This window comes from Scyliorhinus torazame, chromosome 17 (genome assembly GCF_047496885.1).
Source record: "Scyliorhinus torazame isolate Kashiwa2021f chromosome 17, sScyTor2.1, whole genome shotgun sequence".
Lineage (NCBI taxonomy): Eukaryota > Metazoa > Chordata > Chondrichthyes > Carcharhiniformes > Scyliorhinidae > Scyliorhinus > Scyliorhinus torazame.
In genome coordinates, this window is record NC_092723.1 from 58,395,477 (window position 1) to 58,456,424 (window position 60,948).

General features: G+C 45.6%; 2 protein-coding genes across 18 annotated transcripts in view; one reads left to right on the forward strand and one right to left on the reverse strand.

The window, feature by feature from the left end:
- fance (FA complementation group E) overlaps positions 1–6,605 on the forward strand; it is a 39,455-nt gene extending 32,850 nt beyond the window's left edge. For 6 of the 7 annotated variants that reach the window (XM_072480473.1, XM_072480472.1, XM_072480471.1 and 3 more), the window contains 3 exons: positions 540–606; positions 1,747–1,872; positions 6,300–6,605. In XM_072480473.1, coding sequence (XP_072336574.1) covers positions 540–606; positions 1,747–1,872; positions 6,300–6,404 — 298 coding nt within the window. In that variant the 3' untranslated portion in view covers positions 6,405–6,605. Of the gene's footprint in view, positions 1–539; positions 607–1,746; positions 1,873–6,299 lie in introns of those variants that run through there. The other variant, XR_011935765.1, reaches the window with a different exon arrangement.
- A 20,445-nt stretch (positions 6,606–27,050) lies between these two features.
- mkrn4 (makorin, ring finger protein, 4) lies at positions 27,051–58,813 on the reverse strand. 11 transcript variants are annotated; one of them, XM_072480479.1, is made up of 8 exons: positions 58,710–58,813; positions 55,981–56,109; positions 51,441–51,833; positions 47,645–47,760; positions 46,719–46,906; positions 37,803–37,910; positions 34,095–34,224; positions 27,051–27,919 (listed from the first exon to the last, which is right to left on the reverse strand). In XM_072480479.1, the coding sequence occupies exons 2-8, from the start codon at positions 56,009–56,011 to the stop codon at positions 27,734–27,736; spliced, it is 1,152 nt and encodes a 383-aa protein (XP_072336580.1). In that variant the 5' UTR covers positions 56,012–56,109; positions 58,710–58,813; the 3' UTR covers positions 27,051–27,733. The 11 variants fall into 11 exon arrangements, with proteins under 11 accessions (XP_072336580.1, XP_072336575.1, XP_072336584.1 ...); XM_072480474.1 differs by having other exon boundaries at positions 51,441–51,859; XM_072480483.1 differs by having other exon boundaries at positions 58,714–58,733.
- Between the last annotated feature and the right edge of the window lie 2,135 nt (positions 58,814–60,948).

The window sequence follows — 60,948 nt, forward strand, 5'->3', positions numbered from 1 at the left end:
TGGGACCCTGGCGCTGTGAAGCCACAGTGCTATCCACTTGTGCTACCGTGCTGCCCGACTATCTTTCTAACAATCTCCCATTATCTCTTCTTTTATACTGCCTGTTGAGCTGTGTAACTACAATTAGGGGGTCTGTGCACCACTCCCACAAGTGACTTATTGCCTTTATCGTTTTTCATTTCAATCAAAACCACTTCTACATCCTGCTTTCCTGACCTCAGGTCTTCTCCCTCTACTGTGCTAATTAATTCCATCTTTTCCTAACTTCCTGATCTTCCTAAATGTCATTTATCCATCAATATTCAGGTCCCAGTCTCTGTCATCCTGTAGCCATGGCTATCAAATTGTACTTAACAGATTCATTTGTTTTGAAGTCACTACATGTATATTTACATAGGTAGAAAAATGTAGTCTGCAACATTCTACTGAGGGCTCAAATAGGGGAGAATTGAAAAGATTGAATGATGAGGATGAAATCCATTGGGATTTTTTTCAAAGTCTGTTGGCTCTTCCTGCTAATTATTGTGATATACTTACAGACACATCTTGTCCATCACGTGGAGTGAAGAAATACTTTCGGTGGCCTATACACTGCTTGAGAGAAAGGTGAGTTAACAATAACTGCGAGTTGGAGATACCACACTCTAATTTAGTTGAGCAAACATTTCTAACCAAAAAATAATCTGGTGACCTGAAATAACTGTCTAGTACATGTCAACAGATAAAATACTAGCCATAATATTTGATTTGCATCAGATGTTAATTGTATATTAATTGACTGTTTAATTGTATTCAGATGGGATTTATTCATGATGCTACACATAGTTTGTAAATAAAAGCCAACACGTGTGTATAGACTAAGCTCCACTTGTACCCTTCACGGTTTGGTTATCTGAATAGAACATTAAATTCCTAACTAGCTCAGTACTGTTCTTGGTCAGGGTAATGGGAAGCTGCTGATACAGTGGAACTGTGCCTCAGCAAGACATGACTGGGGCAGGAAATTGCTACCAAGTGTAAAATTACTTCCCGGTCATTTCAGAATAACCAAACACTATGAGAATTGTCAGTTTTGCTTGACAATACTGACTGGAACTGATACTGTGTATATACCATCTTAGTGAAAGGAGTTGCTTTTTCCCTTGGCTGGATAATTTATAAGGATAGGTGAAACATTCAGAATTACTATCATGTAAATATGCGGTCCTTTTTGTGTTGCATGTATACTTATAATATTGCTCTCCTTGTCAACTGCAAGATTACCTCCCAAGTCCTGCCAACATCTTGGTTCCATGCTCGGAGATCCTCGCCATTGATAATAGGCAACATTAACTTTGAATGTTACCTTTATAGTCGAGAAGTGGAAAGACAGTCTGGTGGTCAAATACTTTTCAAGACAAGGAAACAGCAATCTCAATAGGAATTTGTGATTATTCACGGTGTGGATTTAACATCCAATATTGGATGTTCTGAAAATGGCTCACCACTAACAGAAATGTAGTTTATGAAACCCCTTATATTTTCGCGAGAGCATTCCAAGTTGCTTTATAAAGAAGAGGTTGCTTATTTTTTTGTATTGGAGCCACTGTTGTGTAACAAATGCAGCAACCAACAGTTGCAAAATCTCCAAGTACAGCAGATGAATAAATGACCAGATAATTTGTTTTCACGGTGTTGGGTGAAGGAGCAATATCAGCCGGAATTTGTTTGTGATTTGAACAATTATCATTCTATTTTTCTTAATAGGTAGAGGTAACATCTGAAATATTTGAGCAATTTATTCAAAAGCTGAGCCAGCACGCGGAAGATTTCAGCAAATCTGTGAAATATGCCAAAGTGGTCTTGGCTGTACTTACAAAGTACCAGATCTATGTGAGTATTACAGCTGAGCTTTGAGGAAAAACTCTGGTTACAGTTTTATTTTTCGAGAGAGTTGTGGGGACTTGTTGAGGTGGGGGAACGCAACAGTCCGCCACTCTCTACTCAACCCTCTTTCCCCTCAAAGCCTTCCTGCCGGGAGTGAAGCAGGAGATGGCAACAATATGTCCATCCATCTAGACGTGGACGTGATGGAATAAACTTTAAGAAATGGAAATGTGCTTCCAACATGTATTGTTCACACTGTAGCAATGCAGGAGACAGGGCTGCCTATTCATTACCAGCTGAGATGGGCAGCACAGGCCCCATTCAAAACTGAAATGTTTTTAAATATGGTGATTGATTGCATCAGCCTTTCTGCCGTTTACTGCTTAGTTTTGGGAATATACAACGGCAACACTTAGACCCCTGGATAAGGTAACTGATAACCAGTACCAGAAAATCAGCTGGGGTGGAGATGCATCTTTGTGACAAACCTGCCACTCTGGACATGTGCCCCAATTCTGCAGCATCGACAAATTCAGGTCCTGCGTTTAATGTGCTGTATTAATTTAGTACTACAGTCCAATGATCGTATTGTGGGATGAAACATTAACATTGTAGTCACAGGAATTAAAGTACTCAAGATGAGATAATTGTGGAGCCTAAGTGCTTAAGCAATTCTTGCTGCCGTATAAATATTTTCCTTTTTTTAAAAAAAAAATGCTCCTGGAATGCACCTTCTTTGTGTCAAATTCTAGACCTGACCAAACCTATCCTGCCTGCAGTCATCCGAAAACTGCAGGAACAGGACAACCATTTCAGCAACCCAAACACACAGGGCACTTCAATTCAGATTCTAGGATTGTTGCACATGGTGATTTAAATTTAAATAAACTTTTCAGAAAACTTCATCAGTTTTTCATGTAGACTTCACACTGACCAAATATCAGGTGAGTAAGCAGAGCTAATTCTGCCCAAGTTAAACAAAGCATTTAGAACTGGCAACTTTTCAAACAATGTGAATACAAATGGTTGACTAATTATTATGTCTGGCTAATGTATAATATGTTATAAACGATGACCTTTTAAATGGTGGGGACTGTTTCCAAGCAGATACTAAAGAGGCTGGTCTGCTGAGCGATTAAGAAACACAAATGACACAGGTATAACATTAAGAAAATAAGTCAAATTGGCAAATGTTGTCTGGAAGGTGAGCTTGTAGAATGCTTTGACAACAATTTCCCAGAACAATGCCTGATGGAACCAACCAGGAAAAAAGCTGTTTTAGATCTAGTATTGTATAATGTATATTATACAATCTAGTATTGTATAATACAAACCCCATTGCATTATGGGGTTAATTATTATCTCATGGCAAAAAGATACTCTGGGAAAAGTGATCATACAATTGAATTTCATATTAAGTTTGAGAGCAACGCACATTGGTCAAACAAGAAATTTCAACTTGAGCAAAGCCAATGGATACAAAAGGAGAGCTGGCTACTGTTGATTGGGTAAATCAGCAAAAAGGTATGATGCCAAATAAACATTTAAAGAAATGATTCCAAACATTCTACACCAATAAAAATCACAGCAAAGGAGATACGTCTGTGACTTACTGGAGAAGTTAAGGTTGGTATTAGATTAAAAGAAGAGGTTTATAATGTGCAGAATAATAGTCGACCAGATGATTGAGAGAGTTTTAGAAACCAGCAGAGGGCAACCAAAAGGTTCTAAAAAGGGGGAGAACAAATGGCTGTAAAGTAGTCAAAGACATAAAAACAGATAAAAAGCTTTTATGAGTATATAAGAAAGGAGAGTAGCTAAAGTATAGAGTAGTCTATAGAGGCCGAAGCATAATAAATCACAGGGCATGGAACAAATATTTTGTTTGTCTTCACAGTAGAAGACACAAATTATATAGCTGAAATAGAGGGCAACCAAATTACTTACTAATTACTTTAATTTCCTCATCCTTACATCAGTAGAGAACAAGTGTTAGAGAAACTTAAGGGACTCAAAGCTGACAAACCCTCTGGAGCTGGTGGCCAACATACTAAGCTTCTAAATGAAGTGGGTGCAGAGATAGCGGATGATTTTCCAAGATGGCAGATTCTAAAACAGTCCCAGCGGAATGGTAGTTAGCAAACACCGCTATTCAGGAAAGGAGGGAGCAATAGGACAGTTAGCCTGACATCTGTCACCAGGAAAACTCTGGAATCAAGGAAGTCTCAACAGCGCACTCGAGACATTCATAGTGGCCTAGTTATTCCGCTCACGCAATGCCTGGGGCATTGCCGCTGCCTGCGCAATTCTTACCAACCTATCACCACTGCTCATTTCTTCCAGGATCTCCCCATCCCAACTAAAACAATCTAGCATGCAGCATCTCCTGGATAAGTCCAGCAAGTGTAATACAGCCAGGGGAAGGAGAGGGCAACGGCCACTTCTTATGGCATTGGCTGCCCTATTCAATTATATTTTTAACGGTCAAAGTTTTTTCAATGAACAAATGTGCATGAATGCATGAGTTAGTGAAAGGATGGATGACTGGATAGGTGGGTGAGTGAGGTAGTCGAGTCAGGTCAGGGTGTGCGGGGTGTTTGGGTCAGGAGATTGTAAAGTTGGGGTGGGGGGGCAGTGCAGCCAGGTTAGGAATGATTGGTCGGGTCGGGGGTTGGATGTGGAGTTAGCCCATTGGAAGTTCAAACATCCGGGCAGTTCCCACGTATGTCCATGTGTCAGGGCTTCTTTCTGCAGTGTCCTGGTGCACGTCTCCCGATGTCTGTCCCATCCCCAGTGTTCTCTAATCAGGAAAACTTGATCCATAATGAAGACACAGAGTCTGTGTGCTTTTATGAAAGGGTAATCTTGTTTGATAAATCTATTAAGTATTTTTCAGGATGTAACTAGTAGGGTGGAATCAGTTCATTTTGCTAGAGCGTGGTGCTTAACGCCATTACTGGCATGGGTTCAGTCCCCCGGAACCGGCTGAGGTAGTTCTTGGCTCTTCCTCTTCTACATGCCCTATTGTCATATTATGGCACAGAGATGTGTGGAGAGCCATGATTAGCAACCCTCAAAACAACAAGGACACTTCATGAAGAGGGAAAAGTAGTTGAGTAGATAAATGAGAGCTAGTAACTGATATAGTATACTTCAATTTCCAAAAACCGTTCAATAAGGTGCCATGCGCAAGGGCTGAGATTAAATGAAAATGAAATGAAAATCGCTTATTGTCACAAGTAGGCTTCAAATGAAGTTACTGTGAAAAGCCCCTAGTCGCCACATTCCGGCGCCTGTTCGGGGGAGGCTGTTACGGGATGAGAAGAGACTTCTTCACTCAGGGGATTGTGACTCTTTAGTGGTAGAAACAGAAAATGCTGGAAAAACTCAACAGTTCTGGCAGCAGCTGTGTAGAGAGAAACGGAGTTCACATTTCGGGTCTCCATGACTTCTTCAGAGCTTGAAGTGTTTACCCTGTTTCTTTCTCCACAGATGCTGCTAGGCCTGCTGAGTTCATCCAACATTTTCTTATTTTTATTTCAGATTTTCAGCATCTGCAGTATTTTAGTTTCATTTTAGTCTGCATCTTTAGAATTACTTACCCCATAGGATTGTGGATGCTCCATTACTGAGTAGATTTACGCCTGAATTAGATTTTTGGTTTCTCAGGGCAGATAGGGAGGGCGTGGAGCGGGAGCTGGAAGCCATGATTGGATTGTAAGGTGGAGCATGCACAGGGGTGGTTGGCCTACTCCTGACTATTGCAAGTTGAAGAGGAAACATACTTCAGTGTTGATCTCACACTTTCAGCAGTTCTGGCCCGTGTTGTTTTTCTGTGAAGAATTTGGCTGATATTGGGCTCAATTTGGCTGACAGAATTGCTACAGGACATATTAGAATGTGGCTCATTACTCATTATTGTCCAGTGACCCCAGTTATAAGCACCCTTCTTAGTCATTACCGCCAACATTTGCATTCCCTTTGTCCTTTAGTCCACAACATCTTTGTCAATCTCCACCTGTTGCTGACCCTCTACCCAGCCTCCCCCCCCCCCCCCCCCCCCCCCCCCCTCGCTCTGCGCGTCCCCCTCCCCACAACAGTAAAAATCTCATCTTATTTCCAATTCTCTTCAGCTTGGACAGTCATCCAAATTGAAACATTACCTCTGTTCTCTCTCTCCACGGATGCTGTCAGACCTGCTGAGATTGTCCAGCATTTTCTGTTTTTGTTTCAGATTCCAGCATCCGCAGTAATTCGCTTTTATTTCATTACAGAAAATGTACCTATCGGTGAGGACAGGCTGAGAAGGCCTCCGGCCCTATCATTATCAAGGCCGAACCATCACACTTTCTCTTCTTTTCTAAAGCTAAGTGGAAACTAATTGAAGAAATGATTCAGAAACATTGATTTATTTTTGTTGTTGCATTTTCTAGATAACAGATGCGCACAAGAACATACTGTCCTGTGCCTTAGCATTACACAAGACATTTCTGAAGAAGTCAATGCAGGCGGCACTAAAGCACATCGTTACTACGTGAAGTGTCTTGAGGAAACAAATGTGAGACACAGAGAGGAGTTGTGACTATATTTATTATTCATCCAGTTTGATTGGCGCTTCTTCAGCTCCACAGCAAGAATTGAAATGGGTGAAAACTATCAGGCTAAAGGCGGCTATAAAGTTGAGGACTATGACACTATAACACTGCTTATGTATATAAAAATATACAGTATAATAAATTGTTGTGGATGTCACTTGACTACTCCATATCTCTGTAGTTGCACCTGTTCACCAATTGATGGTGCTGCAGATTCCTTTATTTTTTATTTTCCACAATTTCATTAAATACACAACAGATAACCAACAATAACAAATACAGTATCAATTCCCCAACTAGCATCCCCATCAACATACAAACCCAAAACACCCAACATTCCAAATACAACAAAACAAAAAGATCAAAGAGAATTCACGGTCGTCCCATAAACAATGTGCTCAACCAACCCCCCCAGTAGCCCCCCTTGATGTTCAATGGCATCCAATTCTTGAAAGTGCATGATAAACAATGCCCATGAATAGTAGAATCCCTCCCCTCAGCTTAAACTTCACCACCTCGAGCGTCAAAAATTCCAGCAGGTCCCCCTGCCAAGCCAAGGCACAAGGTGGAGGAGCTGACCTCTACCCCAGCAGGACCCAAAGGCTAAAACATCTGCCCCCGCACCTGCCTGCAGTCAGACACCCTGAAAATGGCTTCTAGGGGCCCTGGCTCCAAACTCACATGTACCACCCCCGAGATGACCGTACAAATCTCTTTCCAATACCCTCCAGCTTCGGGCTGGACCAAAACATGTGGACATGGTTTGCGGGGCTGCTCCCACAACGTTCACACACATCCTCCACCCCCATCACAGGGTCAGCACATCCTCGTGAGGTGCGCCCTATACACGACCTTCAGCCGTATCAGTCCCAACATCGGAATAATCACACTAGACCGTCCTCCAAAACCGCCCCCAGCTCTTCCTCCCACTTGGCTTTAATCTCCAAGGATACCTTATCCTCCCCCAAAAACCTCCCATAGATCGCCGACACCACCCCCTTCTCCTTTCCCCCTGCCATCAATACCTCTTGTGCTGCAGATTCCTACGTCAATAAATTGAGCTGAAGTAGTTTTCTGACATTGGCCAGGAAATGTTCATTCCAATGTTAGTTTATATGGTCAATGAGTAGTTTTGAGACGTCCGGTGGCAGCCATGGAGTAGGAGGTCACACATTTGGTAGCTCCCGCTCGTGCCCAAACTTTTGGACCTTTTCTCCTGTTTTTTTTTGAATTTTACTGGATACAAAATCCCCCACCAGTGTATGGAGCATTGGACTGGAAGTGGCCGTGTAAGGAGACAGTCAAGAAAGGAAGATGCGTGCAGAGCCGGCAGCACAGGAAAACATGGCGGAGGTGTAGGATCCTGGAGTGGTGGCACAGTGGTCGACGGGTACAGCTGGTGAAGTTCTTTGAGAAGAGCTTCACCATGCTAAAGAAAGACACACTGGATCCGATTAAGGCATCAATTGATCGGGTGGAACGGTCTAGAAACCCACGGACAGGAGCTTCAGAAGGTGGAGGAAAAGCTGTCCGTGCAAGAGGACCATTTAACCGCTTTGGAGGCCGAGGTGGGGCTGATGGAGGCCCACCAGAAAAGGTTGCAAGAGAAGTTGGAGAACAGGTCCAGGAGACAACCTGAGGATCGTCGGCCTCCCTGAGGGCAGTGAGGGTTCGGTTGCGAGGACATACGTGGCAAGTACCACCAGTTGATGGGAGATGGGGCGTTTACGTGACCCTTGGAAGTGGACAGCGCGCATACAGCTCTTACAAGGAAGCCGCGAGCAAATGATCCGCCGAGGGCGACGGTGGTGCGAATGCACCGGTTCCTGGACAAGGAACAGATTTTGCAGTGGGCCAAGCAAGTACGGAGCTGCGAGTGGGAGAACTGAGTTGCGCATCTACCAGGACCTGGGCATGGAACTGGCCAAAAGACGAGCCGGATTTAATAGGGCAAAATCGGCCCTCTTCAAGAAGGAACGTACAACAACGTTCGGGATGTTGTATCCAGCGCATCTTTGGGTCATGTTTGAGGGCCAGGAAATTTATTTTGAATCACGGGACAAAGTTATGAACTTTATCAAGGACAAAAGGCTAGCAGGGGAATAAGGTCACTGAACCTTGGGGGAGGGCATTGCGGTGGCGATTTGGTCAAAATCACTTCTGTGTTTTGAAAATGCAGTGCTCTCTGTAACAAGGGGTTATTGTTGTTTTGTGTTCCTTTTTTCCTTTGGTTGCCTTTGCCCCTTTCTTTACTCTTTGGTTTTAACTGTGATAAGATGGATTTGTTTTTAAAATTTAGAGTACCCAATTAATTTTTTCCAATCAAGGGGCAATTTAGTGTGGCCAATCCACCTAGCCTGCACATCTTTGGGTTATGGGGGCGAAACCCACGCAAATACGGGGCAAATGTGCAAACTCCACACCGACAGTGACCCAGAGCTGGGATCGCGCCTGGGACCTCGGTGCCGTTGTTGCCTGTTTTTGATCCCAACAGCGTCGCTAATACTGTTGCTAATATTACTGTTGGTGAACCACAAGCCATCCCTTATATCGATCAAATGACCACACAACCAGTTAGTCAGTTCAATAGGTGGTTTATTTACATACACAAGAGTTACCTCGAAATGCAAACACAATGTACGAGTTAAACTACACCTAGCAGCTACAATATATTTAACTTCAGGGCGACCGGCACTGTGCAAATGGATAAGGCCTTTATCTGGATTTCACTTGGCTGGTTCAAAGAAAGTGGCTCTGTCTCTGCTGGGCTCATCCGTCAGGTAGCGATCGTTGGTCTTGAACTTGGCTGGCTGTCCCTGCTGCAATTGGGTTGGCACAGGCCGGATCCAAAAGAGACAGAACTCATGGCTGTGTCCTCTTTTATCCCTCTGGGATTTCGCGCTCTTTGGGGTGGTCCTTAACCTTGGACCCAATAGTTCGACGGGGGTCGGAGAATCCCGCCCAGGATGTCTGGTGCCATGGGCGGGAGCTACCAGGCTAGCTAGCTCACCGAAGCAGTGAGGAGCGAGCAGATGATAAGTTTTATAGGGGGGTTTGGGGGGGGGAGCTGTTCTGCGGACAGGGGAGGAAGTGTTGCTAGGGGACAAAGGGGAGGTCGAGGACAGCGGATGCCCAAGGGCGGGCCAGAGGAGGTGAGGGATGCAGGTTGACGGCTGGCCGAAGAAGGGTGATGGCTAATCAGCAGGGGCGGGGGGTAGTGTCAGTGCTAAATGGGCCGGTTAAGAGGGCTCCCATGTTCGTGCATCTGAGGGGATTGAAGGCAGACGTGGCAATGTTACAAGAGACACCTGAAGGTTATAGACCAGACTAGATTGAGGAAGGGGTGGGTGGGCCAGTTATTTCATTCAGGGCTGCACTGTAAGACCAGGGGGGGGTCACGATCCTGATTAACAAACGGATGGCATTTGAGGCAGGGGAATCGTGTTGACGTGGGGTCAGGTACATTATGGCGAGTGGGAAGCTTGAGGGGGTGCAGGTGGTACTTGCGAATGTATGCACCAAACTGGGATGATGTGGAATTTATGAGGCAAGTGTTAGGTAAGATCCCGGACCTAGTCACATAATCTGATCGTGGGGGGAGATTTCAATACAGTCATTGATCCAAAATTGGACGGGTCAAAATCTAGGACTGGGAGGGTATCAGCCGTAGCGAAGGAATTAGTGGTTTATGAGCTGGGGGGAGTAGACCCATGGAGGTTTGCACGGCCAAGGGCGAAGACGTTTTCTTTTTTCTCCCATGTCCACAAGGTATACTCTCGCATCGACATTTTTGTTCTGAGTAGGGCTCTAATACTGGGGGTGGTGGATACTGAGTGTTCGGCCATTGCGGTGTCAGATCATGCCCCACGTTGGGTGGATCTACGGGCTAGTATGGAGAGAGGGCAGCGCCTGTTATGGAGGTTGAATGTGGGACTATTAGCAGATGCGGGGGTGTGTGGGCAGGTGAGCAAGTCCATCCAGAATTATTTGGAAATAAATGATACGGGGGAAGTCTCAGCAGCAACGGTGTGGGAAGCTCTGAAGGACGTGGTTAGAGGGGGAGTTAATTTCGATACGGGCCCATAGGAAAAAGGTGGAACGAGCAGAGAGGGATAGGTTGGTTGGGGAGATATTCCAGGTGGATAGGAGATATTCGGAAGCCCCAGACGCAGGGCTACTGAAGGAGTGGCGGAGGTTGCAGATGGAGTTTGGGCTGTTATCTACAGGGAAGGCGTTGGAACAACTGAGGAAGGCAAGGGGAGCGGTGTACGAGTATGGGGAAAAGGCCAGTAGAATGCTAGCACACCAACTGAGGAAAAGGGAGGTGGCCAGGGAGAGTAAAGAACAGAGGTGGGAATGCGGTCCAGGACCCAGTGGGGGTGAGGTGTTTGAGGACCTTTTTTTTTTATAGCAAGTTATGAGTCGGAACCCCTGGCTGGGGTGGAGAGAATGAGGCAGTTCTTGGGTCAGCTGAGGTTCCAGAGGGTGGAGGAAGAAATAGGTGGAAGGGCTGGGAGCCCCAATTCAAATTGAGGAAATAATGAGAGGGGCTGGAGGTCATACAGTCGTAAAGGCCTCGGGGCCGGACGGCTACCCGGTGGAATTTTGCAAGAGGTTCTCGGAGATATTGGACCCACTGCTGGTGAGCACATTTAATGAGGCAAGGGAGAGGGGAGTCCTTCCCCCAACAATGTCGCAGGCCTCGATCTCATTGGTTCTGAAGTGGGAGAAGGACCCTGAGCAATGCGGGCCATACAGGCCAATCTCCCTATTGAATCTGGACATCAAAACGGCTGGCTAGGATATTGCCCACAAGGATAGAGGACTGTGTCCCAGGGGTGATAAGGGAAGCCCAGATCGGTGGCAAAATTCTCCCGAAACGGCGCGATGTCCGCCGACTGGCGCCCAAAACGGCGCCAATCAGACGGGCATCGCGCCGCCCCAAAGGTACGGAATGCTCCGCATCTTTGGGGGCCGAGCCCCAACATTGAGGTGCTAGGCCGACGCCGGAGGAATTTCCGCCCCGCCAGCTGGCGGAAACGGCCTTTGATGCCCCGCCAGCTGGCGTGGAAATTACATCTCCGGGCGGCGCATGCGTGGGAGCGTCAGTGGCCGCTGACAGTTTCCCACGCATGCGCAGTGGAGGGAGTCTCTTCCGCCTCCGCCATGGTGGAGACCGTGGCGGAGGCGGAAGGGAAAGAGTGCCCCCAACGGCACAGGCCCGCCCGCGGATCGGTGGGCCCCGATCGCGGGCCAGGCCACCGTGGGGGCACCCCCCGGGGCCAGATTGCCCCGCGCCCCCCCCCCCAGGTACCCGGAGCCCGCCCACGCCGCCTTGTCCCGCCGGTAAGGTAGGTGATTTAATTTACGCCGGCGGGACAGGCAATTTATCGGCGGGACTTCGGCCCATCCGGGCCGGAGAATCGAGCGGGGGGGGCCGCCAACCGGCGCGATTCCCGCCCCCGCCGAATATCCGGTGCCGGAGACTTCGGCAACCGGCGGGGGCGGGATTCACGCCAGCCCCCGGCAATTCTCCGACCCGGCGGGGGGTCGGAGAATGTTGCCCCGGGTTTGTAAACGGCAGGCAACTCACGGCCAATGTTAGAAGGTTCTTAAACGTTATCATGATGCCCTCAGAGGTGGGGGGAGATGGAGGTGGTGGTTGCAATGGATGGGGAGAAGGCCTTTGATCGGGGGAGTGGAATTATTTGTGGGAGGTGTTAGGAAAGTTTGGGTTTGGTGAGGGCTTCATTGATTGGGTGTGGCTGTATCAGACACCAGCAGCAAGTATGCGTAACAGCTGTATCAGGCACCAGTAGCAAGTGTGTGTACGAATAGGCTGATGTCAGGATATTTTAAACTCCACCAGGGACAAGGCAAGAATGTCCCCTCTCCCCGCTGTTGTTTGCTCTGGTCACAGAGCCATTGGCTATGGCGTTAAGAGCTTCCAGGAACTGGAAAGGGCTGGTTCGGGGGTGACCTGCTCCTGTACATTTCGGATCGGTTAGAGGGGATGGGGAGATTATGCGGACCTTAGGGGAATTTGGCAGGTTTTCGGGGTATAAATTGAATATGGGGAAAAGTGAGATGTTCGCGATCCAGGCGAGGGGGCAGGAGAGGAGACTAGGAGAGCTGCCGTTTAAAATGGTAGGAAGGAGCTATCGCTATCTGGGAATCCAGGTGGCACGGGAATGGAGACACTGCACAAGTTAAACTTGTCCCAGCTGGTAGAACAAATGGAGGACTTTAGGAGATGGGATATGCTCCCGCTGTCACTGGCAGGGAGGGTATAGACCGTGAAAATGACGGTCCTCCCCAGATTTCTGTTTGTCTTTCAGTGTCTCCCCATCTTTATCCCGAGAACCTTTGAGAAAGTGTTGCGGGTTGCCACTGCCAAACTTTTATAACTACTACTGGGCGGCTAATATACACTAGTTTGGGGGGCACTAATAACAGCACCTCTTGCCATTCTCACCGGCCTGGTACTCCACAAGCACAGTGGTAGTGGCGGCTCTGAGAGTCTGCGGTCAGTGGAGGAAATATAGGGAGAGCGGAGGGAGCATCGGTCTGGGCCCCGATGTACAACAACCATCGGTTTGTGCCGGGTAGACTGGACGATGGGTTTCGGAGATGGCAGAGAGTAGTAATTGAGAGAATGGGAGATTATTTATAGACGGGAGCTTCCCTAGCTTGAAGGATTTGGAGGAGAAATTTGAACTGCCAGCAGGGAATGGGTTTAGATATCTGCAGGTAAGGGATTTTCTGAGAAGGCAGGTTCCGACCTTCCCGCTCCGGTCACTCCAGGCTATACAGGACAGGGTAGTTTCCAGAACATGGGTGGGAGAGGAGAAGGTATCCGATATCTACAAAAAAACTTATGGAGTCGGAGGAAACCTAAAGGGCAAGTGGGAAGATGAGCTTGGGGGGGGGGGGGGGGGGGGAAGAGATAGAGGCGGCTCTGTGGGCAGATGCCTTAAGTAGGGTTAACACATCCTCATGTGCCAGGCTTAGCCTGAGGTAGTCCACCAGGCACACATGGTGGTGTCCCGGATGAGCAAGTTCTTTGGGGTAGAGGACAGGTGTGCAGGAGGTACCAGCAAGTCATGTCCATATGTTTTTGGCACGCCCAAAGCTTAGAGGGTTTTGCTAAGGCTATGTGCACGGTACTCAAAACACCGGCGGTGCGACTTCCGGGTGCGGCGATGACCAGCTGAGTCGCACGTTTCGGCACCTCCCGTTGGAACGGACTTTTGGGCTCTTATTAGGAGCCCCAACGGCAATTTTTGACGGCTAAAACCATTGTGCGGTGAAATAGAAGGGAATCCCCCCGGATATATATGGGGAAAGAAGAGAGTCGTGGCTGGATTGCAGACGATCCTCAGGAGCAGCGGCAAGGAAGGGAAGCACGAAGCAAGATGGCGGCGGAAGGAGGCCGTTCGGTGTGGGGCCCGGAACAGCAAGAGTTCCTGCGGCGCTGTGTGGAGGAGCTGAAGAAGGAGATGTTGGCCCCGATGCTACAGGCGATTGAAGGGCTAAAGGAGGCACAGAAGACCCAGGAGTTGGAGCTTCGTGATGTGAAGGCAAAGGTTGCTGAGAATGAAGATGAAATACAGGGCCTGGTCGTGAAGACAGAGACGCACGAGGCACAGCACAAAAGGTGTGTAGAGAGGCTGCAAGCCCTGGAGAATAACTCGAGGAGGAAGAACTTAAGAGTTTTGGGTCTTCCCGAAGGTGCAGAGGGGGCGGACGTCGGGGCATATGTGAGCACATTGCTTCACTCGTTAATGGGACCGGAGGCCCCAACGGGCCCCTTGGAAGTGGAGGGAGCATATCGAGTCCTTGCGCGAAGACCAAAGGCAGGAGAAATACCTCCAGCCATAGTGGTGAGGTTTCACCGCTATAAGGACAGGGAGATGGTCCTGAGATGGGCGAAAAAGACACGGAGCTGCAGGTGGGAGAATGCGGTGATCCGCGTGTACCAGGATTGGAGTGCGGAGGTGGCGAGAAGGAGGGTGAGTTTCAATCGGGCCAAGCGAGCGAGACTGTGGGTTACACACCAAGGGAAACATCACTACTTCGAGACGGCAGAAGAGGCGTGGACATTAATTGTAGAGGAGAAGTTGGACTAGACTGGAGAGAGAAAGAGTTTCTGTAATAAAGTAGTGGGGGGATTGTATGGGACGGGGAAGGGGGAAGGGGGGGGGGAAATTTTCTCTATTCCCCTCGGGGGGGGGGGGGTATGGTGAACTGTGGGCGCCGGTGGGGAAGGAGAGGGGGAAGGAGAGAGGGGAGCTGCGCCATTAGGGGCGGGGCCGAGTGGGGAAACGCGGGCTTTGTTCTCACGCTATGGTAATTGCGGCGGGAAAGGGAGCGCAGGAAGGAGGGGGCCTTACACAATGGGGGGCCAAGGATAAACGGGGGAAGCCGAGGTCAGCCAGAGTTTGCTGACTTCTGGGAGTAACATGGGGGGAGCAATTACGCTAGAAAGGGATCTAGCGGAGGGGGGGGGGGGTTAACTGGATTGCTGCTGCTAAGGGAAAGGGGGGAGCTGTTATGGGGCGGGGGTGGTCGGGATGGGAGGACACCGTTGGGGGGACAAACCGGGTGAGGAGCTGGTCTAAAAAAGGGGATGGCTAGTCGACATGGGGGGGGGGGGGGGGGGGAAAAGAGCCCCCCGACCCGGTTGATCACATGGAATGTGAGAGTGCTGAATGGGCCGATTAAGAGGGCAAGGGTACTCGCGCACCTAAAGAAATTAAGGGCAGATGCTACAGGAGACACATCTGAAACTGGCGGATCAGGTCAGACTACGTAAAGGATGGGTGGGACAGGTATTTCATTCGGGCTTGGATGCGAAAAATAGAGGGGTGGCTATATTAGTGGGGAAACGGGTAGTGTTTGAGGCAAGGACCATAGTAGCGGACAGTGGGGGTAGATACGTGCTGGTGAGTGGCAGATTGCAATGGGAAGCGGTGGTTCTGGTGAACGTATATGCCCCGAACTGGGACGGTGCAAACTTCATGAAGCGTATGCTGGGGCGTATCCCGGACCTGGAGGCGGGAAAGTTGGTAATGGGGGGAGATTTCAACACGGTGCAGGATCCAGGGCTGGACCGGTCCAGGTCTAGGACAGGGAGGAGGCCGGCAGCGGCCAAGGTGCTTAAGGACTTCATGGAGCAGATGGGAGGAGTAGACCCCTGGAGATTCACTAGGCCCAGGAGTAGGGAGTTTTCCTTCTTCTCCCATGTCCACAAGGTGTATTCTCGGATAGACTTCTTTGTCCTGGGAAGGCCACTGATCCCGAAGGTGACAGGGACGGAGTATTCGGCCATAGTCATCTCGGACCATGCCCCACATTGGGTAGATCTGGTAGTAGGAGAGGAAAAGGAACGGCACCCACTCTGGATATTAGATATGGGACTGTTGGCGGATGAGGGTGTGTGTGTAAGGGTGAGGGGATGTATCGAAAGGTACCTGGAGATTAACGATGATGGAGAGGATCAGGTGGGAGTGGTCTGGGAGGCACTGAAGGCGGTGATCAGAGGGGAACTGATTTCCATAAAGGCCCATAAGGGGAAACGAGAGTAAAGAGAGGGAGCGATTGTTGAGAGAAATTTTGAGGGTGGATAGGCAATATGCAGAGGCTCCGGATGAGGGACTGTACAGGGAAAGACGTAGGTTGCATACGGAATTTGACTTGCTGACCACGGGCAGGGCAGAGGCACAATGGAGGAAGGCACAGGGAGTACAGTATGAGTACGGAGAGAAGGCGAGCCGGTTACTGGCCCAACAATTGAGGAAGAGAGGGGCGGCGAGGGAGATAGGTGGGGTGAGGGATGAGGAGGGTGAGATGGAACGGGGAGCAGAGAGGATGAACGGGGTGTTTAAGGCATTTTATGAGAGGTTGTATAAAGCTCAACCCCCGGAAGGGAAGGAGGGAATGATGCACTTCCTGGATCAGCTGGAATTCCCGAAGGTGGAGGAGCAGGAGAGGACAGGATTGGGAGCACAGATTGAGGTGGAGGAGGTGGTAAAAGGGATTGGGAGCATGCAGGCAGGGAAGGCCCCGGGACCAGATGGGTTCCCAGTGGAATTTTATAGGAAATACATGGACCTACTAGCCCCGCTTCTGACGAGAACCTTTAACGAGGCCAGGGAAGGGGGGACGTTGCCCCCGACGATGTCGGAGGCGATGATATCGTTGCTCCTGAAGTGGGACAAAGACCCGCTGCAGTGCGGGTCTTACAGGCCTATCTCCCTTCTGAATGTAGATGCCAAGCTCTTGGCCAAGGTGATGGCGACGAGGATCGAGGATTATGTTCCAGGGGTGGTTCACGAGGATCAAACTGGGTTTGTTAAGGGGAGACAGTTGAATACTAATATACGGAGGCTGCTAGGTGTGATGATGATGTCCCCGCCGGAGGGAGAGGCGGAGATAGTGGTGGCGATGGATGCTGAGAAAGCATTTGATAGAGTGGAGTGGGATTACCTGTGGGAAGTGTTGAGGAGATTTGGATTTGGAGAGGGGTTTATTGGGTGGGTTCAGCTTTTATATAGGATCCCGGCGGCAAGTGTGATCACAAACAGGCAGAGATCTGACTACTTCCGTCTATAATCGAGGGACAAGACAGGGGTGTCCCCTGTCCCCGATACTGTTTGCGTTGGCAATTGAGCCACTGGCCATAGCGCTGAGGGGCTCTAGGAAGTGGAGGGGAGTACTTAGGGGAGGAGAAGAGCACCGGGTGTCATTATACGCGGATGATTTGTTGTTGTATGTCGCGGACCCAGTGGAGGGGATGCCCGAGATAATGCAGACACTCAGGGAGTTTGGGGAATTTTCGGGATATAAACTGAATATGGGGAAGAGTGAGCTGTTTGTGATGCACCCTGGGGAACAGAGCAGGGGAATAGATGATTTGCCGCTGAGGAGAGTAACAAGGGATTTTCGGTACCTAGGGATCCAGATAGCCAGGAACTGGGGAACCTTGCATAAGCTTAATTTAGGAAGATTGGTGGAGCAGATGGAAGAGGATTTTAGGAGATGGGACATGGTGCCCCTGTCACTGGCGGGCAGGGTGCAGGCGGTCAAAATGGTGGTCCTTCCTCAATTTCTTTTTGTGTTCCAGTGCCTCCCTGTGATGATTACCAAGGCTTTTTTCAAAAAAGTGGATAAGAGCGTTATGAGCTTTGTGTGGGCTGGGAAGACCCCAAGAGTGAAGAGGGGGTTTCTGCAGCGTAGCAGGGATAGGGAGGGACTGGCACTGCCGAGCTTAAGTGACTATTATTGGGCAGCCTATATATCAATGGTATGCAAGTGGATGGGGGAAGGGGAGGGAGCGGCGTGGAAAAGACTAGAGATAGCGTCCTGTAGGGGAACCTGCCTGCAAGCATTAGTGACGGCGCCTTTACCGTTCTCCCCGAAAAGTACACCACAAGTCCAGTGGTGGTGGCAACACTAAAAATTGGGGGCAGTGGAGACGACATAAGGGAGTGACGGGTGCCTCAGTGTGGTCCCCGATAAGGAACAACCATAGGTTTGTCCCGGGAAGGATAGATGGGGGATTTAAATCTTGGCAGCGAGCAGGAATTACGAAATTGAAGGACTTGTTCTTAGATGGGACGTTCGCGAGTCTGGGAGCACTGACAGAAAAATATGGGTTGCCACCTGGGAATGCATTTCGCTATATGCAAGTGAGGGCATTTGTGAGGCAACAGGTGAGGGAATTTCCGCAGCTCCCGGCGCAAGAGATTCAGGACAGAGTGATTTTGGGGGCATGGGTGGGTGATGGTAGGGTGTCAGATATATATAGGGGTATGAGAGATGAGGGGGAGACGATGGTAGAGGAGCTGAAGGGAAAATGGGAGGAGGAGCTGGGGGAAGAGATTGAGGAGGGGCTGTGGGCAGATGCCCTAAGTAGGGTAAACTCTTCCTCCTCGTGTGCCAGGCTCAGCCTGATACAATTCAAGGTTCTACACAGGGCGCATATGACGGGAGCAAGGCTGAGTAGATTTTTTGGAGTGGATAGGTGCGGGAGATGCGCGGGAAGCCCAGTGAACCACACCCACATGTTTTGGTCATGTCCGGTATTGCATGGGTTCTGGGTGGGTGTGGCAAAAGTGATTTCAAAGGTGGTGGGGGTCCGGGTCGAACCAGGCTGGGGGTTGGCTATATTTGGGGTTGCAGATGAGCCGGGAGTGCAGGAGGCGAGAGAGGCCGATGTTTTGGCCTTTGCGTCCCTAGTAGCCCGGCGAAGGATTCTACTTATGTGGAAAGAAGCTAAACCCCCGGGCGTGGAGGACTGGATAAACGACATGGCAGGGTTTATAAAATTGGAGCGGATAAAGTACGCACTAAGAGGTTCGGCTCAAGGGTTCACCAGGCGGTGGCAACCGTTCCTTGACTACCTCACAGAACGATAAGGGAAATGGAGAAGGTAGCAGCAGCAACCCGGGGGGGGGGGGGGGAAGGGCCCACGCGGGCCCTCAGGGGTTTCCTATAGTTGTTTTGTAGATTAGTTATTTATACTGGCGTGTGGGACTTTATTGTCTTGGAGTTATTATTTTGTTGTTGGCAGTTGCTGTTTAGTTAATATATTTGTTAAAAAAAAACGGTCATTATTATTTATATTGTTTTAAAGTTGTAAAAAGGGGAAAATCCTGTACTGTTCTTGTTTGACCGAATAAATTTGAATAAAATATATATTTTTTAAAAACACCGGAGGTGCAGAGTCCATAGGTGGCGATCTTTGGAGTGTCGGAAGAGCCGGGAGTCCAGGGGGCGAGAGAGGCTGATGTTTTGGCCTTGCCTCCCTGGTAGCCCGGTGGCAGATACTGTTAATGTGGAGGGATTCGAAGCCCCCGAAATTAGAGACCTGGGTTAGTGAAATAGCTGGGTTTCGCAGTCTCAAGAAAATAAAGTTCGCCCCAAGAGGGTCAATGTCGGGGTTCGCTCAGAGGTGGCAGCCGTTAATCAACTTTCTCGGACAAAATTAAAATGTCAGCAGAGGCAGAAATCTAGGGGGGTGAGGGGTTAGGCTATTGTTTCATTGTTTGGGGCTGTGAAGAACGTGATAGGGATGGAAATGTTTTATGTACCATGATTATATTGCTGTTGTTATTATTTTAAAAACTACAAATACCTTAATAAAATGTCATTAAGTAATTTTGAAGATAGTTGAAGTAATATCAGAACCGGGCCCAGGGTGTGTTTGAAGTTTCAATGGGGGGGCATTTTGGTGACAGTGACCATAGCTCAGTAGGATTAAAGCTGGAACGGAAATAAAAGTTGTGATTTGGGAGGCCAATTTTAGTCGGATAAGACAGGATTTGGCCAAAGTCAACTGGGGGCAACTACTTGTAGGAAAATCTGCATCAGAACAGTGGGATTCTTTCAAAAGGCAATAAAGATTACAGGGTCAACATGTTCCTGTAAAGGTGAAGGATGAGAGCAACAAGTCCAGAGAACCCTGTATGTCAAGGGATATCCTGGATTGGATAAGGAAAAATGGGAGGTTTATGGCAGATACAAAGGGCTCAAAGTAGTGGCAACGCTAGAGGAGTAAAGTGCAGGGGGTTAGTTAAAAAAAAAAATTAGGTGAGTGAAGAAGGGGCATGGAAAAAACACTGGTGGGTAAAATAAAGGAAAATCCAAAGGTTTTTTTATATTAAGGGCAAGAGAATGACCATGGAAATAATAATAATAATCTTTATTAGTGTCACAAGTAGGCTTACATTAACACTGCAATGAAGTTACAGTGAAAACCCCCTAGTCACCTAGTCAGTTCGGGTACACTGAGAATTCAGAATGTCCAATTCACCTAACAAGCATATCTTTCGGGACTTGTGGGAGGAAACATGGAGAACATGCAGACTTCGCACAGACAGTGACCCAAGTGGGAATCTAACCTGGGACCCTGTTGCGGTGAAGCAACAGTGCTGAGGGGCAGAATTAATCCCAAACTTAGAGAGGCAAGGATAGTCAGCATGGAGATCATATATTTGAATTTTTCCAAGGAGGTGACTGGGTGTAGATGAGGACAGTGCAGTTGATGTAATCTACATGGACTTGATTAAGGCTTTTGACAAAGCCTCGTCCCATGGGATACAGGGCAATTTGGCAAATTAATTCCAAAATTGGCTTAGAAGCAGAGTGATGATCAAAGGTCGTTTGTGACTGGAAGCCTGTGTTCAATGGTGCTCTGCAAGGATCAATGTTGGGTCCCTTGCCGTTTGTAGTGTACATTAATGATCGGGATGTGAATGTAGAAGGTATGATCAGCAAGTTCACAGATGACAAAAATTGGTGGTGTGGTAAAGAGCGAGGAGGATAGTCTTGTATTATAGGACGATATAGATGGACAGAACAATGGCAAAAGGAATTTGAGCCTGAAAAAAGTGTGAAGTTATGCATTTTGGGAGGACTAGCAAGCAATGGATGGTCACTGGAAACAAGATATCTGGGAACTTCCAACCGTTATCTATTTGTAACTATGTACAGGACAGATATGCACAAGGCTCTTTTTAGAGACAGTTCTGGAGTTCTAGCGATTGGCCAATCCACCCAATTGAAAAAATAAATTAAAATTGGGTACTTAAAAAATTTATTAAAGAAAAAAATCCCACCATGGCACCTCACCAAGTATCAGATAGATGGCAGAGAAGAATGCAAATAGTAGTCAGAGGCCAGTTTCTCTGGTGACAATTGTGCAAAGGAATAGCTAAAGAAATGCTTCTTCGACTTCCGGGTGCGGCTATGCAGAGCTAGGTCGCATATTCGGCAGCTCCCCTTGGAACGGACTTTTGGGCTCTTTTACAGGGCCCCCACGGCATTTGTTTGACATTTCCCGGTGTGGGGAAGAAGACTGCAGCATTCCCCTGACGGTGTCCCCCAGGAATGTTGTGTCTTTTGGCTGCCAGACCCGGCAGAAACAGTGAAGGATTTGGCTTGATCTGCAGCAATAGACAAAGTCCTCTTCCAGCATGCAGGCGGGGGAAGGGCAAGCTTAAATCTGCAATCTGGCTTTATTCTATCAAAGGTGAATTCTAGCAGCAGAGGGAACAACTGTGAAAGGATCTATCAAGGCCATTGAAGAGGCGGGGACGAGGCTTCTGGTGGCGGCCATGGAGGAGTAGGTCGCACATACGGCAGCTCCCGTCTGGAACCGACTCTTGACCTTTTTCAGGAGTGTCCATAGACTTTTTGGGGCAGACTGGTGAAGCAAACACTGCCAACTTCTATGAAATGGACCAGAAGTGTAACGGCCAAATGAGCGGCACTGGAGCAACTGGAGAAGCGAGGGAAAGAAAACAAAATGGCGGCGGCCAGGGACAAAGGGGAGCTGCAGGAGTTCATCAAGCGCTGCTTCGAGGAGGAGCAGCGCGAGGAGATGCGCAAAGAGATGTTGGCGCCTATGCTTTCGGCAATTGAAGGACTTGGGATCACGCAGAAGGCCCACGAAGCTAAGATCCAGAAAAGAGTCAGTCAGAACGAGGATGAGCTTGTGGGCCTGGCAGTGAGAGTGGAGCAGAACGAGGCACTACACAAGAGGTGGGCGGGAAGACTCGAAGACCTGGAGAACAGGTCGAGGAGAAAGAATCTGCGAATCCTGGGTCTCCCTGAGGGAGTGGAGGGGGCTGATGCCAGGGCATATGCGAGCACGTGCTGGAGACGATGATGGGCACGAAGGCCCTTTCAAGGCCGCTGGAGTTGGACGGGGCACATCGGGTGCTGGCGAAGAAGCCCCAGGCAAATGAGCCGCCAAGGGCGATGGTGGTGAGGTTCCACCGGTTCACGGACAGAGAGTGGGTCCTGAGATGGGCCAAGAAGGAGCGGAGCAGTAAGTGGGACAATGCAGAGATCCGAATATTCCCGGACTGGAGCACGGAGGTTGCAAAGCGGAGAGCGGGTTCCAACCGGGCCAAAGCGTCATTGTACCGGAGAGAAGTGAAATTCGGAATGCTGCAGCCAGCACGACTGTGGGTCACAGACAAGGGCCAACACTATTACTTTGAAACGCCTGAGGAGGCGTGGACCTTTGTACAAGCCGAAATGTTGGACTCTAACTGAGGGTTTGTGAGGGTGGGGTGGATGTTTTGGGGTTTGATGTGTGATGGTTGTTGTATATAGGGGGTCAATTACACGTAGGAAATGTTACATGGGCTGGGGGAGAGAGACAAGGCCGCGCTGCGCCAGAGGGGGCGGAGCGGGCTTTGGAAAGCACGGGGTTTTTTCCCCGCGGGCGGGAAGGGGAATGAAGGAATGCATATGGATTGGGAGACTCCCACGCGGGGGGGTCAATGGGACGGCAGGGGAAGCCGGGGTCAGCAGGTGTCAGCTGACTTACGGGAGTGACATTGGGGGAGCAAAAAATCTAGACAGGTGTCTAGCTGGGGGGGGGGGGGGGGAAGGGTTGCTGCTGCACTGGCCGAAAGGGAATGGGACACAGAAGAGGTGGTCAGGACGGGGGTCCCCCCTCTGGGGGACTGGAGGGTGAGGGAGGCGTGGACACGGGACTGGCCCAGAAAAGGAGATGGCTAGTCGGCAGGGCGTGGGGGGGGGGGGGGGGGGGGGGTGAGAGCCCCTCCAATCCGGCGGATAACGTGGAATATGAGGGGCCTGAATGGGCCGGTGAAGAGGGCTCGAGTGTTCGCGCACTTAAAGGGACTGAAGGCGGACGTGGCTATGCTCCAAGAGACACATCTGAAGGTGGCAGACCAGGTCAGGTTAAGAAAGGGATGGGTAGGACAGGTATTCCACTCGGGACTGGACGCGAAGAATAGAGGGGTGGCAATATTGGTGGGGAAACGGGTGTCATTTGAGGCCAAGAATATTGTAGCGGACAATGGAGGACGATATGCAATGGTGAGTGGTAGGCTGCAAGGGACGTGGGTGGTGTTGGTAAACGTATACGCCCCGAAATGGGATGATGCAGGATTCATGAAGCGCATGTTGGGGCGCATTCCGGACCTGGAGATAGGAGGCCTGATAATGGGAGGGGACTTCAGTAGTGTTGGATCCAGCACTGGACCGCTCCAGATCAAGGACTGGAAAGAGGCCGGCGGCGGCCAAGGTACTTAGGGGGTTTATGGATCAGATGGGGGGCGGGGGGGGGGGGGGGGGGGAAAGAGAAAGAGTGGACCCATGGTGGTTTGCAAGGCCGCAGGCCAGGGAATTTTCTTTCTTCTCCCATGTACACAAAGCCTACTCCCGGATAGATTTCTTTCTGGGTACGGCGCTCATCCAGAGGGTGGAGGGGACGGAGTATTCGGCTATAGCCGTTTCGGACCATGCCCCGCACTGGGTGGAACTGGAGCTGGGAAAGGAGAGGGACCAACGCCCGTTGTGGCGGCTGGATGTGGGACTGCCAGCGGACGAGGTGGTGTGTGGGAAGGCGAGGGGGTGTATCGAAAGGTACTTGGAGGCCAACGACAACGGGGAGGTGCGGGTAGGGGTGGTATGGGAGGCGTTGAAGGCGGTGATCAGGGGAGAGCTAATTTCCATTAGGGCTCATAGGGAGAAGACAGAGGGCATGGAAAGGGAGAGGTTGGTGGGGGAGATTTTGAGTGGACAGGAGATACGCAAAGGCCACGGAGGAAAGATTACTTAGGGAAAGACGACGGCTCCAGACGGAGTTTGACCTGTTGACCACAGGGAAGGCGGAGGCACAGTGGAGGAAAGCGCAGGGGGCGACCTACGAGTATGGGGAAAAGGCTAGTCGGATGCTGGCACACCAGCTCCGTAAGAGGATGGCAGCGAGGGAAATAGGGGGAAGTCAAAGATGGAAGGGGAGCCACGGTTCGGAGTGCGATGAAAATAAACGAGGTATTCAAGGCCTTTTATGAAGAGCTGTAAAGGTCCCAGCCCACAGCAGGGGAAGAGGGGATGAGACGATTCCTAGATCAGCTGAGATTCCAGAGGGTGGAGGAGCAAGAGGTGGCTGGTTTGGGGGCACCAATTGGGTTGGAAGAGCGGAGCAAAGGTTTGGGGAGCATGCAGGCAGGGAAGGCCCCGGGACCGGATGGATTCCCAGTGGAGTTCTACAGGAAGTACGCAGACCTGTTGGCCCCGCTACTGGTGAGGACCTTTAATGAGGCAAGAGAGGAGGGGACCCTGCCCCCGACAATGTCGGAAGCGACAATTTCTTTGATCCTAAAGCGGGACAAGGACCCACTGCAATGTGGATCGTACAGGCCGATCTCGCTCCTCAATGTGGATGCAAAGTTGCTGGCAAAAGTGCTGGCCACGAGGATCGAGGACTGTGTCCCGGGGGTAATCCACGAGGACCAGACGGGATTTGTAAAGGGCAGGCAACTAAACACCAATGTGCGGCGGCTCTTAAACGTGATAATGATGCCATCGGAGGAGGGAGAAGCGGAGATAGTGGCAGCTATGGACGCGGAGAAGGCCTTTGACCGAGTAGAGTGGGAGTACCTCTGGGAGGTGCTGCATAGGTTTGGGTTCGGGGTAGGGTTTATCAATTGGGTTAAGCTCCTTTACAGAGCCCCGATGGCAAGTGTAGCGACGAACCAGCAGAGGTCGGAGTACTTTCGACTGTACCGAGGGACGAGGCAGGGGTGCCCCCTGTTGTTCGCATTGGCGATCGAACCATTGGCCATGTCATTGAGGGAGTCTAATAAATGGAGGGGGGTGGTCCGAGAGGGAGAAGAGCATCGGGTATCGCTATATGCGGATGCCCTGTTGCTGTACATGGCGGATCCAATGGAGGAGATGGTGGAGGTCATGCAGACTCGAAGGGAGTTTGGGGAGTTTTCGGGCTAAGCTCAATGTAGGGAAGAGTGAGCGCTTTGTATTACAGGCGGGGGACCAAGAAAGAGGGATAGGGGACCTACCGCTGAGGGCGGAGGGGAGCTTTCGGTATCTGGGGATCCAGATAGCCAGGAGTTGGGGGACCCTACATAAACTGAATCTGACGAGGTTGGTGGAGCAAATGGAGGATTTCAAAAGATGGGACATGTTACCGCTCTCACTGGCGGGTAGAGTGCAGTCGGTCAAAATGGTGGTCCTTCCAAGGTTTCTGTTTGTGTTTCAGTGCCTTCCCATCGTGATCACGAAGGCCTTTTTTAAGAGAGTAGGCAGGAGTATTATGGGGTTTGTGTGGGCGAATAAGACCCCGAGAGTAAGGAGGGTGTTCCTGGAACACAGTAGGGACCGAGGAGGGTTGGCGCTGCCAAACCTGGGGAGCTACTGCTGGGCAGCAAATGTGGCGATGATCCGCAAGTGGGTTATGGAGGGAGAGGGGGCGGCGTGGAAGAGGATGGAGATGGTGTCCTGTAAAAGAACGAGCCTGGGGGCATTGGTGACAGCACCGCTGCCGCTCTCGCCAACAAAGTATACCACGAGCCCGGTGGTGGCGGCAACACCAAGGATCTGGGGCCAATGGAGACGGCACCGGGGTGCAATGGGAGCATCGGTGTGGTCCCCGATCAGGGGTAACCACCGGTTTGTCCCGGGGAAGATGGACGGGGAGTTCCAGAGCTGGCATCAGGCTGGGATTGGAAGAATGGGGGACCTGTTCATTGACGGGACGTTTGCGAGCCTAGGGGCACTGGAGGAGAAGTTCGAGTTACCCCCAGGAAATGCCTTGAGATATATGCAGGTGAGGGAATTCCCGTTGCTCCCGGCACAAGAAGTTCAAGATAGGGTGATCTCGGGTGTATGGGTCGGGGAGGGCAAGGTGTCGGAAATATACCAGGAGTTGAAAGAAGAGGGGGAAGGGCTGGTAGAAGAATTGAAGGGTAAATGGGAGGAGATCGAGGAAGGTCTGTGGGCTGATGCCCTAGGTAGGGTTAATTCCTCCTCCTCGTGTGCAAGGCTCAGCCTGATGCAATTTAAGGTGGTCCACAGAGCACACTTGACGGGAGCGAGGTGGAGTAGGTTCTTTGGGGTAGAGGACAGATGTGGAAGGTGCTCAGGGAGCCCGGCGAACCATGTCCATATGTTTTGGTCATGCCCGGCACTGGAGGGGTTCTGGAGAGGAGTGGCGGGAGCAATATCTCAGGTGGTGAAAGTACGGGTCAAGCCAAGCTGGGGGTTAGCAATATTTGTAGTGGACGAACCGGGAGTGCAGGAGGCGAAAGAGGCCAGTATTCTGGCCTTTGCGTCCCTAGTAGCCCGGCGAAGGATCTTGCTAATGTGGAAGGAGGCGAAGCCCCCCAACCTGGAGGCCTGGATAAATGATATGGCTGGGTTCATAAAGTTGGAGAGGATTAAGTTCGCCTTGAGGGTCTGCGCAGGGGTTCTACAGGCGGTGGCAACCATTCCTAGACTATCTCGCAGAGCGTTAGAGGAAGGTCGGTCAGCAGCAGCAACCTTGGGGGGGGGGGGGGGGGGGGTATTGTTTGTAAGGGAGAAAAATGGTGTTAAAAAACTTTAATAAATATTTTTTTTTTTTTTTTTTTTTATATAAAAGAAATGCTTCTTCATAGCTCTTTTGAAGTTGTCATTTCCAGCACAGCTTTCCACAAAGTTTAGGTTTTAGGACCTCACTCAATAAGATGCACTTATGACTTTGCAAAGCACACCCCAGACAGGCATGCCTGGAAGAGAAATGAAAGAACAGAACACAAAAACTATTTAGAAAAGGATTTATTTGGACATTGTTAGCACAAACATTATAAAAAACATTCCCACCAATTAAGCAATAACAGCTTGTTGATCAAGTTACAAAATATCAAACTGCCATTGATCCCCATGTTAAATACACTCACCCCAATTAGTGGATGGAAGGAAAAAACTATTATATTCAGTTCTACTGAACCTACGTTATTCCACTTTGTTCAGTAACTCAGCATCATTTTAGTACATAATCAGTTCACCGACAGCAAAATGTCTACAGTCAGTAAAATAGCCAATTCCCAAGTGAATGTTAAGTCACAAAATGATCATTGAATTTGGCACAATCAATTCCTTAAGTTCAATATCCTCATTCAGATGCATTTCATTTGTCACTCACTCTTTACATCTCTAGCCTAAAGTGTTTGAAGTCTTGAGCAGCTGCAACTACAGGATTTAGCAAATAAAAGTGGTTTATCTAGACTGTCACAGTACAACTAGTGCAAGAGAAAAAAAATTCAACTTGCCTTGCATTATATATCAGTGTAAAACAGACTTTAGTTACAAATGCCTAACTGTATGGTTTAGCCTGCTTTCTGCAACAGCACTGCCAAAATATAGATAAACAATTGCTATCGATATTCTACCTGCTGTGTGCAGGAACACTGCTTCCTACAGAGGGCTAAATAGCACAAAGCCATCTAATAATCATCGGAATCATCAGAATCATCATAATTAAAATCAGACAGATCTGAATCAAAAAGTTCATACTGAAAATGTGCCAAATTCTCTAAAAAGGAATCATCGAGGGAAAGAATACCAAGGAGGTGAAGGGCGTGGTCGTAGTCATCATCGCAATCATCTTCCCACATAATTCCCAACGGAGACTGTGGAATATATGAAAAGATGTTAAAACCAAGATTTTGAAATGCCAGTTGTTCAACCTAAAGTCAAACAGAAGCTGATATAAACAATTTCCTTTGTTAGCTACCCTGGAGGAGCCCATCTTCTCCTCTCAGCGGAGGAGTTGTTTCTTGTAGAGGAAATAGCAGACCTTGTTGCTTATCATTGAAGTATAAACCACATTCAATCATTTACAACACTGCCAATGCGGAATTACTAAAGTAGCATAAATCCTTGCTGGCCACAGCAAGGACAGTAAAAATCAACTGAGATGCACAGACTTGGCCATTGTTTGTGCTTGCTTTAAAACAACCATCCACTCTTTCTCCCCCCCCCCCCCCCCCCCCCCCCCCCCCCCCCCCCCCCCCCCCCCAAAAGCCCTTCAAGCTGCTCTCGTCACCACTGACCCATTCCACGTCACACACGTTTTTAAAAAAGTCTTCTCTGGTCATTTTCCAATTATTTTAAGTCACTTATCTTCATTGCTTTCCTCCCTCAGCATCCAAGACTTCTCATCCTCCTGATTTCAGCCTCCACCTGAATGCATTATGTTCTCATCTGAAATGTGCTTAAGAATCCTTCCCAGACCTCTATGCAAAAAATTCTAATTAAATTCATGGCCACACTCCCTGGCCATCTCAGTCAACATACAGATAAAGGCAGCCAATTCTATCCATTCGGGGGGGGGGGGGGGGGGGGGGGAAAGAGGATAAAAAAAGTCTTCCAATTTCACAATCCCAATTATCTTGCATTTGGGCACTTCCCCCACTGTCACATTTCTGCAGATACCGATTTGCTCACACTTTGATGCCCTAATCCGCAATAAAGCCATGACCATCACACGTTGACTGTTCCCATGGATATAGCCGCCAACCTCACTCCCTCACGGACATAGCCACCAACCTCACTCCCTCTCACTAGCCACCAACTTCTCTCCCTCTCACTAGTCCAAGGGACACAGACCTGAAGGGCATGGCCATCCACTGCTCGATGTGGCTGGACCAATTTAAAACAGCATCAGGTCATGCTCGTTCATTAGCCTGAAATGTAAAGATAACGCCCAATTTATTTTATTTTGAGAATTAAAAATGTAATGACTATTATGAAGTCACTATAGATGGTCATAAAAACCTACCTGGTTCACTAATGTCCTTTAGGGAACAAAATCTGCCATCCTTACCTGGTCTGGCCTACATGTGACTCCAGACCCTCGGCAATGTGGCCAATTCTTAAAATGCCCTAGCAAGTTCATAGAGTTCAAGGGCAATAAATGCTGGCCCACATTCTGAGACTTAAAAATGCCTGCCAAAGGTAGACTTTCCTTCATCTTCTCAACCTGTCTGCAACAAATGACATGGTTGACCACTCAATCCTCTTCCATCGCCTCCCCATGGTCTCAATTCTCCTCCATTGCCTCCCCAGTCATCTAGTTGTTCTAACCTTATTCCATTCTTGTCTAACGGTATCAGGAGAATCACTTGCATTTGCTTCACTTCCTCCTTCATCATTGTTACTTTTGGGGATCCTCCAAGATCTGTCCTTGGACTCCCCCCAACCCCAATTGCTCATATGCATGTTGCCCCTTGGCAACATCAGAAAGCACAGTTCATTTGCACGTTTACGTTGACTGTACGCTCAGCTCTACTTCACGTCTCTCAACTCCTCCGCTGTTACTAAATTATGACATCCAGTACTGAATAAGCAAAAATGTCCCAATTAAAATAGCGGAAAGACTGAAACAGTAGTGATCAAACCTCACTCCAATCTCCCATTATCTAGCTACTAAACTCATCCGTCTCCATGTAACAGTCGAAATTAGGCTAGTTTGTTTGCAATCTTGGTGTCACGTTTGACTCTATGACCAGCTTCCTCACTGATTCATGATGTGGAGATGCCGGTGTTGGACTGGGGTGAGCACAGTACGAAGTCTTACAACATCAGGTTAAAGTCCAACAGGTTTGTTTTGATGTCACTAGCTTTCAACCGGGACCTGGGATTCATGTCGCATTCATCCCCCACCATCTGGCCTGCAAAATCCTACCAACTGTCCTGGCTTGACACAATCCACACCTCTTTAACCTGGGGTTACCCAATCTCTGTATCTGTAAAGATTTAATCACCTGCTAATGGTCGCATTCCAAGCATTGTTTGGCATCTTTGAATCTGTCTATATATATGTTTCTGGAACAGACCTCTTCATTCACCCAGGGAAGGAGCAGCGCTCCGAAAGCTAGTGACATCAAAACAAACCTGTTGGGACTTTAACCTGGTGTTGTAAGACTTCGTACTGCGCTCACTGATTCATGGCATCGCAAAGATTACTGGGTGGCAGTGGTGAGCATACAGCTTCAGGGATCAGGAGTTCAATGCAAACCTCAGTTGACTGTGTATTCTCCCCGTGTCTCCATGGGTTTCCTCCGGGTGCTCCAGTTTCCTCCCACAGTCCAAAAGATATGTAGGTTAGGTGGATTGGCTATGCTAAATTGCCCCAAAAGGTTAGGTGGTGTGTGGGCTTAAGTAGGGTGCGCTTTCCAAGGGCTGGTGCAGACTTGATGGGCTGAATGCCCTCCTTCTGCATTGTATATGCAATGATTCCCGATTTCCACCTGCAACATTGCCCGACTTCACCCCCACCTCACCTGCTGCCGAAACGTTTCTTTCCATGGTTTTTCACCCATGTTCTACCCTCCACAAAACTAGAGGTCATCCTAAGCTCTGCTGCCGTTGCCTTAAATCATACCATGTCCCATTTCCCAACCAACCCCATGCAGTACAACCTACTTTGGCACCAGACCAAGCAGCATCTCAATTTTTAAATTCTGATCCCTTGTTCTCAAATCCTTCCATGGCCTCAACCTTCCCAGTCTCCAATTCCTCCAGTCCTACAACCCTCTTACCTGCTCTAATTTTTGCCCCGTGTGCATCTCAGAATTTAATCACTGGGCGGCTGTGGCTGCACAACTCTGGCATTTCCTCTCTGCGCCTCATATTTCCTCCTTGGAGGCACTCCGTAAAAAAAGCTTTTGGTCATTTGACGGTCTCCTTTTATGTCTTGGTGTGAGGCTTCTGTGAAATATCTTGGGAAATTTTGTGGAGTAAATTACCATAGCTATTAATTTGGTGTTCTTGGTTTACTGACCCTCCTGCCACTGGAACAGGTTTCCCTTGATTATCATTAAAACTGCTGCTTTTTCACTCCCCATCCCCATGATATATACATGGAGTATTCTTGGACAATAAGCTTGGGAGAGAATGTGATGCATTGAGGTGGAGACAAGGGTGAGAAGTCATCAGTGTTGAAGGAGGAAAGCAAGGGAGACAATCCCAATGCGATGGTTTTGCATGACTTGCTTGCTTTTCTACTCTTATGCCTCTTATAAGGCAGGAATTCTGTATGGTGCAACAGCTTTAGAAAATTGATATATTGTTGCTTTCAGTCTTTGCAAATCATTGTCTAACTAGGCAAATTCATTGGTCAAAATGACAGCAGCTTCAACCTTGGCACAAGCAAAAAAAAATAAAAAATTAGAAATTACTCCATTCCTTTACGTGTTTTATTTTTGGAAACTAAAATTGTTCCTTCTTGGTGACACTATTATATTCCAAAGGGAAGAATAATCAAACTTACTGCAGGCTCTCAGTTTAGTTCCATTTGCCTGCGAGTTTGATAATGTCACCCTGACATTTAACATCAGTACACCTCTTGCAAAATCTAGTATTCTCTTGCAAAATCTAGTATTCTCTTGCAAAATCTAGTATTCTCTTGCAAAATCTAGTATTCTCTTGCAAAATCTAGTATTCTCTTGCAAAATCTAGTATTCTCTTGCAAAATCTAGTATTCTCTTGCAAAATCTAGTATTCTCTTGCAAAATCTAGTATTCTCTTGCAAAATCTAGTATTCTCTTGCAAAATCTAGTATTCTCTTGCAAAATCTAGTATTCTCTTGCAAAATCTAGTATTCTCTTGCAAAATCTAGTATTCTCTTGCAAAATCTAGTATTCTCTTGCAAAATCTAGTATTCTCTTGCAAAATCTAGTATTCTCTTGCAAAATCTAGTATTCTCTTGCAAAATCTAGTATTCTCTTGCAAAATCTAGTATTCTCTTGCAAAATCTAGTATTCTCTTGCAAAATCTAGTATTCTCTTGCAAAATCTAGTATTCTCTTGCAAAATCTAGTATTCTCTTGCAAAATCTAGTATTCTCTTGCAAAATCTAGTATTCTCTTGCAAAATCTAGTATTCTCTTGCAAAATCTAGTATTCTCTTGCAAAATCTAGTATTCTCTTGCAAAATCTAGTATTCTCTTGCAAAATCTAGTATTCTCTTGCAAAATCTAGTATTCTCTTGCAAAATCTAGTATTCTCTTGCAAAATCTAGTATTCTCTTGCAAAATCTAGTATTCTCTTGCAAAATCTAGTATTCTCTTGCAAAATCTAGTATTCTCTTGCAAAATCTAGTATTCTCTTGCAAAATCTAGTATTCTCTTGCAAAATCTAGTATTCTCTTGCAAAATCTAGTATTCTCTTGCAAAATCTAGTATTCTCTTGCAAAATCTAGTATTCTCTTGCAAAATCTAGTATTCTCTTGCAAAATCTAGTATTCTCTTGCAAAATCTAGTATTCTCTTGCAAAATCTAGTATTCTCTTGCAAAATCTAGTATTCTCTTGCAAAATCTAGTATTCTCTTGCAAAATCTAGTATTCTCTTGCAAAATCTAGTATTCTCTTGCAAAATCTAGTATTCTCTTGCAAAATCTAGTATTCTCTTGCAAAATCTAGTATTCTCTTGCAAAATCTAGTATTCTCTTGCAAAATCTAGTATTCTCTTGCAAAATCTAGTATTCTCTTGCAAAATCTAGTATTCTCTTGCAAAATCTAGTATTCTCTTGCAAAATCTAGTATTCTCTTGCAAAATCTAGTATTCTCTTGCAAAATCTAGTATTCTCTTGCAAAATCTAGTATTCTCTTGCAAAATCTAGTATTCTCTTGCAAAATCTAGTATTCTCTTGCAAAATCTAGTATTCTCTTGCAAAATCTAGTATTCTCTTGCAAAATCTAGTATTCTCTTGCAAAATCTAGTATTCTCTTGCAAAATCTAGTATTCTCTTGCAAAATCTAGTATTCTCTTGCAAAATCTAGTATTCTCTTGCAAAATCTAGTATTCTCTTGCAAAATCTAGTATTCTCTTGCAAAATCTAGTATTCTCTTGCAAAATCTAGTATTCTCTTGCAAAATCTAGTATTCTCTTGCAAAATCTAGTATTCTCTTGCAAAATCTAGTATTCTCTTGCAAAATCTAGTATTCTCTTGCAAAATCTAGTATTCTCTTGCAAAATCTAGTATTCTCTTGCAAAATCTAGTATTCTCTTGCAAAATCTAGTATTCTCTTGCAAAATCTAGTATTCTCTTGCAAAATCTAGTATTCTCTTGCAAAATCTAGTATTCTCTTGCAAAATCTAGTATTCTCTTGCAAAATCTAGTATTCTCTTGCAAAATCTAGTATTCTCTTGCAAAATCTAGTATTCTCTTGCAAAATCTAGTATTCTCTTGCAAAATCTAGTATTCTCTTGCAAAATCTAGTATTCTCTTGCAAAATCTAGTATTCTCTTGCAAAATCTAGTATTCTCTTGCAAAATCTAGTATTCTCTTGCAAAATCTAGTATTCTCTTGCAAAATCTAGTATTCTCTTGCAAAATCTAGTATTCTCTTGCAAAATCTAGTATTCTCTTGCAAAATCTAGTATTCTCTTGCAAAATCTAGTATTCTCTTGCAAAATCTAGTATTCTCTTGCAAAATCTAGTATTCTCTTGCAAAATCTAGTATTCTCTTGCAAAATCTAGTATTCTCTTGCAAAATCTAGTATTCTCTTGCAAAATCTAGTATTCTCTTGCAAAATCTAGTATTCTCTTGCAAAATCTAGTATTCTCTTGCAAAATCTAGTATTCTCTTGCAAAATCTAGTATTCTCTTGCAAAATCTAGTATTCTCTTGCAAAATCTAGTATTCTCTTGCAAAATCTAGTATTCTCTTGCAAAATCTAGTATTCTCTTGCAAAATCTAGTATTCTCTTGCAAAATCTAGTATTCTCTTGCAAAATCTAGTATTCTCTTGCAAAATCTAGTATTCTCTTGCAAAATCTAGTATTCTCTTGCAAAATCTCTTACATTATCCCTTTGCCTCCTTTGTCGATACTGGGTGGGTCGATATCCCTCTGGAAACTCATGTAAGTAAATGCATTCAGATTTAAAAGGACACTTGCCATTACTCCGCAGAAAAAACTTGCAGTGTATTTTTCTGTGAAAAAGAATCAGTTGTTAGATGTGACGCAACTGTTCCCAACTCAAGAACTAAAAGTACCGCCAGTCACTCTCCTTCACATTTTGCCCGAATAACCATTCATATGCCATCTGGATTGCATGTTTCAGCAGGCTATAACCTCAGCACATGCACATTCCCAAACATACTTCCATCTAGGGTTGGTGCAGAGATTAGATTGGAGCACAAGCAACAAGCTGGGTAGCATATAAAACCTGGCTCCCAAGTTTTCAGTCATCACAATGAGGGAAGGGGCCTCCATTATTCAATTCATGCCACAGGTAGTCATCATTTACCAGAAAAGCCAGAGATAATCTTGGCTTAATGTCTTTCCCAAAAGATACTTCTGACAATTCAGCACTCAGTCAATATTCCAAACTACCAGCCTAGTTGCTTTGTTGAAACAGACTAATATAACTTAATCAAGTTGGCATTGGATAGGCGACATTAAAATGGTCCTGGAACTTTTACCAAAGCAAGCTCATCTTAGGGTCTCCTGTTGTTCTCCCAAGAGCTAAACATCTATATTTTACCCTCCTTCAATGCACCCCAGTTCAAAAAAAATCCTAGTGACTATTTCCAATAAAACAGCCCACATTCATGCAAATAGAAAGGAGAAACTAAATAAGTTAAAGAATAGTCCAATTGGCTGAAGAAATGCACTTTGGCTACCATAGTGCTGTTTATGAACTTTGTATGCAAGTTCTAAACTGTTTCCTGGGATTCAAGGTTAACATGGAGTCATTTGGAGAGGGGTGGGTGGGGTGTAATCTCATATCTCCATGCACCCTGCTTTTTAGAGAGGGGAAGAAACTCAAAATAGTCTGTCCAACAGATTTGAGGGAAAACGATCCACAATAAAATGTTGCTATGCCAATCAAGAGAAAAAGGAATGTTTTTAGGTTAGCCAACAAGCAGAGTGCTATTTGAATATATTCATTAGATTTAAGTGGAGAGCCGTTTTGGACACAGATCCGCCCTGGTGGGGCGGGGGAAAATAATCCTGTTCTTCAGAGCGGCACAGTAGCAGTTGCTTCACAGCTCCAGGTCCCAGGTTCGATTCCCGGCTTGGGCCAGTCTGTGCGGAGTCTGCACATTCTCCCAGTGTCTGCGTGGGTTTCCTCACACAGTCCAAAGATGTGCAAGTTCAGTTGATTTACCATGCTAAATTGCCCTTAGTGTCCAAACATGTTTGAGTGGGGTTACTGGGATAGGGTGGTGGTGTGTGCTTGGGTGGGGTGCTCTTTCCAAGCACCAGTGCAGGCTCAATCGGCCGAATGGCCTCTCTCTGCATTGTAAAAATTATGATTTCTGCCAAGGTTTGTGGTGTAATATACAAATGTGGAGTGGGGTTTTGATTGTGCCAAATTAATGGGGATGAGAATGATGATGTAATGTTATTTTGTTACAAAGTTTTAAAACATGACTGGCAAATTCTCTTTTTGAAAAAGTGAACAGCCATAACAAATTTAATAAAAGGAGACGTGCGAGGCGCATAGGTATCTTTCATCAGAAGGAAAGGCCTCTGAAAGGATTGAGAAAAGCCAAAATGACAAAAACGGTTTGGTTCTGCAAGGCAAAAGGGAGTAAGAAAAGGAACAAGGGTGAGAAGTTGTCATCTAAAAGCAGAAGTGAGACTTTGCCAGAAAGGAGATAGACCTTCCCAGTAGAGTTGGCTTCCACATTGCTGGAGGAGAAGGCACCGCTAGAAGGGATCAAGGCAAAGTGGGAGGAAGAGTTGGGAGAGGGTATGGAGGGGGGGGGGGGGGGGGGGGGGGTTCTGATGTGAGGTGCTCCGGAGAGTGAACGCCTCCACCTCATGTGCGAGGTTGGGGCTGATACAGCTGAAGATGGTGTATAGAGCGCACCTTACAAAAGCGAGGATGAGCCAGCTCTTGAGGGGGTAGAAGAGTGTGGATGTTGCGGGGGAGGCCCCACAAACCACGTTCATATGTTTTGGTCCTGTCCAAAGCTGGAGGATTACTGGAAGGAGGTTTTTAGGTAATCTCTAAAGTGGTGCACGTGAAACTGAACCCGGGCCCTCGGAAGGCCACATTCAGGGTGTCTAGACCATCCGGGGTGGGAAATGGGCACGGAGCCAGATGATGTAGCCTTCACCTCGTTGATTGCCCAAAGGCGGATCCTGTTAGGGTGGAGATCAACCTCTCCAACCTGTGCTCTGGCGCAGCAGGGGGACCTGCTGGAATTCTTAACGTTTGAAATGGTTAAATTTGAACTGAGGGGGAAGGATGGAGGGGGTTCTACAATTCATGGGCGTTATTCCTTATGCACGAGAATTGGATCACATCGAACAGTAGGGGGGGTTGGGTAACTATGGGCGATTTCGGATTTCTTTTTGTCATTTGTTTATGTTAACATGCAGGCCAATGTCTGGGGTTTGGTGAGAGGATGGGATCTGTTATTGATATGGGGGGACTGACATTATATTCATTACTGATTATTGTTGGGTGTAAATTTGGGAGAAAATGAGAAAAGGAAAATAAAAAATATTTAAAAGCAGAAGGGTATCCATCCAGTTTCCCATACTTTGCTCACCCCTGTCACTCCCAGAATCAAAGGCTCCCTTTGTGTTCACCTTCCACCCCCAACCCAAATTCAATGGATCACCCCTGCCAGTTCCTGAACATATTCTCCACTCTCCTTCCAGCACCTGTAGACTCTGCAACACCATGGCTCGTTCCTCAGGCTCCCCCAGTTCTTCATGCAACACCTTTCCATGCAAGCAGAGATGCAACACCCGCCTTCCAATCTCCTCCTTACAGTGCAAGGGATCAAACACTTCCAAAGTGAAAGCTTTACAGAACACCCATGTTCAGTCTGTAAGCATGACACTGAATTCAGGTTGGGTGTTATTTTAATGCTCCAGCTTGTTCCTGCTCTGATCCAATGAAACTCAAACCAAGAACCACATCACATCAGGTGATCCAGCTTTCAACAATTTCAGACGATTACTCTTGCCCCCATTTTGCTTCCTCTTTCTTTGCTTTGATTTTACTTTTTGCTTTTGGACAGCAGCTATTCATTGTTCTGTCTTTCACACCTAGTAGTTTCTCTGCACCACCAGCCTTGGTCATTTACCTGCCACTCATCACAAACCTTGCCACATGTTTTTCTTCCAACCTCCCCCCTTTCACTTACTCAAATCTAATCATCATCCGTAACTAGTTCTGACAAAAATGTTAATGCACCCCACAGATGCTGCCTGGCCTGCTAGAGTATTTTCAGCATTTACTATCACTGCTTTAGAATTCCTTTACACATTTATACCCATTTTGATCACAAACCACAAGTGAAATGAAATGCACACAAACCAAGTCCACATATCTGCCATACCCTTTTAGAAATAAATTCTGCATGAAAATCTAATTGGCTTAAGCTGAATTAAAATTCTGAAATACAATGGGGAATTAAAAATGCAAAAATGTTAAAGTGTTGGATATTTAAAAAAATAAATTTGTGCAGTTATGTAGCATATTCAGAATTAGAAAAGTTTAAAATACCATTTTGTTTTGAGACTGGTTCCAGAGCAAACCTACCTCTTTTCAGCTCTGAATTTTTCAACAAGTTTCCGTTTCTGTTCATCGACTACCCAGTACTTGCATGGTATGAAGTAAGTGGCCACTACTCTACATTCAGGACATGCCCTGTAAACATAAAGGATACTTTATTTTCCTCAGTGCAAAGATGAAAATATTTAACCAGATGCCCCCTTCCACAGCATCTTCGCAGCTATACCATAGCAGCACAATTTTATTTGCTTTTTCTGATATTTAGATGCAAAGACCAGCATATAGCTTTCAGATACCAAACATTTACTTCCACTTGACGACAAGGCTACTAAAAATACTTTCAGGCATTCAACAGTATTCTTCAAAAGTGTTTTTGAGACCACTCCTGAAAAGGGTGATCAAGTCATTGTAACATTGCTGTACTTGCCCTATATTGTAACCTAGGAATTTCCTAGTCAGGAAATTGGCAGGAAAGAGACAGTAAATAATTTGCAAGTGTGACCAGTGGTCTGAAGTGGGCAATTATGGGACACTTGACAATATGGGGAACCATGGGAATTTATAATATAAAAGGCTGGGCACTGATAATGCTGTAAATAGCTATTAATTGAGATTTGTTATTGAGAAATAAGAGACATGACATGGGGAAACGAGTAAAACATAGAAGGGAACTAATCAGTAGCCACAGGAAGATAGCCTTGGAAACTGATAATCAGAATAAAGGAGGCTGGATACAGGCAGATGGCTGAACAAATAAATTTATGCTTTAAACAAATGAAAACAGAGTCATCTCCCTGCATAGCAGAAATTCTCTCTCCTGTATGCATACTGGTAAAAAAACATTTTGCCTTGTGCACCTTTACTTTGATACTCCAACTGACATAGTTGGCTGGGTGGCCAAGGAGCAGGGCAACCAGACACAAATGGGTGAATAAGTTATTCATATCACCCAGTAGGTAGGGTGCAAGTCCTGTTGTCTGGCAATACAGTACACAGTAAAAAGAACCATAATAAAGCAGTGAATAAACAGACAACAGCTGTGCAGCATGAACTGCACTATAATAGTCAGAATCTCCCGAGAGAACAGGCCAAGCCATCCCTTCAGGAACGTCGGTCCGAACTACGATGGCACAGGCCCGAGGTAAATACAGGACATGGACACGTCAAAGTGAAAAGAAACCCACTGGATCCTCCTGCGAGTGAGAAGGTAAGACGACAGTCAAAGGGTAGAGATGAGAAGGCAATAGTAATATTGTGTGCCCATCAGTTAGGACAGGCAGAGGTTAAAAGCTTAAAAAAAAACAACAGAGCAAGAGAAAAAGAGAGGGGTCCCCTTTGGAGCAAATGGCACTCAGCCAGGTTTCTTCTGCACCTTCAGCCATTTTCATTGTCCCTGTAGATGGAAACCTCCAATGATCCCTTTATTTCCCCTCATTGTTGCTTGAAATTTCACTTCGCAGTATGAAAGTTTGAGAATTTGCCAGAAGACAGCATGTGCTCATTTTTTTTTTTTTACTGTTTAGATAAATGTCATTTGAATGGAGAATGGAAAGCAAAAGATAGAGTAGTGGGGCTGTGTGCGTGCGTGTTAGCTAACAAGTTAAAACACTCACAACGAGGATTAAGAGTTGAATTAAAAGGAAAGTAAAATGAAAGAAACCAATGTTTAAGTTAAAAGATTAGAGTGGAGATAACGGTCAAAAATGATTACTCAATATACTTATGCTTTATTTGTAGGTAATCACAAATCTAACAAGATTTCTAGCAGCTTCAAGAGACTGAGAATTTATCTGTAGATTTTCAATGTTGCAGCATAGCCATAGTTTAGAGGCTTTAACCATCTAAGAAAATAAGAGTGAACCCATTCAGGCCAGTTCTCATAGAATCAACAGTACATGAGGCCATCAACAGTACTTGAGGCTCACCTTAAGGAACTTAAGGCAGATGTGGTTATGTTACAGGAAACGCACCTGAAACTGATAGACCAGGTTAGGCTACGCAAAGGATGGGTGGGGCAGGTGTTCCATTCGGATGCTAGATGCGAAAAACAGGGGGGTGGCTATATTAGTGGGGAAGCGGGTAATGTTCGAGGCAAAGACTATAGTGGCGGATAACGGGGGCAGATACGTGATGGTGAGTGGCAAACTACAGGGGGAGACAGTGGTTTTGGTAAACGTATATGCCCCGAACTGGGATGATGCCAATTTTATGAGGCGGATGCTAGGACGCATTCCAGACCTAGATGGGAAAGCTGATAATGGGGGGAGATTTTAATACAGTGTTGGAACCAGGGCTGGATAGGTCGAAGTCCAGAACTGGAAGGAGGCCGGCAGCAGCCAAGGTGCTTAAAGACTTTATGGAGCAGATGGGAGGTGTAGACCCGTGGAGATTTAGCAGACCTAGGAGTAAGGAGTTCTCGTTTTTCTCCTATGTCCATAAAGTCTACTCGCGAATAGACTTTTTTGTGCTGGGAAGGGCGTTGATCCCGAAGGTGAGGGGAACGGAGTATACGGCTATAGCCATTTCAGATCACGCTCCACACTGGGTAGACTTGGAGATAGGGGAGGAAACAGGAGGGCGCCCACCCTGGAGAATGGACATGGGACTAATGGCAGATGAGGGGGTGTGTCTAAGGGTGAGGGGGTGCATTGAAAAGTACTTGGAACTCAATGATAATGGGGAGGTCCAGGTGGGAGTGGTCTGGGAGGCGTTGAAGGCTGTGGTTAGAGGGGAGCTGATATCAATAAGGGCACATAAAGGGAAGCAGGAGTGTAAGGAACGGGAGCGGTTGCTGCAAGAACTTTTGAGGGTGGACAGACAATATGCGGAAGCACCGGAGGAGGGACTGTACAGGGAAAGGCAAAGGCTACATGTAGAATTTGACTTGCTGACTACGGGCACTGCAGAGGCACAATGGAGGAAGGCACAGGGTGTACAGTACGAATATGGGGAGAAGGCGAGGGGATGCCAGAAATAATGCGGATACTTGGGGAGTTTTCAGGGTATAAATTGAACATGGGGAAAAGTGAGTTGTTTGTGGTGCATCCAGGGGAGCAGAGTAGAGAAATAGAGGACCTACCGTTGAGGAAGGTTGAGGCAGGTTGCTGGCACACCAATTGAGGAAAAGGGGAGCAATGAGGGAAATAGGGGGAGTGAGGGATGAGGAAGGAGAGATGGAGCAGGGAGCGGAGAGAGTGAATGGAGTGTTCCAAGACATTTTATAAAAAATTATATGAAGCTCAACCCCCGGATGGGAGGGAGAGAATGATGGGCTTCTTGGATCGGCTGGAATTTCCAGAGGTGGAAGAGCAGGAAAGGGTGGGACTGGGAGCACAGATCGAGGTAGAAGAAGTGGTGAAAGGAATTAGGAGCATGCAGGCGAGAAAGGCCCCGGGACCGGATGGATTCCCAGTCGAATTCTATAGAAAATATGTGGACTTGCTCGCCCCGGTATTGACGAGGACATTTAATGAGGCAAAGGAAAGGGGACAACTGCCCCCGACTATGTCTGAAGCAACGATATCGCTTCTCTTAAAGAAGGAAAAGGACCCGCTACAATGCAGGTCCTATAGACCTATTTCCCTCCTAAATGTAGATGCCAAGATCCTGGCCAAGGTAATGGCAATGAGAATAGAGGAATGTGTCCCGGGGGTGGTCCACGAGGACCAAACTGGGTTTGTGAAGGGGAGACAGCTGAACACAAATATACGGAGGCTGTTAGGGGTAATGATGATGGCCCCACCAGAGGGGGAAACGGAGATAGTAGTGGCGATGGATGCCGAGAAAGCATTTGATAGAGTGGAGTGGGATTATTTGTGGGAGGTGTTGAGGAGATTTGGTTTTGGAGAGGGGTATGTTAGATGGGTGCAGCTGTTGTATAGGGCCCCGATGGCGAGCGTGGTCACGAATGGACGGGGATCTGCATATTTTCGGCTCCATAGAGGGACAAGGCAGGGATGCCCTCTGTCCCCATTATTGTTTGCACTGGCGATTGAGCCCCTGGCGATAGCGTTGAGGGGTTCCAAGAAGTGGAGGGGAGTACTTAGAGGAGGAGAAGAACACCGGGTATCTTTGTATGCGGACGATTTGCTACTATACGTGGCAGACCCGGCGGAGGGGATGCCAGAAATAATGCGGATACTTGGAGTTTGGGGATTTTTCAGGGTATAAATTGAACATGGGGAAAAGTGAGTTGTTTGTGGTGCATCCAGGGGAGCAGAGTAGAGAAATAGAGGACCTACCGTTGAAGAAGGTAACAAGGGACTTTCGTTACCTGGGGATCCAGATAGCCAAGAATTGGGGCACATTGCATAGGTTAAATTTAACGCGGTTGGTGGAACAAATGGAGGAGGATTTCAAGAGATGGGATATGGTATCCCTGTCACTGGCAGGGAGGGTGCAGGCGGTTAAGATGGTGGTCCTCCCGAGATTCCTCTTTGTGTTTCAGTGCCTCCCGGTGGTGATCACGAAGGCTTTTTTAAAAAGGATTGAAGAGCATCATGGGTTGTGTGGGGGCCGGGAAGACCGAGAGTGAGGAAGGGATTCTTACAGCGTAGCAGGGATAGGGGGGGGGGGGGGGGGGCTGGCACTTCCGAGCCTAAGTGAGTATTATTGGGCCGCTAATATTTCAATGGTAAGTGGATGGGAGAGGAGGAGGGAGCGGCGTGGAAGAGATTAGAGAGGGCGTCCTGTAGGGGGACTAGCCTACAGGCTATGGTGACAGCCCCATTGCCGTTCTCACCGAGGAACTACACCACAAGCCCGGTGGTGGTGGCTACACTGAAGATTTGGGGACAGTGGAGACGGCATAGGGGAAAGACTGGAGCCTTGGGGGGGTCCCCGATAAAAAACAACCATAGGTTTGCCCCGGGGGGAATGGATGGGGGATATGGAATGTGGCAAAGAGCAGGAATAACGCAACTGAAAGATCAGTTTGTGGATGGGAAGTTCGCGAGTCTGGGAGCGCTGACCGAGAAATATGGGTTGCCCCAAGGGAATGAATTCAGGTATATGCAACTGAGGGCTTTTGCGAGGCAACAGGTGAGGGAATTCCCGCAGCTCCCGACACAAGAGGTGCAGGACAGAGTGATCTCAAAGACATGGGTGGGGGATGGTAAGGTGTCAGATATATATAGGGAAATGAGGGACGAAGGGGAGACTATGGTAGATGAACTAAAAGGGAAATGGGAAGAGCTGGGGGAGGAGATCGAGGAGGGGCTGTGGGCAGATGCCCTAAGCAGGGTAAACTCGTCGTCCTCGTGTGCCAGGCTAAGCCTGATTCAGTTTAAGGTATTACACAGGGCGCATATGACTGGAGCACGGCTCAGTAAATTTTTTGGGGTGGAGGATAGGTGTGCGAGGTGCTCGAGAAGCCCAACGAATCATACCCATATGTTTTGGTCATGCCCGGCACTACAGGGGTTTTGGATGGGGGTGACAAAGGTGCTTTCAAAAGTAGTGGGGGTCCGGGTTGAACCAAGCTGGGGGTTGGCTATATTTGGGGTTGCACAAGAGCCGGGAGTGCAGGAGGTGAGAGAGGCCGATGTTTTGGCCTTTGCGTCCCTAGTAGCCCGGCGCAGGATATTGTTAATGTGGAAAGAAGCCAAGCCCCCGGGGGTGGAGACCTGGATAAATGACATGGCAGGGTTTATAAAGCTAGAGCGGATTAAGTTCGTTCTAAGGGGGTCGGCTCAAGGGTTCACCAGGCGGTGGCAACCGTTCGTCGAATACCTCACAGAAAGATAGATGGAAGGGAAAAAAGAAGGCAGCAGTAGCAGCCCAGGATTGGGGGGGGGGGGGGGGGGGGAAAAGAGGAGGAACCAGAAGGACTCAGGGTTGTTAATATATACTGTATAATATGTATAGGTCGTTGCGACAGATAATTATATATTGGACTGTTAAATTATATTTTTGGAGAGTGTTACTTGTGATAAGGCAGTTGCCAATTAGGGTTAGTTTTCATTTGTTATTTATTCATTTTTTTGTTTATAAAATAGGTCATTGTTATTTGTGTTGTTATAATATTGTGCAAAGGATGCACAATGTACTGTGTTGGTTGACCAAAAAGTCTCAATAAAATATTTATTAAAAAAAACAGTACTTGAGGCCATTCAGCCTAACAAGTCTGCACTGACCCTTAGAAAGAGCACTCTACTTAAGCCCACACCTCCACCATATTCCCATAAACCAGTAACCCCACCTAACCTTTTTTGGACACCAAGGGCAATTTAGCATGGCCAATCCACCAAACTTGCACATCTTTGGATTGTGGGAGGAAACTGGAGCACCCGGAGGAAACCCAGACACAGGGAGAAAGTACAAATCCCAGTCATCAGAGGCCGGAATTGAACTCGGGTCCCTGGAGCTGTGAGGCCGCAGTGTTCACCACTGTGCCACCCCAAATTGTTATCTTCTGCTCAAGAACAGGAAATCTGATATAAACACATTGATCAATCAATCAGACATTTTAGCAAGTTACTTTTGAAAAATATAATGCCATCTAAGATAAAGAATGTGTTAAACACGTGGTATTTTTCATCTGGATACAAATCCTCACACAAGAACAGGGTAGTTAAATTTTGTAACAACGGATCCAGAATTGGATTGGCATGGAAATTTCTTGCCATGTTGGTGCCCAATAATTCTCAAAGGGCAGGTGACAGCACCCAGTCTAGAATTTGGGCCTCAGAACCTCCAGATGGACAGGGATGACCCAATAGTTACTACTGGTGGCTCAGGTCGGGAACTGAAATTACTACAGGAACACACCTATCAGGGAGAGATCTATAGGGTCCAAGGACAGTATGGTATACTAGGTGGGGTCAAGAGCATACCTGGTATGGGATTACAATAACCCCGTGCTGATAACAACCAGAGAATGTTCACTCGGATAAAAAGGCAGGAGACATGTCTCTTGAAACAGCCAGAGCGAGTGAGACAAAGGGAGGCAAAACATGTGTTCTCATATATATTCATGCAGTATCAAGTTCCACATACACGAATACAAGATTCTTATAAGCCCTTTTCCCACATTCCTTGACCTGGTCATATAATCTAACCTCCACTGATCCTGATAGGCCAATTACACATTCCTTCCTTGGGCCTTTCTCCCAGCATCCTTTGTGCAAAGAACCGGTCCTAATAGCTACCCATCCCCCTCTCACCATGCTTTGCCCATCTCTTTGTTCACTCCCTGCAACCCGAATTAATGTCTATAATGCCCCATCCTATTTCTCTGCTTTCCTATATTAGGGTATACTTCTACACTATCCTAACTGGTCATCCCAGTCTAATGCTTTTTCTTTAGTTCAATTCCTCAATGGCAGCCAAATTTGCCACAGAACAGAGGGAGGCAGCATGTCTTGGCACCATTACCACCGTCGTGAATTCCTCCTCAGCAGTAAAAGTGTCTAACACACAGACCCATGCAACACGCGAGCAAAAAACGCAAGACTGGGAGTGAGCCTCCGAAGCAAAAAAAAAAAAAGGGTTTGTCAGTTATCTTTGCGGTTTATCAATTTACTCATATGCTTTTTTTTTATAAAACATGTTTAATATTATTCTTTCTGAAATTTGCTCATCAGCTCCAGGAGTATTGGGGGGGGGGGGGGGGGGGAAAGAGATTGAAGTGTGGCCCCGTATACGAACATTTTGGACAACCTGATTCTAAAATGGTGAAACGCCAGAAAACCATGAAAGTCCAAATACACAGATCATTAAAATATCATAGATAAGTGCTTAGAGAATATGGGTCTTTACATCTAGGTGGATCAAACATAAAGGGGGTAGGTATAAATTAGACATAGAAACGGTTCCATGGCACAGGGAGCTTTGAGTGCCTTAAAAGGACAGTGAAGTTTTATGGGTTAAATTACAAGATGATTACACAAACCCCCCAAGTTGGATTCCCTGTAATTTAGAGGTGATGAGATTTGAAATTTAGGAAATCAAATGGGAACAGACAGGTACACCAACTATTTCAGCTGGCTGGGGAGTCTAGGACTACAGATGGTCTAAAAATTGGAGCCAGATTAAAGGGACTAAAATCAAGACATAATGAACATATGAAATAGGAGAAGTAGCCATTTGCCCCCTAGAGTCTGCTCTGCCATTTCATATAATCAAGGCTGATCGGTTTGTGTTTTGAATTCCAGGTTCTCAAACTCTGATTGCCCAACAAAATCCATCTTACTGCCACCTTAAAAATATTCAGTAATCTAGTCTACCGCCTACTGAGGCAGAGAGTTCCAAATGGATTGCACAACAAATGGACGGTAAAAGTTTGGAATGCTCTTCCATGAACAGAAATTGACACTAGATCAATTGTTAATTAAAATTCAGACCAGTGACCAATTAACCAATAGGTACAAGGGATACAGCAAAAGATAGGCATCCGATTAGATGACAAAAAAAAAGCCATGATCTCATTGAATGGCGGAAGTGTCAAGGAGCTAAATGTCCTCCTCCTGTTCCCAAGCTAATTCAAAGCTAGCATGGCACCTAAAATTGAGACCAAGGAAGCAGACCGGTGATTGTGTCAGCTCAGCTACTCAGTAGACAAATTTGATGAGCGACTGGGAAAGCCTCAAGATTATACATTCTTGGGGCGACACTGTGGCAGCGTTTAGCACTGCATCATGGCGCTGAGGACCCGAGTTTGATCCCAGCTCCAGATCACAGTACGTGTCGATTTTACACATTCTCCTCATATCTGTGCAGGTCTCACCCCCTCAAACCAAAGATGTGCAGAGTAGGTGGATTGGCCACACTAAATTGCCCCTTATTGGGTAAAAAAAATAATTGGGTAATCCAGATTTTTTTTTTTTTTTAATTTTACATTCTTGAGGCATTACAACAGTCAACAGTCAGCCATACAAGACCATTGGAATAGTGAGATTACTAATGGCTCAAATACTGGAATGGTTTCATTCGACATGTACTTACTTGATTACATTATTGGTAAACCCCTTGCTTTCTCGCCATTTCTTGATGCAGGTCACACAGAAAGCATGGTTGCAGTCAGGAAGAATTGCAAAGCAACGGTCTCTAGCTGGCGTTTTCTCATAGACCTTCTCCATGCAAATTCCACAAACTATATCTTTACTTATTTCGAAGGCAGAGTCTTTAGACAGCTTCCCCAAAAATGTAAAATAAAAAAAAAAGGAAAATTTAGTACATCGGTGCTTTCTCATATCGGATTAGAACTCCTTTGCATCACAGCTCTAGGGTGTCAAAGTTGCTCAGCAATGAATCAATAGCATCTACCCAATCATCATCAGAGCGTTTACTTGTACTTGGCAGAGAAACCACCCCACAGAGCACAAAAAAAAAAAAAAAAAAAAAAAAAAAAAAAAAAAAGGGAATTGTCCAAAAACTCAGGAATAAGTTTCCCTCTCTTTTCTGACAGAAATAAATTATTGCAAGATGTGCTGCAATGAGGTAGGTTAGTTAGGAAAGAAAGCAGAGAATCAAGTTTCTTTTTTAAATAAAAAAGGGAATGTCCCTATGGGGGACTGGTTAACTCAGTTGGCTAGATGGCCAATATGAAATTCAGAATACCAGGGACATTGAAGGATTTGATACCCATTCCAATCGAGGAGCTAGGGCATGCCTCTTTACCCTGCCCAGTAACAAAATCACAGCACAGGTCATGGTTCGACGACCTTTCAATAATTGAGGATGATACCTGGAGAAAAAAAAAATCTTCGATCTCCATCGATGCACTGTCTTTATATTAAATCAAGGAATCGAACTAGATTTGTACTTTATAATGCTCCAAACTTTCCCTTAAAAACAGATTTTACTTGGATGGTGGTGGGGAAGGAGTCAGACATTACACTGCAGTGACAAGCAAGTGGATTCATCTATACCTGATCAACAGATTGACTTGAAGGCAGATTCTTTGGTTTCTCAGTTTGAGGTTTGCTGTTGACACAACCAGGCATACAATGGCGAGGACCTGCTGCCTGAGATGTTGATGCACAACCTGAAATATGCGAACAATTCCAGACAAACACCCCGATTAATTTTAGAGTATGTGCAACAGTAGTACACCAAAAACATTTGTCACCTTGAGATTAAATAATGCACATGCAAACTCAAGACAAATGGATGAAGTTCATAGTTCCTGACAAATTCTTGGAAACAAAATCAAGGAATGCATGAGATCTGTTTCAAAAATTGAAATTAAATTCTGTAACAGTAATTCTGACAAATAACAGAATACAGGTAGTTTTGTTAATGTTGAACCTTTTGTACACTGCTCTTTTGGAAGTGATCGTTTTCCAGAGGCTCTTCCTCCAATATGGTGCAAGTGTTGTTTTTAGGCCCACATCCACAGGTTCGATTTTCTCCACCCTTGGCTACCCAGCCTAATTTTGCCCAATTAACAGTAAATTTACCAGTATTATCCTTAACTAGAGGAATGCACGAGGCCCTGACTCAAAAGAATTTCAATTAAAATTAGTGCATGTATAACCATGGTCATCCAGTTTTCAGTCATGGACCCTTATGGGTGTAAGATTCAGTCCTGTGCTGCAATTCTAAATCACTGTTGAGCAAGAGCTAGACACACAAGATAAGTGTTTTATCCAACACGAAAAATTCCTGCTAATCACTATTGCCACAGATCGATATGATTGCAAATCTTTCTGGTCATTACTTCAGACTCCCAACGATCCTTAATTTAGTACCATCTATAAAAACAAAATTGATCAACATGCACATTTTCTAGAAATTAGTTACTCGAGAAGATAGACGCTACTGGAATTCTGGTACAAAGGGTTAATATTTGAAAGGCGCAACAAAGGAGATAAAGTCTAACATTAGTTTCATTCTAACTTTAATTGGGAACTTATACCTGGTGAAGCTCCAAGGTTGCAGGTCAGCCTAATTAATAGGCAGCCTGGTAAATACTAGTATTGCAAGCAACCAAAGACCTCCTACCCCAGGTAAAGGCATCTTAGTTTTGGTTTAGGCACTACGAAAAGCCTACAGAAACTAAACTCCAAATTGTGTTTTGGGGCTACGCACTATTTATTTCCCATCCCCATGTGGCCAGAGAGCATTCACAACCAACCAAGGCAGAACTGAAGTCAGATGCAGACCTAACTAGGTGGCAGTAGATTCTCTTCTGTAGCAGGCATCAGTGAACTAGTTGGGTTTTTGAACAATCCAGCAGCCTTTGTGGTTATCTTCTGACCATGGCAATCTTTAATTTCAGATGGCAAATAACCTTCATGGAAATTCACCCCCATTTTGATAGAACGGAGTTAAAACCTTAACCTGCAACTGTGCCCACTAAAAGCTACAGTTGTAGGTTTAGATTTGATATTGTAATTTTACCAATAGTCAATGCAAACCTTGGTACTTGTAATCCTGGAAAACAAATACAACCAAGATTAGCTGAACAGCAAGTACTGTTTTATACTTAAATACTGTTTGCACCTATGGTGATCTTAACTGTTGATTCCTACACATCAATACTCAAATCCCCCCAACCCCCAGTCTCATTTCTTTTAGATTTTGAATAAATATTGGTGTTTGAATTTTAAATATATCTAGTGAGTGTTAGCAAAAATGTGGGTAAATGTAGTGTTGATGCAATATCATCCGGTACACTAGAATTACATCTCACGGTGCCATGTATTGCAAATTATAATAGCAAATTTAGACAGAGTTAAAAATGATTCACTTCATGTAACTGTCTCTCCAGTACCTTGATGTATATACGCTTCCCCAGTTTTTACCTCCCCACACCTTGTTTTTATCTACGCGATTATCACCCAGGTTGAGAGGGTTGTTAAGGCGGCGTAAGGTGTGTTAGCTTTTATTGGTAGAGGGATTGAGTTTTGGAGCCATGAGGTCATGTTGCAGCTGTACAAAACTCTGGTGCGGCCGCATTTGGAGTATTGCATGCAATTCTGGTCGCCGCATTATAGGAAGGATGTGGAAGCATTGGAAAGGGTGCAGAGGAGATTTACCAGAATGTTGCCTGGTATGGAGGGAAGATCTTATGAGGAAAGGCTGAGGGACTTGAGGCTGTTCTCTAAGAGAGAAGGTTAAGAGGTGACTAATTGAAGCATACAAGATGATCAGAGAATTGGATAGGGTGGACAGTGAGAGCCTTCTTCCTCGGATGGTGATGTCTAGCTCGAGGGAACATATATTTATCTCCCCTCAACTTAAAGCTAAGACAGATGTCAGAGGTAGGTTCTTTACTCACGAGAGTAGTAAGCGTGTGGAATGCCCTGCCTGCAACAGTGGTGGACTCGCCAACACTAAGGGCATTCAAATAGTCATTGGATAGACATATGGATGATAAGGGAATAGTGTAGATGGGCTTTAGAGTGGTTTCACAGGTCGGCGCAACATAGAGGGCCAAAGGGCCTGTACTGCGCTGTAATGTTCTATGATTTCACTAATTATATATAGTGTTGTTTTTATCTTGTTTGTATTTTTTTTTCTCTTCTTGGTGTACAACTGTAAATATACTATGTTCGAAAAGCCCAATAAAAAACTTTAAAAAAAAATTCACTTTAGACACCTTGAATAGTAAACCTCAATTTTCTAAAATAGAAGAGGGAAACGATAAAAGGGAAATCAGCTGTTTATACCAAATATTTACTGGGAAGTCAAGTACCGATATACAAAAAAGCTTCTACAAAATAGATACCAATAAAAGCCACTTCCTGAGATTTCCAAATAACTTCTATGGACAGCCTTTAACACATTCAGCTATTGTATAGCTCACTACATACAGCCTGTTGCATGGCTGCTGTATCTGGGACTCCAGATCACTCCCACATTTGCCAATCAATGAAAGGCACAACATGCATTTTGTCAAAGGAACAAATGTGGAATGGCCTCCACCCAGTAGGCAGAGAAATTGCAGTGTCCAGGATTGAACACTTCTATACGGGAGAGCACCAGTTTACTGCTGATGCTGGGGAAGAGCTCTCCATATTACGGAGTATTTTAAAAATGGTCTGTATATATTGTGAAGATACCTGCAAGAGCTATCAGTCACCATGGTCTCATGCAATTTTCTGGTTTCAGTGTAAAGCTGGTGTTAGTACAGTGCTCTCTTGGTGCTGCAGGAGGTGCAGTCTTTTGGTGAGATGTTAAACTGAGGCCCCATCCAGCACAACACTCCGTGCAGTGGTGCAGACAGACACCGCTCCCCGGCAAACGTAATGTTCTCTTGCAAAAGGTTAAAAACTAAACTTCATAGATCATAGAATTTACAGTGCAGAAGGAGGCCATTCGACCCATTGAGTCTACACCGGCTCTTGGAAAGAGCACCCTACCCAAGGTCAACACATCCACCCTATCCCCATTACCCAGTAACCCCACCCAACACGAAGGGCAATTTTGGACACTAAGAGCAATTTAGCATGGCCAATCCACCTACCCTGCACATCTTTGGACTGGGAGGAAACCGGAGCACCCGGAGGAAACCCACGCACACACGGGGAGAATGTGCAGACTCCGCACAGACAGTGACCCAAGCAGGAATCGAACCTGGGACCCTGGAGCTGTGAAGCAATTGTGCTATCCACAATGCTACCATGCTTATGTCCTATACTTAATCACATCATTCAAACTGTACCATAACGTACAAGAAATTCATAACCCTCCTTTTTGTGCAAGGCCAATGTTACCTACCATGCTCTTGAAATTGTTGAGGTTTAAATTCTGCAGCAAGGGCCCATCTATCTGAGCTTTCGGGTGTTTCATTCTCCTTATCCTCTTCGACATGCTCCTCCAGCCGCATGCCAAAACGCTCAGTATTCCTACCCAACTGAGTGAAACTTGCAGTTTCAGAACCATGCCGTCCCCAAGTGTTCTCTGCAGCCGTTGAACGAACAGTACATCTTGCAGCATGGGAATGCTGGGTAAATCTTCCCGGAACTTGATGAACAGCAGGAGCAGAGCTACGCCTATTTCGAGCGCAGTCTCTAGGGTCACTATATTCCACATCATGGTAACTCTGGGATGATCCTCCAGCCCTCAGCTGAAGGGCAGGTTCAGAACCACGTCTGTTTCCATCAAACCATCCTGTAGTGGGTCGGATATGTTGGTATCTAGTACGAGATTTTTCATTAACATATTTTAATACCACCTCATACAAAAAAGCAACATTTTAGGTATGAAGTCCAAGATCTTTATGTAAATGACAAAGAATCAGTCTAACCATACTAAACCCCAGCAGCCTATTCCAATACATGGGATATCAATTATAAATGGGAAATCATATCCATGATGGCAAATGGAATTCCCAAGTTTTAGGCTTTCCTCAAATTCATGCTGCGATGCTGTCCTAAACACCCAATCAAATCCAGACTCTGGAAAATGTACTACCTCTTCCCATGAACAGCTACTCCAAAGCAAGAGGGACATCCTGGACAGTTATATGTGGCCACAGTAATGGAGACAAACCAGAGTTGGTCAAATTTCAACTTCATTCCCAGGACATCTATCTTTATAGCACCAAGAAAGATTACTGAAGTTGGATTTATAAACACTACGATATTCTCTTCAAAGACAAGAGAGGGATATCCTAATGTTGAATAGGAATTCTGGTATGGGAAGGGGGGGGGGGGGCGCTCTGGAGTAGCTGTTGGGTCGACTGGTTCTTTGTCATTTACTTTCAAAAAAACTGTCAAATGTTTCTGCAACGTGGGTAAACACAAGCTAAAAGTTTCAGTCCATTTTGGATTGTCCCCTTGTAATAATTTCTCTCCCTTCCCCCTTGTTGGCACAATGCCCGTCACATTTATCTATAAAACGGTCTATAAATAGCACTTAGATAAAATCAAAACACTGCAGATGCTAGAAATCTGAAATATAATCTCAGCAGGTCTGGCAACATCTCCAAAGAAAAACAAAGTTAATATTTCAAGCTTGTATGATTACCATTCAAGAAGAGGGGAAGGGATAAACCAGGAAACTACAGTCCAGTCTAATCAATGGTGGAGAAACTATCAGAAGCAATTCTGAGAAAAAAAATTAATCTGCATCGATAGGCAGGGATTAATCAAGAACAGTCAGCAGGTTTTTGTTAAGAGGAAGTCATGTCTGACCAACTTATTTGAATTTTTCAAAGAGGTGACCAGGTGCACAGATGAGAGAAGTATTTGATGTAGTCTACTTGGGACTTCAGCAAGGCTTTTCCGATCAGGTCCAACGTGGCAGACTGTTAGAAAAGATAAGAGCCCATGGCAGGAAGCGGGGGGGGGGGAATTCTGAGATGGGACATGATTGAGTTGTACAAAATTATGCAGGGCAGACAAGAGTAGACAGAATAACTTTTCCCCTTGTGAAGGGATCAATGACCGGGGGGCATACGTTTGTAAGGGTCAGGAGGTTTAGAGGGGATGCAAGGGAAAGTTTTTTTTTCACCCAAAAGGGTGGTGGGAGTCTAAAACTCACTGCCTGAAAAGGGTGGAGGAAGCAGAGACCCTCGTAACATTTAAGAAATATTTAAATGTAGGCTATGGGCCAAGTGTTGGAAAATGGGAGTAGAATAGTTAGGTGGCTAGTTTTGATCAGTGGAGATGCTGTAGGCTGAAGGGCCTTTTCTGTGCTGTAGACCATGGGGAGGGACAAATGTAATGGACTTTATATATACACAGTGTGAGTCAGGGTGGGGCAGTAAAAACTCTGGGATAACCGAGAGCTGAGAGATTGGAAAAAGATGTTTACGGCACAAGACAAAGGAAGTGTTCGTGGCAGTGTTGAGGACGAAAGGTGGTGCTGATAGTGGCATAAAAGGGAAGATAGCATAACGTGTCAATAGCAGACAGAGGTTAGCACTCTGAAAGCAAAGATAAAGTGACAAGTGGCCGTCCCTATGGTGATAGGGGAGGGAGGGAGTGGCTTTGGGACAAAAAAAAAAAATATTGGTTTAAAACAAAGGGTCAAAATGAAGGAGAAAGTACAGTCTAAAGTTGTCGAACTAAAAAGGATAGAAAGTGAAGCCCGATCTGAAACTAGGGTCCTACAGAAGTAAACCACAACAGTGTAGAGAGTTGCTGAATTTATATTGGGGAACTTCTTTAAGAGGCATGATGGTTAGGCAATGGCTAATTTTAAAGGAGCAAATGCGACATTTATAAATCTTTTCTGGCACAAAAACTCAAAAGAAAATCAGCTCAACCATGGCTAATGAGGGCAGCATGGTAGCACAGTGGTTAGCATTGCTGCCTACGGCGCCGAGGACCCGGGTTCGAATCCCGGCCCTGGGTCACTGCCCGTGTGGAGTTTGCACATTCTCCCAGTGTCTGCGTGGGTTTCACCCCCACAACCCAAAAGATGTGCAGGGTAGGTGGATTGGCCACGCTAAATTGTCCCTTAATTCGAAAAAATTAATTGGGTACTCTTAAATTTTTTTTTTTTTTTTTTTTTTAAAAACATGGCTAATGAAAGAAATTAAGGATAATTTTGGATCCAAAGAGTCGTCATATAAAATTGCTCTAAAAAGTCGCAAGACTGAATGAACATTGGAAGCTGTTTAGAATTCAGCAAAGGAGGACCAAGAGATGGGAAAAATTGAGAATAAAACTTGCAAGTAACACAGAAGCTTTTAGTTTGCTTTTCGAAGTATGTAAAAAGACAAATGTAGGTCCCTTGAAGTTTTAAAATCAGGAGAATTTATAGCAGAGCAATTAAGCAACCACTTTAGCTCTATCTTCATAGAGGAAGGCACAAATAACTTCCCAGAAATGTTAGGGAACCAAGGATCTAGTGTCAAGGGAAGGAGGAATTGAAGGAAATTAGTATTACTTAAAAATAAAGTGCTGGAGAAATGAACTGCGACTGAAAGCTGATAAACCCCAGGACCTGATAATCTACATCAAGATACTAATTAGGTAGCCAAGGAAGTGATGGTTGTAAATTCCAAAATTCTGTAGATTCTGGAACAATCTCAGCAGACTGGAGGGTGGCAAATTTAAAAAAGGGAATTTATAGCCTAACGCAAGTAGTAGGGAAAATGCTAGAGTCCATTAAAAAGGATGTGGGTACCGAACACTTAGAAAATATCACTTAGATTAGACAAAGTCAACACTGATTTATGAAAGGGAAATCATGTTTCACAAACCTACTAGAGTTTTCTTTTTGAGGTATAACTAGTAAAAGAGAGGGTGAACCAGTGGATGTGGTGAATTTTGATTTTCAGAAACTTTTTGATAAAAGTCCCACGTAAGTTAGTGTACAAAATTAAAACAGATGGGGGTTGGGGGCAATATATTGGCACGAATAAAGACTTGTTAGCAGACAGAAGTAGGAATGAACAGGTATTTTCTGAAGTAGCAGGTAGTGATTAGTGGAGTCCTGCAGGGTCATGCTTGGACCCCAGCTATTCACAATATACAAGGATTTAAACAAGGGAGCCAAAGTAATATTTCCAAGTTTGCTGACAACACAAAACTTGGTGGAAATGAGAGTGCCCGAGGATGTCAAGATGCTTTAGACAAGTTGAGTGGGCAAATAATGACAGATGCAGTATAACAGGGAAACAGAATGGCAGAGTATTATTTAAATAGTGTTAGATTGGGAAATGTTGACATAGCAAGGGACCAGCCACTGAAAGCAAGTATGCAGGCAGTTAGGAAGGTAAATGGTATGTTGGCCTTCATTGCAAGAGGACAGAGTACAGGAACAAGGATGTCTTGCTGTAACTAAACAGAGCCTTGGGTAAAACCACACCTGGAGTATCACGTGCCATTTTAGTCTCCTTATTTAAAGGATATACTTGCCATAGAAGGGCATCAGCTAAGATTGCTGGGATGGCAGTATTGCTGTACAAGGAGAGATTGGGTCAACTGGACCTGTATGGGCAGCACGTAGCACAGCGGTTAGCACTGTTGCTTCACAGCGCCAGGCACCCAGGTTAGATTCCTGGCTTGGGTCACTGTCTGTGGAGAGTCTGCACATATTAACGTATCTGCGTGGTTTCCTCCGGGTGCTCCGATTTCCTCCCACAAGTCCCAAAAGACATTCAGTTAGGTGAATTTGCCGAATTGTCTACTCCTGCCCCAATTTTTTTATGTTTTTACAAAAAATCAAGTGACTAAATCAAGAGGTGCTGACCCTCCAATATTGAAGTATTTCAATTATACAATAAGCATTATAGAAATTCAAATTCTAACATGCACAAACCATTTGTAATATTACAAATTCCTACAACTGCCCAAATACAAACCTGCAACCACTTCCATAGAAGCAAAATCCATTTAAATAGTGTTTGCAGATCTGGGACGACTTCAGCATAGAAAGATCATGTGAGTAATAGCAGCTATGTCCCCATTTGCAAACTCCACAGACAAAGTTCCTGGAAAACAAACAAATCAATATTGAGATTCCTTCAAGTTATCAGCTACAAACCCAAGATCCCAGCAAGATAGTACACAAACAGTAGGAAGAGGGAGAGCTACAGTGGATGTATATGGGTTCTAGATGGAGGGTTGGACAGGCCGAATGGCCTTTACTTGCTATGGATTTTGTTGAAGATGATACTTTAGAGATCAGATAACAGAATGTGCTCCTATGTGCACCAAGGTTATCAAAGCCAAGTATCCCCATTATGCTAAATTTCATGAGTTAAATACATATGCCTTAAGGTTATATCCAAAATCAGCGCTAGTTATAGAAATAGGCTGAGTTAATGTGGCAGCTATAAAAACATTGGTATCGAAGCTCCCAAAAGTCTGAAATCTTTGTTACAATCGCCATGACACCGCACAACACATTTTAAAACTTTTACTGTAAAAAAAATAACTAAAAACACTACTCATGGCAAAACTACAGAAAGTAATGTTCCCCTTTTATACCCACCCATTGCTCTTGCTAGAATTCCAGTCCTTATAGTAAACCATTTAAAGTTGCTTCCTGCAGGCTCACATATTCCGGTTTAACAGAATTGCAACTTTTGAGTGACCATCTATCTCCTGACGCTTCCGTAGATTTGAGGGTTTTTGTTTAAAAAAGGAAAAAGTCAACTAGTAATAACACCTGTTCCAATGTCTAAAGCCCCTGGCCACACTAGAATAAATCTCCTGCAACTTTTAGATGGTTGAAGATGCGTCGCTTCAACTGGAGACCACCTCACTCCAGTATTGAGCGATGATCACTCACAAAGCCAAAACAGCCTCCTCTGTTGACCAGACAGAACTGCTGTCTGTGATACCCATTGAGTTGCAGGGGAAACTCTAATATGGATCTCAAATGGCTTCATCGGCTCTCTTCCCCATGGCATACCAAAATCTCTTAACCTTACATCCAGGCAGAAATACAGATTAGCTATTCTTAACCCCAAATCCCTTCCATCCAAGAAGTAAATGGGACAGTTTACACCACAGACTTTTAGTCTACCTTAAATTACCTTGCAAAGGCAAGGTATCTCAAATTCTGAGCAACAGGTTCACACTGCTATGCAGCAGCAACAGGACTGGCATTTTCCACTAACAGGATACTGATTAAGCCAAAGGACATGCTAATACCACATTAATAGTTTTGTGTGGTAGACAAATTTCACAGGTACACAAACTGTACATTCCCAACGAGTGGATTGTATCAAATAGCATTGTATCAAACAGCAATCTTGGGTTGTGGCTTCATCTAGTGTGTGGGCAGGAGACATCCACTCTTTCAATTACTTTTTCCTAGGGCAACTGCATTAATGAATTAATGAGGAACAAAAATTTTCATAACTCCTTCCAGGTTGGATTGGGCATTGCCAAGTACATTCAAATGTCAGCTATTTGGAAACAATATTTACAATTGCAAATATCACCCTCCTAGACTAACCATTTAACGCTTCAAAGAACCATTGTAGCCGCTTTGTCCACAAAAGGTGCGGTGTACATCAACTTCATCCACAATTTTCCAAGCAATACAAAAGTCTTGAAAATAATTTCTGATAACGAGGGTGCATGAAAACCTATTCTAGAGTGCTCAACCACAACAGCAATTATAGCTACTGCACGACATTTACAAAAAACAGAAAAATTAAATCACTTTTCCATTCTTTAATCAGAAACAAGAGGCTGGTTAAATTAGTTACTTCTACACGTGCAATTTTTACTGCATCTGCACAGATTACCTTCGGTAAGATAATTTCAGGGACCATGGCTTTCTTTCGACCTGATCCTCTGAAGTTTTATGCCCGAAAAGTGGTTAGCACTGCGCGAGTTAGCAAACTACTTTAGTACAAAGCGAAATAAATCCCCAGCAAGTGCGCTTCTTTGCCTCGGCAGTGCAAATCACCAGGCGCCAAAAAATATATTTTTTTTAAACAGAGTCTGCCCTCCGACTAAAGATCGTGTAAAGCTGTAGTCCTGTGTGGTAAACTCATCCCGCCCCCACATGGAGAAACACAAAACAGAGCCGGGCAAAATCTTCAAAAGTGAGAAACAACTTCTTGCTGCGTCATTTGGCGCCAGACGATCAAATGTTGTTTGTGGACCTCATGTGGAATTCACAGCACCGACACGATAGACAACCGCGGCAGCGCAGCACCCCCTCCCCGCCGCCACCTCCCCCTCGTGCACGCGAACACCCTCGTGCACGCGAAAACCCTCCCCTCGTGCACGCGAAAACCCTCCCCTCGTGCACGCGAACCCCCCCCTCGTGCACTAGAACCACCCTTCCCCTCGTGCACTAGAACCACCCTCCCCCTCGTGCACGCGATCCCCCTCCTCTCCCCTCCCTCCTTCCCCGTCGTGCACGCGTTCTCCTCCCCTCCCCCCGTCGTGCACGCGTTCTCCTCCCCTCCCCCCGTCGTGCACGCGTTCTCCTCCCCTCCCCCCGTGCACGCTTCCCTGCGCCCAGCCTGGCGCGCGTTTTAACGGTCACTTCAGCGCCGACAGGTCTTTGTAAGTTTTGTTTTAATTTCTTTTTCTGGTTGGAAGGAAAGTCTAAGAACTTCCTCACCTACAGAGGATACGCTTCCGACGCGGAACACTTTCTGACCACGCCTCCGCCATCGGGGCCCCCCGGCTTCTCTCCCCCGGCGACACGCAACCCCTTTACCCGAACCCCCCCCCCCCCCTTTATCCCCGAGCGGAGGGCCAGGCTCGCGGCTCCGGCCGGCCAATCACTGCAGAGTAAACTCCCATGGACCCGACCAATCACTGGAGGACATGCTCCAATCTAGACCAATCACCGCATAGCAATCCCCAGATCCAACCAATCATTGGTGGGCATCCTCAATCTGAACCAATCACTGCAGAGCATTCCCCAGATTGACCAATCAGTGTAGAGCAATATCTTCACAATCCGCCAACCAGATGGCGATATCCCCAAATTAACTCTACTCGCCATTGTAATAGGTCTACAAACCAGCCAATCACATTGGATTGTTATGAGAATGCCAAGAATTGCCAGATTGTGGGTGAAGAATTGATCTGAATCTCAGAACCATGTTTCACTGCCTCACCGATGGAAGGGCTTGTTGTTCATAACAAAGAAGTCAATGATTTTATCATTAACATGCTGATCATAATTGTTGTATGCGTTGTTACTCTTTGCTTACTCCCCAGAATGGTCTGATGGTTGGAGTTCAATGAAACTATCAGTCTTTAATTTAAAGCAAATAACATTTAATGAATATAAATAGTAATGAGTTTGGTCATTCTCCACAACTATAACTGATGATGAAGTAAATCAGAAGAAGTATTACCTATGTTTAACTATCATTGTACACCATGCTGAGAAATGGTATCTCCTAAAAATTTGAGTGATCAATGTCCAAAAGTGCATTTCGATTGATTGAGTTTGAGGCCATATTTGTTGATGCGCTTAAACACTTGCTTTAGTCACACAATATGTTCTTCTCTGGTTGTAGACCAAATAATGATGTCATCAACGTATACCCTCACACGTTCAATTCCTTCCATCATTTGTTCCATGATCCTGTGGAATATCTCAGATGCAGATATGATACCGAACTACATATGATTGAAACAAAATCTTCCAAAGGGCGTGATAAATGCGCAGAGTTGTCTGCTTGAGTCGTCGAGTTGCATTTGCCAAAATCCCTGTGACGTGTCTAACTTTGTAAAGATGCGTGCATTCGCCATCTCACTGGTGATCTTGTGTTTTGGTATAGGATAGTGTTCCCTTCTTATGTTCTTTTTTTTTTATTAAATATTTTATTGAAAATTTTTGGTCAACCAACACAGTACATTGTGCATCCTTTACACAATATTATAACAACACAAATAACAATGACCTATTTTATAAACAAAAAATGAATAAATAATAAATAACAAAAATGAAAACTAGCCCTAATTGGCAACTGCCTTGTCACAAGTAACACTCTCCAAAAATATAATTTAACAGTCCAATATATAATTATCTGTAGCAACGACCTATACATACTATACAGTATATATTAACAACCCTGAGAGTCCTTCTGGTTCTTCTTCCCCCCCCCCCCCCGATCCTGGGCTGCTGCTGTCTTCTTATGTTCTTATTGAGATCCTTGGGATCAATGCGAAGATCACCAGACTTTTTTTACGCAAACCAATGAACTGACCCAGTCAGTCAGTTTAGTGACTTGTGAGATTATCCCTTGGTTTTGAAGTCGTTCTAGTTCTTGCTTTAACCTCTCTCACAAAGGAGCAGGAATTATCCTAGGCGGACGTACCACTGGTTTGGCATCTTTCCTTAGTAGAATTTTATATTGGAATGGTGGTGTACTCATCCCACTGAAAACACCAGGGTATTGATTCAAGATGCACTGGATGCACTGGTGTATATTCAGTCGCTGTATAAATACGCTGTACTAGCTGTAATTCTTTACATGCTTGTGCACCTAGAAGTGAAGATATGCCATTGTTGACAATCTCAAATCTTAAGATTCTGTTAATTTGTTTATTGGAGACTTTTAAATGATACGACCCTATTGAAGAGATCAAGTTGCTGTTATAGATAGTCCTTCAGTCTGCAGGCTGCTGGAAGTATCTCAGGTTCATCTTAAATCTTGCTGAGATCCAGTCTTGGAAGCAGATTTGCTGAAGCGCCAGTGTCAAGTTTAAACAAAATTGGGCAGTTGTTAACTTGAACGACTGTGTTCCATTCATTATTAGTATTGACTGAATTAGTTTTGCTGAGGATTGATTCATTTGATTCCTCATACTTTTCTATGATGTCAACGAAAAAGGTGTTC

Excerpts from the sequence above, each read along its gene's own strand:
- mkrn4 (XM_072480474.1), bottom strand. The coding sequence starts at position 58,762 with ATGGCGGAGGCGTGGTCAGAAAGTGTTCCGCGTCGGAAGCGTATCCTC. Across the intron at positions 56,110-58,709 it reads CGGAAGCGTATCCTCTGTAG|GAACTTTGTCTGTGGAGTTT; the intron begins GTGAGGAAGTTC and ends TTTGTTTTCCAG. Across the intron at positions 34,225-37,802 it reads AAATTCAGAGCTGAAAAGAG|AAAAATACACTGCAAGTTTT; the intron begins GTAGGTTTGCTC and ends TCTTTTTCACAG.